Raw genomic sequence first — 72,089 nt, forward strand, 5'->3', positions numbered from 1 at the left:
TGGCTAGGAATACCCTGTTCCAGCCTATCTGCAAAGGATTCTGTGAACAGGATTCTTCTGGAGTCCAGACTGATTTGTGAAGCTGTCCTCCCTTCCTATAACTTCCAGGAAAGAGATGCTGGGTGGTGGATGGAGGGGCAGGAGTGCCCTCTCTGGATGAATGCTTTTTCCATTGTGAACACAAAAGAATGTGATTTACATGACTTTACACCTTCGGGAGAGAAGCCAGCCCATTGTTTATGCTTGAAAAATCGTGTCAGAATAATTGAATCAACAGCACATAATTGTTACTTCCTTTCCTGAGCTGTTAAACTCCTGCCATTTTCCATTGCAATATTGGGAAGAATGGTTCATGTGCCCATGTACGGAGAATGTGTTGGCAAAATGTGAGGCTGTCATTAGAATCCACATATGCAAAAAACCATGAGTTGTAAATGATCTGGGTTTTTAAAACTAAATTAATTATACTTTTAAAGGTATGACGCTAGCAGGACTGATGCCAACTTTCTTGCAGGTATTTTATTTCTTTTGTGTGTTGTGTCTTTTACTTTGGTAGTTGAGGTTTCAGCTGTCATGGAGCACATGGCATAAACATATTTTTGTTTTTAAAATGTGAAAAAGACAGAAGCCTACCTCAGAATTTTTTCTCAAGTGTGATATGTGGTGACAACTCGATCATGTAAAAGTCAATCTGTGGTCATCCACGTCTAAAACTCAAAACCTTGTGGCTTTGCATGGAAAGAGACCATGCTAATTCCATAGAAATAAACATACTATTGTATCTCAGCAGGAATTCTCTTTTGGTGTGTAGCACTGCATCGTATTTTACTTTTGCATGCAGTCACATACAGTTCAGAATACTATATATTAGGATGTACATGAAAGATGCCCCACTCAACACTTTTGCATGATTCTTTGAGAAGAAAGCAGAGGGCTGCAGAAGGACAAGGCTAGTATAGAAAGGAATTGCCTGACCCTCTAACCTTTTACTTACCAGCAGAGCAGTAGGCCCAGTAGAACATAATTAATTCATTTTACTTAAATTCTTTTTCTTCTGCTTTTTTTAAATGACTGTTTGCAAGAGAAACACAGAAACATAGCTGTTGAGTCTGTAAATAACTGGCTCTGATTAAAGGTATACATCTTATTTCTAAAGAGTTTGCTTTAGGCCAGGACATTTACACAGCTACAGCAGGATCACGCACAATAATAGAGATGTATCGGAACTTTTCAAGCAAGAATAAAAATGAACTCCGCCCCCCCATTCAAAAAAACAAATGAATAACAATCGTGAAGGCCACTTGATATTTTAAAAAAAATGCTGGGCATACACAGCAACAGAAATACACTTACAATGTATCTTGAGTTGGTTACTCCAAAACTGAGGCCTTTAATGTACAATTATATTTTGGCCTTTAATTTACAATTATATTATACATACTTTAATATCTTGACTGATAACATTTTTTAATCCCAGACATTATGGTTTTTTTCTTTCAATGTTTTGAATGGAATATAAAAATATACTAGATAACTTGCTGAAAACAAACCTCTTTTGAATTCCCAAAGGCATATAACTACAATAGTTTGAGGGAGTTTGTGCAAATTTACAACGTGAAAGACAGCATACAATAAAACCCACCTGCAGTTTCATCCCATGAGATACTTACTGCATAGTAACTTGTTACTACTGTGCAAGTAGTGTCGCTGGGCAGTAACAGTGATGTGACACTAATGTGTAGTAGTAACGAGCTACTGCGCAGTAAGCATCACTAGGCAACTGTGCTGGTATGCTGCTGTGCAGTAACACCAATTACTATGCGGTCATTTAGTACTTGGTTATGCAAGTACTAAATGACTGCGCAGTAACAACCTCCATTGTGTCTGAGGTTGGTTCATCACTGGTTTCCATTTCTAGTGATAGAATAGAATTTAATTAGCTAAGGGAGCATAATAATACCATGCATGTCTATTCGGCACTCCTGATCCTCAAACTTGCAGGATGGCCATGTTATCTTGGTGATATCGGTAACACATTAGTTAGCATAAATTTCATTATGCTGAGACTCGAAGCCATAATGATTCAAAATACCAATAATGTTCACCATTTTGTACTGGACCTACATTTTTGTGTAAATTGCAACTCAAACCTATACCAAATGAGTTGGGATGAATTTCTTGTTTCCCACAATATGTCAGGTTTTGTGTGCACCTGACTGAGGTCAGGATTTGAGCATCTAAGAGCAGGATGTATATGTAAACTGTCTGTGGCATTATGTCATCTCAGATATAAGTTTCCTCCAGTACATGTCCACTTGTGTACAGCATGGAGTCCTTGACATTGCTAGTAAACTGTTACTGACACAGATGGAGCCTAAACAAGATTCCTAAATCTCTCAGAGGTGACCATATGGCTGATGAAATTCTTTTAATATTTAATGTTCTTCCTTGTACAGCCTCTAATTATAGAAAATCTGCTGAGGAAAAGACAATCATTGGTTTAAAAGAAAATCCCACAACTCTGCAGTAGACTTTTAATGTGATTTATTATATTTCCCAAAACAGTATAACTATAATATCACCCATGACTCACTGTTTAACTTTTTGTATTGATTAAAAGTCTTTTTGTGTCTGCTTCCATATCCCTTTTCTACCTCAATTTGAAGCTGAGTTTTAATCATCAATAACAGCTGTGACAGAGTGATTTTTACTCCCTTTCTTTGGAAAAAAAGTTGGTTTTTTTTGCTATAAACCTAAATCTCATAATTCTGTGCCATATAAATATCAAATAGAAAGCTCAGAAAACAGCATTATATTTTTTACTACTGGCAGATTCCCACAAATAATTTGGATTTAAAAGAAAACACTTTTCTTAACATTCAGAGTCAGCTTTTGTTTCTTGTCTTCTTTTTACTTACAACTGGGCGTTGGATTTCCTAATAGAAATTTACTCTTGTCTAAGAAATGAATGCAATCAGTACATTTACTCTTTTAAATCCTCCCTCTCTCTGCAGTCTCCTTTTCCCACACACAAGAATATACTTTTTAATGGAAAATATCAGTCAGGCACAAATGCAGGGTTTAAAGTAATAAATATAATCCTTTTTTTTACTCTAAGAATATTAGTGAAATTTCCAGAAGCATTAAACAGGGCTACAATATCCTCCATATTTTCATATGTTATTGCTGTGTGATAACAGAATGGGAAATGTTGTTAATTTTTCCATGATCTCTGCAGATAAAAATGTACTTTGCTAGCATTACTTCAGAAATATTTATAACCAATTAGATTTAGAAACAAAGATGAAAGAGGTTCTAAGGTTGAATACGAATAGTCAAATTTCTGTTCTTCCTATTTATTCAACACATTCCTTTATTAGCAGGACAAATCTACAATTAAGAGATATTAAGGCCTTGAAGATACTCCTAAAGTAAGATACGATACTCCTAAGTATATATACTTATAATCTAATGGCCAATTCACAGATTATAACTCCTGTCCCACATACACAGGATTTAATAGTTTCATATATGCATGCGCACACATGCGCACACTTTTAAGCTGGATAGGTTGAAACTCAAGATGTACAGTTTTGATCAAACCAGGCTCCAGTTTTCCTTTCTGGCCATTCAAGTACTGGGACTATGAGGACTAGGTTTCAAGAGACAAATAGTTGTTTGTTTTTTTCTTGGTCATTTGAGTTTTTGACTGTTTGGACATTGTTTCCACTTTCATGATGAGGGTTGGTGGTAAACTTTAGTCAGCCAGAATAAACTGACAAATTTCAAAGGTGTTATTATGTCAAAACTATGGCTGAATAGAACTATTGGAGCTATTGCAAGTTTGAGCATATTTCCATCAAAGGCATTTAATAAATCTGACAGTGAGTGACAGGTACGTCAATGGTTACAAGCTTATTCTAAAATGAAATTAAACTACAATGAAAAAAAGAACATCCAAATAATGGTTAACCATCTGCTCTACTACTACATGAGCAAAAATGAGAGGATGCATTCTTAAGTGTTTGTTAAATTGTTATTTTGCCTGTAAAAATACTAGCATTAATGTTAACATTTCCAAAATACCCACAAATTCACATTTTGCTGATTGCAGTATATGGAATTGTATGAAACTTGAAGATACCTCCTCAATCTTTGTTTCACATTGAAATTTGCAGGAAGAAAAACTCTGGCATTTCCTACCACTAAGGGCAGAACACCCCCAAATGGCAATTTTCCAGCTGTGTGAGTGGCAGTGTTGATATTATGTTTGCAATTCTATTATCTGTGCAGTGTGAGTGCACAACCAGCCACACAGGCTCTGCACATGCTCAATAGGTTGTACTTTGACAGGGCTTGTACCTGAGCACAGATCAGAGAAGGAGGATTTTTGGGCATTTTAGCCTTAATAGTTGAGTGCTTAGAACATTTGCACAGAAAACAGGAGACCCAGGGCTCCAACAGAGTTTAAACCTGGCTTAAACATCATACATTTCTTCTTCTCCTTTTGAAGCTGAGCCAGGGCATCATCATTAGATAAAATGGATGAAGAGCAGGAGAGAAAATTCTGCTCCATTGGGACCAAGTATCCAGGCGTGAACCCCGGGGCCCCTCTCAGTCAAAGCAACATCCATTTAACTGAACCAACCACACTATTTTGAATCTGTTAGGAAACACAGGAAAAAGTCAGATAGCACAGGTCCCAGACCACACAAACAGGAGTTACTAATATCAAGTAATTTGAAATCTGCCTTAGTGAAAGCATGAAAAATTAATCGACAAATAGTGGGTCAGAGGGAATAGAGAGGGTCAGATAGCTGGTCTAATGGAAGGAATTATGTTGAGTACATATGAAAATTATGTAATTCTAATGCCACACCTGCGTGTGTTCCTCCAAAAATAGCTCCATGTGTAGATAAAGTTAAGATAATGGTATGTAGTGATGACCAAAGTTTTCTAACTTAGACAAGTTGTTTGTCCAGTTAAATGTTCAATGAAAAAAAAAGACAATTTTTTTCAGCAAAAAAATGTACAAAACGTAGTGGTTTTCAACTAGATATAGATCCAATTGACATTCTGATGTCATTTGAGAAAAAAAAAGTACAAAATTCTAGATCCTTTTTAGTACTCTTTTTTGGTCTCAGTTATATACATTGCAGTAGCTCATAAACACCCAAAATAGGAATCACAGCAACATTGTCTTGAGTGCTCTACAAATAAGTAAAATAATTTCTGCTCTGGGAGTTTACATGGTAGGAGTATAACACAATGCAACAAATGGATAAAGAGATAAATTGAAGGGCTGGGGAATAGTGACTTGGTCACACTGGCCACATCTACATGAGATGCTACTGTGTAGTAGCATCAGAAAAAAAATCTTGTAAAGATGCTCCTGTGCAGTAATGCCGGTTACTGTGCAGTCATTTAGTACTTAATTCCTCAAGTACTAAATGACTGTTACTGCACAGCTATTACTGCACAGTCTGCTGCTTGTGTAGATGTGGCCATTAAAGACTGTTTCATTCTTGTGTATAAAAGTCAAAGTAGTACCAAGTTACCACGAATTTAACCAGAGCTACTTGGTTATAAACATAGGCCTGCCACTTACGGAAGGACTTAAAATGGTGCTAGTTTTATACCTTTATTCAGAGTTCTTCCCATGTGTAAAGGATGAGAGAGGCAAGTTTATGGGTGTTCATTAGCAATGCAGATAGGCAGGCAGTCAAGGCAAAAAGGTAGGTGTTGCCATCAGGGTAAGAAATTAGATATTTTTAGATATTTTAATGATGGGGCTAAACTGATGGGGATCTTTCAAGGTGATATTTAGAGCCACTTGTCTAAATGTCTATAGTAAATTTAGTAAAAAATGAAAAAAAAAATCTTCAGTGGAAAAATGCATTAAAAAATGAACTGCACACTGACAGCTTTCAGCCAAGGACTTTTTCATTTGGCCAGAAGAACAGAAGTTTTCAGCTGTGGGAGAAAAGGGCAGGAGGATCCAAATAAAACAAAAAAAAGAGCAGTCAGAGGTTAAAGGAGAACAATGAAAGGGTGCTGCTCCTAAAGCCAGTGAAGGGGAGGATTTCAAAAGGTAGAGGTCAGTGGTGTCAAATGCCACCAAAAGCATGTGACACCATTGACCTCTTCCTACCTTTAGGAGAAGCAGAGGGGTAAACCCCTGTGTCATGTACATCCATGTTGCAGCTTGATTACTTCCTACCCCCAACAGCTGTCTGTTGCCAGGACAGGCTTTGCTACTGGAGCCCAGGCAGGGACAATGTCCTTCTGCCCCAGCAGCAGGGAGCTCTCAGCCCTCACTCTGCAACCATGATCATGGAGCGAGGGGCTGGGAGATTTTTATCTCCTATCCCCAGCTTTGCAGTCATGGAGCAGAGTCTGGGAGCTCCCTGCTACTGGGGCAGGGGGACATTGTTCCCACCCATGTTCTGGTGGCAGAGCCTGTCCGGGCAGCAGACAGCTCCTCAGGGACAGGGAGCAATCTCCCACCCCCTGCTGCTCAGCTGGCCTGGAGCACATTTGCTCCTGGTCAGCCATCTACATGTGTCATACTGTGCAGTAATTACTCCCAAGTAAATTTGCTACTTGTATTTACAGGTAGCAAATTTACTGATGATTCAAGCAACTTACTGTGCAGTAAGCATCTGCACATGTAGATGGTGATGTTTACTGCTCAATAATTTGCTTTAATTTCTAGTAAAGTGTCTCATGTAGATATACCCCCTAAGTGGTACTTATGCACCTTGGAAGCAAAATAGGATTTGGATCTAACATTGGAAATGATGCAATTTAAAATGGTATTAATGCAAAAATATACTTGTTACTGGGTTAAAAACATACCAGTCCTTGGGGCACCAAAGGGGCTGAACAATCAAAAAAATAAGGAAAGGTCTGAGGGCCACTTCCATGGTATGTGGAAGGTCTTGACAAAGTGCCTTCCCTCATTTGTAGTTCTTCCTTAGGTCTTCCTCAGATCCAATAAAATACATTCCTATATTCTTATACCAAATCTTTGCCTCTTATTTCCTGGGCCATCACAGCTCCAACCCTGCTACACCATGGGAATGCATGGAACTTCTGCTATTAACTTCAATAAGTACTGCATCAAACCCCTTTCTTATTCTCTAACTAAGCAAAGGCATTAGTAGGCCCATGTTAAATGTTAAATTGTGGATGTGTAAACTGCACTTAAAATGTGGGTATCTGTGTTCAAGCAGTAAAACACATGCTAAGTGCACCTGTATCACAGCAAATTCATGACTTTGCGTAAGAGTATATCCAGATCATATTAAATAACACATTTTCAACTATTGTTGGATTGCTCCACAGAGATAAAACAAGCAATCTGTAGTCTTCAAGGCACCAGTAGGATCCAACAGCAAGAGGGGATCTCTCAGGAGTGAACCCAGTGCAGGAGTAGTACCTCTTCCCAGGCTTGGCTCCCTATGTCTCCCTCTGACCACTGCCAGAGACTGGCAGAGATCTGACTTAGCCTGGGGTGCCCAGGGCAGGTGCTGCCAGGCTGGGCAATGCTGGGCTCTTTCTTCTAATAATTCTTGCAATACTTCTTGATTTTAATATTTCTATACTGTACTTGCTTCTAATACATCTGAGGTGGGGACCACAGCTGGCTGGCTCTAGCTTTGTCCAGAGTGGGCCGAGATTGTAGTAAGTATTTCTAAATGTGTGGTTTCTCAGAACACATTCCGACTTTTAATATGGCATGGTAATTCTTACTATGATCTCAGATAAAACTGGTACTGTGCAGTAACACTGTGTGTGGACTGACTTGGGACTAACTTGAGTTCCAAATCAGCACATACATAGTGTTACTGTGCTGTCCAAATCAGCACATACATATGTAGATGCCAACTTAAAAACTGCTTACTGCACAGTAAATTACGCAGTAAATGCATGCGTAGACACACTCAGTGGGAATTATTTCCATGTGAAGCATCACTTGTGTCTGCTATTAAGATGGTGAGGTAGGAGTTTAGAACTTTTTCCCCCCTAAAATAACAAATGCATATTTTTCAATCATCACTGAATTCAGAACAGTTGAAAGGTTTGTCCATCTTTTAAAAATTAATTCCCCTTGGTGGAGATGTGGAAAATTTCAGTGTGGAATTTTAGTTTTGGAGAGTTATAACTATGTGAAAACAAGGTGTTACCAGTAATTTTGCAACTTCAACTCCAGTAGGTACTTCCTGGCATTTGGTATGAGCCTTAATAATTGTCTTTGTTTTCTGCTTTCCTTGATTGAAAGAAGGACTCTTATTCAGAGGCCAAATGATTTCCCTGCAGTAATTCTCAACAATTAACGTGCTGGCAGCTAGTATGCCTCAAGTGAAAATAGCCTCAGGCTTCCCTCCAACTTCTATGTCTTGTTGTTACCTGTGTTCTGATTACAGTAAACCATGACAAGGCTGAAACCTAAGGTATCACAGAAACAATACATTAGGGTTTTACCCTTCAGAATTTTTCTTAATCAACTAGTAGTTTATATGCTATTCAAATCCCTAGCCACACCCTTGCTGGCTTTGGCTAGACACCATTTTTTCCCAATCACATTTATATTTTTTATTGACCTTTGTTGAATCTGTCAAAACTACATAGAGTTAATTTGTCAGTGTAATTCACCTCTTAATATGTACTTTCATGAACAGGGTTAAAATAAACACTTGCCAGAACTGATTTTGGGCCTTTAATCTTTTATTTATTCTAAGCGTATGCCTTATATTCACATAAATCCATTTTCTCTACTTTGAACATCCCACTTTTGGGTGCTATCATTGTTCATTATATATTTTTGTTGGTTTCAAAATATAAATTTCATAGCAATCATTCCCCATCCTTTGCACTTACTTTTTTTTTTTTTTACAGCTATATGAAGGCATGCATATTCAGGGATATTGAAAATGCCCATAAATCTTATTTTTCTTTCAAACATGTTTTCACTTCATAGCTATGTTAAAAACATAGAACACAGACTAAGATGTGGTTGTGAAAAGGAAGGGGCTGTTTTTTCTTTTTTCCCCTTGACTGCATGAGTTTTATGAATGACTGCATGCAGTGCTGTTTTCTAGCATTGATACAATCCCAGGATAACTGTACAGACTTTGCAATATCCTGGGATAAACTGTTACTACTTCTTATCCAAGAAACATTTTTAGGATTTATCCTGAACAGCAGACATGGATGTCTGTGTGATTATAGTTTGTCTCAGGATAATATGGTTTATCTTGGGATAAATGCAATACTTGTTTTCAGTCTTTGTGGCAGGGCACCTTTGGTGCCTGCCACTTTAAAGGCTTTAACAGGCTGTGGAGCGTTTGGCAGGTAAGGTACAGATTAATGAGGCAGGCACATGACTGGAGGAGGGCTCCTGGATTGGAGGATGGGGCTGAGCAGCCTCATTATAAACCCATGCCCTCATAGCTGAGTGGGCAGTTGCTTCAGGGAGCCAGAGGGATAACATCACTCAGCTGGAGCTGCTGCTCCTAGAACATCTGGAGGTCAAGGGTAGGAACTATGGGGATGGAGAAGGTCCCTAGTCCTGGGTCATGACCTAAATCTACACCCTGCTAGGGCTGGATGGTGTCGTGGGGCTACCCATGGTGAGGTGATCCCCAGGAAATGACACAACAGTGCCTCTCTAGTGAAAGGTGAGGATGGGGCACCATATAGCCTCAACCCCCATGACCTAGTGGGGTACCCAATAGAGAGGACAGGTCCAGGCATTGTCATCAGAATACTGAGACCCAAGCCTAGTGGCCCCAGTGAGGGGGTGGAGTAGTGGGCTTAGTGAGGGTGTGTGAGAAGGCTGTGTAGAGTAGAGTACACGTGGGTAGGCCTGAGGGACTGAGTATGGGCTGGCCTTAGAGTTGGAGTGAGCTGGGTTTGGAGGGGCCCAAGAAGGTGGATCTGTATGAGGGAGAGAGGCTGAGCAGCTCATAACCTGACTGGAGAAATGCTTGTCTGGTCAATGCCAGGGCCAAGAGCAGATCAGTCACAGGGCAGAGTGCCCTCTGTGAGGGATGCCCAGAGTCAGGGGCCTGGGGTTCTGACTGGCCTGGTGGTGACTTGTGTGGCCAAAGGCCCTAGAGGTTGCCACACCTGAGATGGAGAAGGGGTTCAGGGAGCTTGGTAGCTCAGTATGAGGGAGGAGTTTAGACCACCTAATTAGGAGGGATCGAGGTGGGGTCTGAACTCCAGACTGCAATGTAATGGGGCCCAGTGTGGGGCTGAAGCCACATAGTGATGCCATCTGCAAGGCATGGGACATGGTGTAGGGGTTGTATGGACCTGTGTATTATGCCCTTGGCATCAGGCAGTAAAATAGGCAGCCTCCTGCCTTATAAACAACTATTAATTGGTTACATCAAAGGTATGGCAGGCAAGGCAGGTGGGCAGACTGCCCTAGACAGGTGGGTGGGCCAATGGTTAGAATGGCTGAGAGATGACCACTGTCAAACCATTACAAACAGAATGATGGTATCTTTAATCTGGTGATCCATATTTGCTGGTCTTAATGTGGGTCTGTTTTCATCTTTTGGAAAACCGCTGGATGTGACCTTGAGCCAGATGACATATTCATTGCTTTCTGATCTGGTATCAGTTGAACTCATATTGGCTTCTAACAATGAACATAACTTTTATTAGAATAAGGGAAGCATATTATGATAGCTCCTCTGTCTTTATGCTTTCCTATGGGTGGGGGGAAGGAGAGACAGCAGAGCACCATGGGATGGTGGAGGACCAAAAGACCCCCTGTAGCATTACAGTGTACAAGACAATGTTATATGTGGAGTTTCAGTGGTTCTTGGATAATTTCTGTAGTGTTACAGAGATGTGCACATCTGTGCTCTTGGCTTTTGTAGTGCTAGCTAGTTGCATTTAGTGCTACAAATTTAACATCTCCCCATGACCACTGTTGCTGCTGTATTCCATTCTTGTTCACCATGTTTCTTGCTATCAACTAAGAAATTTCAAAACTGTGTATTTTACTGTAACACTGGTTTGGGGGGGAAGCTATATCTTCACGTATAATAGAAAAGTTGGATTTGAATTTCTGAAGGAAAAGACTTAAATATTAAAAGTCTGCTACTGAGGATAATTCTCATTTATCCTAGTGATATAAAAGGATGTGTAATTTAAAGACAGGATGCCTAATTCCCTTTTACTTTGTATCATTTAGAATCATAAAAGTGAGTGCAAAACACTGTATTCTGATCTGATAGTATTTTGCAGACATTTTGCCTTAGTGAAAAACTATATGAAGTGTCAGGCAGCAAAGAAGATAGCTTGGACAATCCAACAACATTTCCATTTTACCCACCCAATAACATTATCCTAATGGTGATCAAGATATTCCTGAAGAGACTCTCAATGCAGATATCAGGATATATTAGGTTATTTTTTTAATTCAGTCCTTTTATACGATGAAAGTAAACTAATAGGTACATTTCATCTACAGAAGCCAATAAAAAAATCAAGACAATTGGAAGCCTTGAAATGAAAAAAAAAAGCATATTAGAAAAAAATGACAACAGAAATTACTAAAAAGAGGCAAAGTATAGTTTTTTCTGGCTTATTTTCATTCTGACCAGGAGAACAGTGTTTGACAAAGAAAAAAAGGAAAGTACTTGGTAAATTAAAGATTTAAGTTAACAGTCCCACTATAACTTTACCTGCAAGTAAAAAGAACCAAGCTTCAAAAGTTTTTAGAAATGTATTTTAATGTATATTTTAAAATTATAATTTTCAGGACAAAAATGAGTTTCCCTTCCTATATGAATCATTCTATTCCTGTTTTCCTTCCAAAAGCAATTCAGTCAGTCTCTAACATATGTCAACATTGGAAGAATTTTTGTGTGCTTTTTAAAAAAAAAATTTAATGAAAGGTCTTACAGACTTCAAATGGAAAAAAGAACATATCTAGGAGAACTAATGATATAATAAATAGTACGTACATATGTTTTAAATAATAACATTGCAGGATAAAAGATTCGTCTGATAAACTGAACTGACTACTAAAATATCACTGATAAACTAGTTAAAGAGTGGGTAAAGACTGAGGGCATACAATTTTATTAATAAATATACACGCTGTGAAACCAACTTTGTTTACTGAAATTTCAAAGGCGACAGTTCATCAGCATAGAATCACAGGAAACCATCATGAAATCATCACAGAAAATCATAGAAAATAGGGCTAGAATCGATCTCAGGAGGTCATCTAGTTTATCCCCCTGCCCTGAGGCAGAATCAAATACATTTAAAACATTCCTGACAGATGTTTGTCTAACCTGTTCTTAAAAACCACCAGTGATGAAGATTCAACAGCCTCCCTAACTGATCTATTGCAGTGCTTAACTACCTTTATAGTTTCTCCTAATGTCTAATTTAATTCTTCCTGGATGCAATTTAAACCTATTACTTCTTGTCCTATCCCCGGTGGACAGGGAGAACAATTTACTACATTTGTCTTTACAGCAACCTCCTACAAATTTGAAGACTGTACTGGTAGAGATTATGGGAAGAGAACTGTGTCCAGAATCACCTCTGTCCTGTTTGATATCACCTGGAAATTATCTACATATTCTAGAATATCAAAATATATCAATGGAGAAAACAGCAGAAGGCAGTGAGTTACCTTCAGCCTTTTGACTGTAAGAGGAAAGCTACCCTTCATGTAGCTGTATTATGCAGAGTCCAAATCTCTCACAAAATCAAACTCTTTTAATGGTTATATTTTTAAGGCATTTAATGTTCATCAAAAAGCTATGTTAGATCATACAGTCAGGTGATAGGATAAATTACTTATTTGCCACCAGGAAAAAATAGTTGATATTTACTTCAAGGACAGCATCCTTAGTTTATGATAAAGCCTCAGAGAAATGATTCATATATTACTGTGTGTATACCCTGCACAATGGAGTCCCAGTCCCTAAACCAGACCGGGGTTTTAGATGTTAACCTGAAAATCAGTAGTATTACTAGTGTAGGGTGACAGGGCAACCACTCTGGGCAGTGATAGAGATGGTGGAGGCAAAGAAAACAGGTTTTGCTGCAGCTGCATGATTCCAATTGGGGCAGCAGCACCAACTGGAAGTTGCCCCAGTATATGGCAGCTGCTGTGGGCCCGCTACTGCATTGTTATGCTGCTGACAATAATAAAAAAAGAATACTCCAACTCTCTTTTAAAGTAAAAGCTAGATTCCACATTGAAAGAATGTACAAGAGGTTAGAGAAGTCACATAAAAGCAGCTTTTCTCCAAAATCCACACTGCAGAAATCTGGACTTTTTTTACTGACTTGGGCCCTTAGCTAGGAAAGAAAAGCAGTTTCAACTGTACTTTGGCAGCTTTAGTATGCTCAAAAGGTACAGTTATTGCCATATCATATCAAACACATTTGTAGCCTCTTTCACGCTAAACTCCTCTTAATGTGCTTTACAGAAACAGATCAACATATTAAAGGGACACTGTCAAGGTTGTTAGTTCTAAAAATTGACCTACTTTAACACTGGTTCCATACTGAAGTTCTCACTTTCAGGATTTGTTCCATGTATATATTTCTTCTTGCTTAACTGCTCCATAAGGATGCTGGAAATATAAATATATAAACATATGCTCAAATGGATATGAGAGTAAGGGGCAAGTTGAGGAGCAGACAGACATTACAGACCAAATATTGGTTTTGGAGCTACACTGACGGTGTGTCTGGAAACTCAGGCATAACTGCTATAGAAATTCCATAGATCTGGGACTGCTCTTGGAGCTTCCATTGCAAATTGAGAGCACGGATTAGTGGATTCTGTTTTATTGACTTGTTGATAAACAACTAAAATATGTTGAAGAACTCCTGAAGATAAACATCCAAGTCAGACGCCAAGTCATTTCCAGGACTATTGACATTTTTAGCTTCTATTCCAACAGTAAACTAAAAACTCACATACTAAATTAAACTTCTGTTAGCATTTTTTAGAAACCCCCTTCTCACTTTCTCCTATGGACTGAGTACATCTACACATAAAATTAAGGTGAAGCATTAAACTCCAGAGCTGTTTGAGCAAGAGTAAACTGCTCCCAGGTGCAGCATCTACATGTGTGCCCAGGATTCTAGGAATTTAAGCTGGGGTGGAGCAGGCCTGGGCTGGCAGGGGAAATGGGGGATCAGCCCTGGGCTCTGGGAGGTGGCATTGGGTAGTGGAAGGATTGGCTGGGGCACAAGGGTACAGAACTTCTGGAGCCATGTGGCTAGGCAGCAGCTAGGAGTCTGGCCCCTGCGCAGCCACCATCTACATATGCATTTCAGTGCAGTTAATTACTCTATTGTAAGAGTACTGTCCCTGACAGTACTATTTTATGGAACAATTAATTAGTTTACTGTGCCCTAATACTGGCATACGTGTAGATGGTGATGCCTTACTGTGGAGCTAATTAGTATACCCTGCAGTAAAGCACATGTGTAGAAGCACCCACTGGATACAAATTATGAAAAAAGATATTTATACTTTAATTGCCTGATCCTTCAAAATGTTGAACTCTCTTAAGTTATCTCATTCATTCATACAACCTACCAATACAATTTTAAGAACATTGTCTTAATCTCAAGTTTCCTGAATGTGCATCTTACTTCGTGGGTGTATCTGCACGAGATGCTACTGCGCAGTGGTTATTGCACATTTATTTAGTACTTGCATAATCAAGAACTAAATAAATGTTCAGTAACTGGAGTTACCACACAGTAGCACAGGAGAATGCTTTTTAAGTGACGTTACTGAGCAGTAGCTTAATAATATTGAGCAGTGGAATATTAACACTGTTGGTGCTGTGACATGATACTGTGTAGTAGTATTTGGGTACTGGGCAGACAGCATCTTGTGTAGATATGCCCAGCGTTTATACAATTCTTTATATTTTTGAGGGTAACTAATCAAACACTATTCAGCAGAGCCCTTTCATTATCATGATCTGTAAAATACTGACACGGTATTATTATCTGTAAAATAAAGTTGAGATAATTGAGATACAGTGTCCAGCTGAATGATAAACAACAACTCCGTTTTTGAGGGCTAGGCTCAAACCTCAGGCTGTGTCTAACTAGGCTTCCCTAGCTTTATAAACTTGTCAGTTATTTTTGCATTGATAGATACACTGAAATACTATTTGTTCAGTGCAGATGCATTTATGTATAACCAGAATTAGTAATTCTATATGTTTATATCCTATGACCCTTAAAACACAAGGGCACATTTCCTTGCTTGAATATATCATTCCCAAAATTTCCATTTTATTGTGTGGTTGTACATCATTATAGAAAAGGACCTGGGGATTACAGTGGACAATATAAGCCAACAGTGCACCCTTGTTGTAAAGAAGGCTAACAGCATAGTGTGCTGCATTAGTGGTAGTGTTGCCAGGAGATTGAGAGAAGTGATTATTCTCCTCTATTTGTCACTGGTGAGGCCACATCTGCAGTACTATATCCATTTTTGGGCCCCCCACTACAGAAAGGATGTGCACAGCTTGGAGAGAGTCCAGTGGAAGGCAATGCAAATGGTTAGAGGGCTGGGGAACATGGATTATGAGATGAGGCTGAAGGAACTGGGCTTATTTAGTTTGGCGAAGAGAAGGGTGAGGGAGGATTTAAAAAGCCTCCAACTACCTAAAGGCTGGTTCCAAAGTGGATGGAACTGGACTGTTGTCAGTGGTGGCAGATGACAGAACAAGGAGCAATGGTCTCAAGTTGCAGCAAGGGAAGTTTAGGTTAGATATTAGAAAAACTACTTCACTAAATGGGTGGTGAAGCACTGGAACAGGTTACCCAGGAAGGTTATGGAATCTCCATCCTTAGAGGTTTTTAAGACCTGGGCAGACAAAGCCTTGATTGGGACATTAGAGTTGGGGATGGTCCTACTTTAAGCAGGGGGTTGGACTAGATGACCTGAGGTGCCTACCAATCCTTATTTTGTATGATTCTATGATGATTCTACCTCAAACACTCCTTATTGGAAAACAGCTTATAAATTAAACAAAAGAAACCAATCAGAACTAAGGGCTACCACCTCAATGTTTTTACAGGAAGGCTGACATTTGTAAATCTTTAAGCCAAGTTCTAAGTTTCTCTAATAAGAGTTATTCTGACAGTATTTCTACTAGACCATTTCCAATGTGCGAAGAGAAATATCCTCTCCCCCCATCACCCCAGATAACCATTTACAATCCAACAGCTGCTGGAGAGAGTGAGCGCTGTTCACTTGTGTACACAAACAGAATTAACATATTTAAATAGGAAAGCACAATTTTTATCGTAGATTCATAGAATATCTGTATAATAGCTCCTCAGGTAGTGTTAAGATTTGTAGCCTGTTTCAAAAGACAAGTTCAAAGCCGCAGAATAATTTTATTATTTATTTTGCCTTTATATTTTTTCTCTGCTTCAATATCTAATAATATTCATGGTACTAATAATTTAGGATTTGGCTGACATTTGAAATAAACTGCCAGGGAAGTAGTTATTTTAACAGAAATGGTATTGAGATAGGTTTAGAATCTTGCTTCATTTTGTAATGTCAGAAAAATTTGCTATGTTTGATTCTCTCCTTTATTCTCTTCTTTGGGGAATTAAATTCTATGACAAATGGACATTACAATTGGTTTCTAGAACCAAGTCTGTGCTGTGTTCATGGACGCCTCTGGCTTGCTGAAGGCTGCCATCCTATAACTGCTGCCACTAGGCACAGCTGTGAACTGTGAACTGGTTGGTCTTAACTCTTCTTTTTTTTAAGGAAAAATTCACCTTAGTTCAGTTCCCTCCTGGCTAACCCTTTAGCTGTTTTAATAAATTGATGGCCATGTCTCCAGGCTAGATATCATGGTATTAACTCTTCCCCTGTCTTGTAAAACCCAATTTAGGTAACACTTCTTCCTGCAAAGGGCCAGGTTCATCCAGAACCTGCATCCTGAATCCACACTCTCTGGTCTGCTGGAGGCCCTAACGCAGCCAATGCAGCTCCAAAAGTGACAAAGGAGATGGTGTTGGTGGGTCGCTCCAGCTCTTTAGTAGCCTGTGGTAGTCAGTCTCCTATGCCCATCTGTTGAATATTCTGGTAAAACTCCTTGGAACATTTGCTCCATGGGAGCAAATTTGCCGTGATACAAGAAATAGAACCTGTAAAAATGAACACTGATTTTTTATAAGAACCACTGTCTGCTTCTGGATGGAGTCAGACACTGCCACATAACTGTAGTTTGGTCTACACAGACAATAATAGGATAGCAAGCTGCAACAAAGCAGCGAATATCAATTATCAAACTAAAGATCCTTCTCCTAATTTCCCATGGATATATTATTTAAGAACGTTTAAGAAATGTAGGACTATGTTAATAGTTATAAGACGAAGTAAAAAAGGCATCTTATTTTGACTCTCTGAGCACATCTACACGTGCATTAATGCATTGTAATTATGGATGCATTGTTATTACAGGTACTAACTAAATGCACTGTAATCACTTTTAAAGTGACATTAATGCACAGTAGACTATTTCTACTGAGCATAAGCATGTTTTTTTCATGCCATGCTAATGCACAGCAGAATTAGTACACTGAGCCATTAGCATCTCATGTAGACACACCCTTTACTGCTTATTGATGTTTTGACATTCAGTGAAAGACACAAAACATTGCTATGAAAGATCAATAGCATTCTTTTCAAAGCATCCATATATTGCTTTTTGTACTCTGTCTCAAACAGATATCTCCTTTTTTAAAATAACTGTGATATATGCAGCAGTGTCTAGGAACTGCATTCAAATTGACACCCTAAGTTCTTTAATGCAAAATGGAATATATCTGGTAGACCATCATTTTTTTTATCCAACATTAACATAAATAATTTAGATTTGTAAATTATTAGATCCAAATCTTATATCACATAGATCCACTATAGAGCTTAGTTAACCTTTTTATTCCCAAATGTTGGATTGAGAGTTCTTATTATTCTTGGCTTAGTTGATTTTCTCTGCTTGTTTTTTATCTTTATTTGCAAACCTGAGCCTCATTCTCTGCTTGCATTGCCTGCTTTCCAATAGTGACTTTTTACTTATTTTATCCACTGTTATGTTCATTTTGTTGCTTGGTTCCTGAACATTTTCCAGTCTCCATCACAGATCTTTAAATGTTAGTAACCAGAGGGTGCATCTACATGTACAATTAATGTGAAGCAATAAACTGCAGAGCTGTTTGAGCTGGAGTCAACTGCTCTTGGATGCAGTGTCTAAATGTGACCCCAGGACAGCAGCAACCTGAGCCAGGGAAGAGGAGTCAGGCTGGGCTAACTGAGGGGTAATTTATGCCCAAAGTCACTGTCTGCATGTGAGTTTTAGTGCAGTAAATTTCCATGCTGTAAGACAGTACTGTCTCCAACAGTACAATCTTACAGCAGAGTTAATTCACTTACTGTATTCTAATACCGGTGCACATGTAGACGGTGATGCTTTACTGAGCAGCTAATTAGTTTACTTTGCATTAAAACACATGTGTAGATGCACCCAGAATGGCCTTGACCAAAATAACTAACTTTTAAAGAAATATATTCCTATCTACTATCTTCACAGAGACAAAACTAGTGCCACATAAATAATTCCACAAAGGGTATGAAGATCTGAATGATTAGTAACTGCGGAATTCAGGCTGGGAGATAAAGATATCCCAGCACTTGCCCTCAGTCATGGAGCGGGAGGCTGGAGAACCTGTTCCCTGCCCAGCTCTATGATCATGGAGCAGGGATTAGGATCGTGAAACAGAGGTTGGCAACTGTCCCAGCCAGTGGCAGGTCCCAGCCCTGTGCCCCAATCAGGTGATCAAGGCATGGAGCTTGGAAAGAGCTCCAGGGGTGGGGCAGTTCCCAGCCCCCTACCCCCTGCCCCAATCTGCTGGTGGGGCAGGTAGTAGCCAGTTAGCTGCTAGCTGCCTCACTGGTGGATTGGGGAAGGGGCTGGGACCAGTCCCTCCCCTGCAGCTCTTTCCAAATCCCCTGTCCCTAGTTGGGGAGCTGGGGCCAGGAACTCCCTGCTGCTGGTGCAGGGAGACATTGTCCCCACTCTGGCAGCAGGCAGCCCCCCGCCCCCCAAGGATGCAATATCCCAGCCTGGGCCAGGAGACAGCTGTCCTTGGCACCAAGTTCCCTGCCAGACCCTGGGCTAGCACCCACGGGGAACCTTGTGCTTCCCCTGGTGGCAGAAGGGGCCTATTGCAGGGCTCCAGGAAGCAGAAGCAGTTTGCTGTCAAAAGCGGCAAATCTGCTTCCACTTTCCTGCATGTGTGGACAAGTGCTTGGGAGCATTTACTCTTGAGTAGTTTACTTGTGAGTAAACTGCTCCCAGATCTAATGCATGTGTAGACACACCCACACAATCGTATGCTTGTACCTCAGCTAATGTGGCACAATTTAAAAGTAAAATTTGGCCCTCTTTTCTAAATGTTTGTTTTTTATATCATATAGTTTGCATAACTTTAAACACTGCGCCCATGCAATACACAGTACACCAATGAGTGCAGTGTACCAATGGATGAATATAATACCTAAACAAAGACAGCATAAGGATCATGTTATATTTGGATCATGTTTCTCTTACAGGTCCATTCTGTTAAGTGTACAGGATTACTGTGTCTTTTTACAACTGCTATGGGAACTGGTAGCTTATAATTTCAGGTTTCAAGAATGGGTGCTGATATTAGGGTTTTGAACTGATCTAGACCATTTCATCAAAAAGATTTCTTGGGAATACCTCTATCCAACTGTTTGCAGCTCCAATGCGGTATACGTTCATTATTATCTTTACATCTCATTTCTGTCACGTATTACATTTATCATAAACTTTATATCTTGCTTATCATTTCAAATGTTCTGTTCTTTTCCTCCCTTGGACTGCTTTGAAAAGAACTTTCTATTATCTAAGGCATAGAACTCCAGGAAGGCTGCTGGTACCAAATATTCAAGATGTCATTACAGCAACCCAGTTCTGCACCACGGAGCTGATGTGAACACCATGTTGCAGTAAGTCCCCTAGATGTCTGGGACAGTTCTCAATATACTACATACCACTTCTTCAGAGCTTGAGGAGCTCCCATGAAAAGTCATGGTGTAAGGTAAACAAAAGATTGCTTTTCCAGGGTTGTGAAAAATGAACAATAACAGTACCTTGGGCTTTGTTGTTTCCACTTACAAACAAAAGGTAATCATCACAGCACCTCACAGACCCCAATCTAGCCGAGTCCATCTAGTAGATAGATATGAGGCTGAGGATCCCCAGGCCACCAGGTTTTTTCCTCTTCAGGATGAGGGCCTTAATCTATCTATATAATCATTGGCCTGCACGTACAGCAGCTTCCACAGAGTACTGCATAGATACATCTTATCTGTTTACACATTATTTTTTCTTGCTTTGTTCTCAGCTTCCTTAGATGTCATCAATATTTCTGGTGGATTCTCTGGTTAATAGTTTATATTTGGTTCTGCCTTTACTTTTTTCTTCCAGCTCTATCTTGTTATTATCACAATTACTCTGTCTGCTAACTGTGAGACCAGAAAGTTGGACACCATTTTTGCGTGTGTTGTCTTTCTTCTTGCATTGTGGAATGCCCCAGTCTCTGTTGAGTTTTCTTTCAGGTGTATAACTTTGATGATGTAATTTTGATTTTCTATCATTATGTATTTCATTTATATGTGGCAGTTCATTCAGTTTGGTTTTAAATGACCTCTAAACAGATAATTGGCAGAATTTACATTGACATGACTGAGAAGCCAGGTAGAAGTATACCTACAAGTCAACATCTCCAGTGAGTTTTCTACGAGAAGGTGGCTGGGGGTGGGAGGGAGTGCTTAGTGAAGAGAAGAGGAAGAAATACTATTTGAAATAAATTGGCTTTTGCTCATGTAATTATACCAGAAGATTTTTATTTGTTTATGTATGTGGTAGGGGAAAGAAAAGAATTCCTTGCAAGACTTCCATTTGGAGATGGGTATTTCTCTCTCATCTTTGTAAAAACAGACTTGTGGCCCTCTGTGACAGTGATGATATAAAAATGCCATTTATTTGATTTTTAATGAAAGCATCAAGTACATATTTCATACCCACTCAAAAGAAAGAGCTGTCTTGATTTTTATAGCCTGTGTACCCACATTGAAACACAACTGCACTGTTCTGAGGTCTGACTCTGCACTTTTGCCTAATCAGAGCAATTTTCCTGCTTGTCATGCATAACATTACTACAGCTTTAAGCAATTAATTGGATAGTTCTATACTAAGGTACTCCCAAACTGGAGACTTGTGGAGCATAGTAGATGAGCTGTCTGCATCAGAAAAGCAAGCCTTAAAGATGACAGCCTGCAACGTCCAGCAAAATTTCCTTCTTGAATGGCAGTCCTCATTACTGACACACATTTGGTGTATGCTAAGCACCATCCATTATGTGTCAGTTTATAGGCCTTTAATTCTGCAGACTTTAAATTTGTTTTGAAATGCTCAATAAGAGCTTTAGAATGAAACCTTATAAACTGAGATCCTGTCTGCTCTGCTTGGAGATTACAGATCTCATTATATTTTTCATAAAAAAGTAGATTTCAGGTGTCTTTGGCCAAATTTCCTTCTCCCTGTCATGAATTATGCCATTCACTGATTGGCTGGCACTATTCCCAGAAGTAGCTGAATTTTACCTATGTTCAATATATTAGTTTTATGATTTTGGGGTGGAAGGGGTCATTGACATTGAGAAATATAATACAAAACAATAATGAAAGTACAGTACAACCTCATTATAACAAATCCCACAAGGGACCGGAGAAAAATTTATTGAAAGAGGGTGTTTGCAATACTAGCAGTAGTCAATTTGCTGTATCTTAATAAGAAAAAAAACAGTTCTTGATAATGGGAACGTTAAAAGCAGGAACTTGTTATGAACAGGTTTTGTTATAACAAGGTTGTATTTTATGGATTAATTTTTTCTATAATTCCAAAACATTTCTAATATACATAACATGCAGAGGAATACCATTTGCATCTCACTGCAAAATCTGCACAGGGAATACTCCAGCACAGTAACAAGTCTGTAAAATTTGTACTTTTCATCAATGCAAAAGAGTAAATATCTGAATTGTGATATAATATGACATAGGAGTCCCCAGGATCCAGTTGAAATGTTGCAAAATAGCCAAGTGCCTAAAAAATTCCAGAATTGGTACAGATAACTGTGGAGCAAACTTAAAATTGATTGATAAAATTGAATAATAAAATTGTTAGTGCAGAAAGTTCAGAATGATTAGTATGCGATTGTAATGGGGCTCTCTGGTTCCTCTGCTTCAAACTACCCTGGCACCAGTGCCATAGAAAGGGGCATAGGTGTGAGTGGGGCAACTGCCCTGGGCACCAAAGCTAAGGGGCACCGACAAGAGCTGCCCAGGCAGGGTGGGGCATGGGATGGAGCTGTGAGCAACTCATTTGTGTGGGTGCAAAGACAGGGGAGGGCAGCTTCCACTACTGTGTGCACTCCTGGGCAAGCATGAAGGGGGGTGGGGGGGAGAATATGCCACCCGGATCTGTGAGCAGGGCGAGGGCAAGCTGCCACTGCAGGCTTTTGCGAGGGTGTCAAACTTGCTTGCCATGGCACTGCGTAGCACCCATGCAGACCTGGGAATCCACAGGGCTCACTCCTCAGGGGACATCTGACCAGGACCCAGGCTCTGTCAATACTGAGGGTGCCTGTACATACCACAGGTTTGAATCCTCATTAAATTAAATAGGTTTATAAAATTTAAACTTGTTTATTTTGGAGCATTGCATCTATGTTTACATGCACTAGGTTTTCAGATGAATTAAGACTTGGAGCATTGCAGCTGTGTTTACACATACTAGGTTTTCAAATGAAGTAAGCCAAGTCCCTGGCTGGTGCTGCAGGAGAGTGGGACAGTCCAGCGCTGCCCCCTACCCATCGACTGCCTGTGCCCTCCACCCACCCTGTGCCCATTGGGCAAAAAAAAAAAAAAAAAAGTGGAAGCAAATTGAAAGCAAAGCAGCATGAAGGGGTGAACTACAAAAAAGTTGCAGGGCCATCTGGTGGACAAAGAGGCTCATTACACATCTTTGAGTGTCTTCGTGTTTGCACAGACTGAATCCATGGGCACGACACTTTATTTCCCAGTGAGCCAAACTAAACTATGTCCGAGGAGTTTTTACTTTAATACACAAAAAAGACTTTTAAAGTTTTGGGAAATCCCACTCATGCAAACAGACACTCAGTTGCAGCACATGAAGGGGCAAAAATTGTGGCATGTACATACACCCTGAGAGTCCTCTCCTCTCTGAGCCCAGCTTCCCCTTTTTATATCAGTCCTGGAGGCCTGCCACTAGCTGAAAGCATTCTGGACTGGGCCAAAACATCAAACGGGTATTTTCCTTGACCCTACTTCCAGGTTCTGTTTGGATCTGGTGGGATACCAAGTTGGTTCATCCTGGATGTGATGAACAGCCTTCAGGTTTGCTTTAGTTGCTCTGGACATCACTTCCAAACTGAACCATCCCTACCTGCATTGTCAAACCTGCGCCGCTAGCTGTGTTTTGGGAGTATAGGGACTTATTGAGGCACTTGTGACCCTTGCATGGTTTCAAGAGGTTGACATGATATATCTGCTGTTGTCTCCACTGGTCTGGTTGCCTGATATCATAAATTGATAGACCCAACCTGCTGGATTACTTCATATGGTCCCTGCCAGCAAGTCATCAGTTTTGACTCAGAGGATGGAAAGAGCAGGAGCCCTCATTCTTTCTGGAGTCTAGTGTTCTTACTGTAACGTGCCTCCTGAGTGGCTTGGGCCCATTGTAGATTTTCTTGGGCAAATTCGCAAAGTGATTTAAGCTTCTTTCAGAGATTCAAAAACTATGAGACCACATTATTGGATCTTTGGGCTTGCTTTCCCCACATCTCCTATATGAGGTCCAGGATTCTGTGGGGTTGCTGGCTGTAAAGCAGCTTGAATGGGCAAACCTCTATGGATACCTGGGACACCTCTCAGACTGCAAACAGCAGGGTTTGGAGAAGCTGGTCCTAGTGGTGGTCTTCTGCGGCTGTGAATCTGCTCCTCTGACCCATCAGTTTGTGGGCGGTAGATGGAAGTTACTACTGATTTTTTTTAACAGCTTATAGCAGTTTAACAGCTTAACAGTGACGTAACATTGTTTCCCTGGTTAGTAATGGCTTCTCAGGGCACCCCCACCCATGAGAACACCTTCATGAGCTCAGCAGCTATGGCTTTGGCCATCATTGATGGAAGGGATATGGCCTTGGGATAATGCATGGCATAGCTAATTATTACCAGTATGTACTTTTAGCCATCTGTACTCCATTCCAGGTGTCTCACTATGTCTATCCCAATGCATTCAAAGGAAATGTCCTATTGTGGCAAAGGGATAAGTGGGGCTCTCTGGGCTCTTCATGGGGGAGTAAGCTAGTACTCCGGACAGGGGGTACATAAGTCTGATACATCTTTGTAGATGCCTGGACTGAAAAATCAGTCCAGGGTGTAGCTCAGGGCCTTATGCTTTCCCAGGTACCCTGAATAAGGGATGGAGTAGGTGAGGTGCATGATCTCCTGCTAGAAGGTCTTGGAATAAGCAGCTGGGTCCTTAGTTGTGCAGTCTTTTTCTAGCCAATAGAGCTTTTTTCCCTGTGATTGAAAGTGGGAAAGGAAACATGTTTGTTGGGGATTCACCACCTCTCCTTTGAACACCACTACCTGGTTGTAGGCCTGGTTGTTTCATCTGCTTTTTGCTTAGTCATGAATGGGGTGCCTTGTCTAGATGGAACCTTGTACTGGTGGAATCCCTACCGCTTCTTGTGGTTGTGCTTCCCCCTGGGTTCTCTGGATGTGGAGGGTCCTTTTCCAGGATTGTCTTGTGCCAGAAGGGCCCTACTCTTTTCCTGGGTCTTTATCTCCATGGTGGACTCCTGGGGTTATTCCCTTTGACTCTCAGTCTCTCCTACCCCCATAAACACTACTTGCTGCCAGACTAGCTGTTGGGGCCCAGATTGTGACTCATCTGGATTGGTCACAGGAAGATGCAGTCCCTTGAAGATTCCCTTGAAGCCTTCCTGATCTTGGCTGAGGATAACAGGATTGGCCAAGGAAACTGTTAGGCCTTCGAAGCTTGACTTCATGTGCCCTCTCACTGACAGCAGTAGCTGGTCCCAGGAGTAGGTTTTTACATCCCTATGAATGCACTGGATGTGTACTGTATCCAGGAACTCCCCAGGGTTGGGGGAGTAGGAATTTTTTAATGATTGTTTGGGTACATCCCAAATCCCATCACCTTAGTACTATTCACAGTGGTTGGGACTGTCAGTTTTGCAGGCTGGGTGACTGAGTCCATGGCTCTGCCATTCAAATTTGGGCATAATCACATTCAATGTGCAGGCAGTCTCAAGCCTAATGCCTGAGTTGGGCACAGGTAAAACAAATGTCCTGAAACTTATGCCCAAGGAGGAGCTTCTGAAGCCTGGGGTCCCCTATTTCCTGATTCCTGTCACCTTTGGGGATGGCTGGAGCCACCTCTTCTAGTTTGGGGAAATGGGTTTGGCAGTCCTTGTCCAAGGCTGTTGGAGGCCCCAGTCCTTGACCCTGGCTGGGGCATGTATCCAGTTGGCATTTTCTATGGGCCATACTTTATCTGGCTGCCTGCCTCTGAGGGTGGTTGCAGGCCTTGAGGGATCTGGGTCTTCTTAGGAGTGTACTATTCAGTTGGTTCTGCTGCCATGTATTGTTCCATCAGGTGAACAGCCTCTGCCACCACCTTGAGCTGATGCCACAATACCCAGCTCCTACCCCCAAGGGGCAGTATTCAGATGAACTGCTCCAGGAGGATTACCTCCACCATCTGTCTTCCCTGTCTTGTTATCTGGCTTAGGCCAGTGCCCCCACCAATTCCTCAACCGCTGGGCCATGAGTCATTTTCTTCAGCAATCCCTCATGGTTGAAGGTGATTGTCTTCCATGATTGTCTTATTTGTGTATCTGAAAAGATGGCTGACATGGCCTATCTGGCATCAACAGATTCTACTGCAGCTTGGACATGTGTTCCCATGTAGGGTGGGTGGTAGGGCTGTACGAGGCTTTCGATTGTGCTTTGGATCTGGAGAAGGTTCAGATGCTTCAGACACCGAAGCAGCATGTCTGGATTGAAGTGCTGGCTTCTTTAGGCTTTCCAAAGTGGTTCATAGCTTCCGAACTGCTTTGGAAAAGCTTTGGAGCTGCTTTGGTGATCTGGCCATAGGGTATAATGGGGAATCAATAAAATATCTATAACTCTGTTGTTTTTTGTCTGATTTGGATGAAACACGCAGGGTTAGTAGCCTCTGCTGAGAGCATGAAGTTTGCCAAGTTTCAAGAAGATCGGTGTAGAGATTAGGGGGAAACTGCAAACCAAATTCTTGAAAGCAAAACTCATGTCACATGTAAGTGTTACACCACAGTGGGGTGAAAACTCCAGGGGTGGTGGCCCCTGCTGAGGCCACATAGCCTGCTAAGTTTCAAGGTAATAAGTGCAGGGGTTTGTGGGAAACTGTACCTCAAGCTGCGGACAAGCAAAACTCATGACATGGATGACTGTGTGTGTGTTAAGGTGCAGCAGGGTGAAAGCTGCAGGCCTGCTAGCACCTGCTGTGGCCACAAAGCCTGCCAGCTATCAAGGAGATAGGTGCAGGGGTTCTGGGACCCTGCACTACTACCTGCTGACAGGCAAAACTCGTGACATAGGTGCTTGTGCAACAGACTGTCTCTGTCTTGGGGCAGTTGATTGTCTGTATTGATTATTCCCTCTCCTTAGTCTGTGGTTGTGTAGGTGTTAATCATTGCTAATTAGCTCATTATCTAGTAGCTACTAGTAGCTAGGTACTGTGTATTGACCCGGTCCCTCAGTCAATTATGATTGATTGGTAACTAGTAACAAAGTAGCTTAGCAGCCAGACCTGCAGTAGTTCCCATCCCCCCAACACACAGTGCCCCAAGACAGACAGTCCCACAAGCCCCCATGACACAAGTTTTGCCTGTCAGCAGCTAGAGGTGCAGGGCCCCAGAACCCAGAAGCCCTGCTCCTATCTCCTTGACAGCTGGCAGGCTTTGTGGCTGCAGCAGGGGCTAGCAAGCCTGTAGCTTTCACCCTGCTGTGCCTTAACATACCCAATGTTACTCATGTCACGAGTTTTCCTTGTCTGCAGCTTGAGGTGCAGTTTCCCCCAAACCCCTGCACCTATCTCCTTGAAACTTGGGAGGCTTTGTTGCCTCAGCAGGAGCTACCACCCCTGCAAGTTTCATTCAAATCAGACAAAACACAACAAAAACACAACAAAGTTATAAATATTTCATTGATTTCCCCATTATACCCCGTGGCCAGATCTCTGAGGAGGCTCCGGAGCTCGGGATTGGATCGCTGTCATCTGAAGTGGCCAGATATGAAGCTGGATTGAATAGCTTCCTACTTGCACAGGCCTAGTGGGTGGTGCTGGATTTTTTATTTGGTCCATGACATGCTGTTTCTGCCACTCCCAGTTTTCCAACTTTCATTGTTGCCATGAGGTTTCAATGTACTGAGATCCCTGCAGCAGACTGTTCCTCCATTTGGGCGGTCCTGGACGAAAGTCTCCCATGAGTTGACATTGATGATGCATTTTTTTAAGTTGACCTTGAGGATGTCCCTGGGCACTTTCTCTGCCCTCCTTTTGAGTGTATGCCTTGGCTGAGCTGGGAGAATAAAACTCGCTTCAGGAGTCTGGAGTTACACATCTAGATGACATGGCTGGCCCAACAAAGTTCATAGATTTCATAGACTACTACATAGGTACATCAAGTTGATGCCAGATGATCATTAACTCAATACTAGTGGTGTTTGCTTGCAGGAAGACACTAACATTGGTGCATCTCCTTTTCCACTGGATTTGGATGATCTTCCACAGGCAGCATTCATAGTTTCTAGGGTCTGAAGGGACCTGAGTAGATCATCTAGTCCGACCCCCTGCCATGGCAGGAAAGAGTACTGGGGTCAAACGACCCCAGCAAGGTATACATCTAGCCTTCTCTTGAAGACCCCCAGGGTAGGAGCCAGCACTACTTCTCTTGGAAGTTGGTTCCAGATCCTAGCCACCCTGACAGTGAAGTAGTGCCTCCTGATATCTAGCCTGAATCTACCCTCTGCCAGCTTGTGACCGTTATTCCTAGTCACTCCTGGTAGTGCTCGGGGGAACAAGGACTTCCCCAGTGCCTGCTGATCCCCCCTGACTAATTTGTAACAGGCCACTAGATCCCCCCTCAGCCTTCTCTTGTGGAGGCTGATCAGGTTCAGGTCCCATAGCCTCTCCTCATAGGGCCTGCCCTGCTGCCCTCTGATCATGCAAGTGGCCCTCCTCTGGACCCTCTCCATGTTGTCCACATCCCTCTTGAAGTGCGGCACCCAGAACTGGACGTCATTAATGGTACTTCTCCAACAGCTTTAGATGTCTCTTATGTATTGTCCATATCTCAGCTCCATGCAGCAAGGTGGGGATCATAACTGCTTGATAAACCATAAGCTTGGTTTCAGATCTGATGTCATGATCTTCGAACACCCATTTCTTCAGGCATCCAAAGACTGCACTTGCACAGTTAAGGAATGTCAGCCTTCTGTGAGAGATGGCTTCTGAGGTACTGGAAATACTCATTGTTCTCCAGAGTCTCACCATAGATCTAGATTACCAGAGCTTGGGACTGTTCATTAGTAGCTTGTTGATGAAGGACCTTAGCCTTCTGAATGTTAAGTATCAGTCTCACTTTCTTATATGCCTCGGTAAAGAGATTGACGATTACTTGAAGGTCTGCTTCCGAGTGAGTGCACACTATAGAATCATTAGCATACTGGATCTCATTGAGTGTGGTCAGGGTGGTCTTGGTTTTAGCTTGGGGTCAGTTGAGATTAAACAGCTTATCATCCACTCAGTGCTTTAGCTCCACTCTGGCTGGAAGCTTGTTGGTGGTCAGAAGTAACATTGCAGCAAGCAATATTGAGAAGAGTGTTGCAGCGATGATGCAGCCTTGCTTAACTCCCATTTCAACCTCAATGGGATCTGTCATAGTTCCATTACTGAGAACTACCATTCTCATACTGTCATGGAGCAGGCAGAGAATGGTGACAAATTTCAATGTGCATCCATACTTCAGAAGGATCCTCCACAACACTTCTTGGCTGAGAGAGTCCAAAGTTTTGTGGGGTCAATAAGGCCATGCAGAGAGGCTTATTCTGTTCCCAACATTTCTTCTGCAGCTGGCGTGCTGTGAAGATAGTGTCAGTTGTGTCTCTTGATGCCCTAAACCCATGCTGAGATTCCGACCAGGTCCAGGCAGATATCACTCCTTGCAAAATGCTTTCTGAAGGTCTCCTCTGAAATGCCAAGGGCATCTAATATCATGGCTTTCACCTCCTAGTAATCATAAACCATCTCAGCATCATGACCCTGATAGGCCAGCTGGACCATTCCCAACAGATAAGGAGCAAGGATCACTGCTCCAGAGGCCACTGCGAGGCAGCCACCACTGTCTCAAAGGTCTCTGAATATGCCTCAGGGTCATTGGCTGATCCCATCTTCTTTAGCCTGATGGGAATGCTCTGGCTTGTGGCAGCCAGTTCAGGGGATGCTGTTGGTGCAGATGGCTGCAATAAGGTGCTAATCTGCTACACCAGCTGCTGCTGTTGCTGGTTCTGAACTACTAAGTCCTTAATTAGTTTCTGCTGCTGGACAGCCATCCATTTTCTGCCATTGGACAGCCCCTCAGTATTTTCATCTCCATGGTGGCTCAGAACTAGGTGGCACCATCTGTGACTTGGTCAATCCCCCTTTTAGCAGGGGTTAGGATCACTAAACTGCCTAAGTTCACCAAAATATAACAGGGCACTGGGCCAGCTCCCTGGTCCTTGTGCTGCAACTTACTATGGCATCTACACTGATATGGGAATCCACAGAGCTTACTCGTCAGGGCTTACTGACCAGGAGCCAGGCTCAGTCAGCACTGGGAGTCCTCTCTTCTGAGGCTGACTTCTCCCTTTTGTAAGAGCTCTGGAGGCCTGGCATGAGCTGTAAGCGTACCAGGCCAGGGCTAGTCCAACCCAGCAGCTCTTCTGAACCCTTTCCTTGCCAGGGTTTAACCAGTCCACACCATCACAGTGATCAATATTTATATCAGAAATATAAGTTCTTTTTGCGATTCATCCAGCCTAATGTGACAAGGAAGGTGTTAAGACAATGTTAAGAATGGAAGATTCTCATCCATACCATTTGTCAAATGCTACAAAATTTACAAAATATGAGGCTAGGTTTTTGGTAGGTTTAGGTACAAAATATATAACATAAGGACTTCATGATTTCTCACTACTTTCATTGTCATAATGATTCTGGATATTTGTATTATACAGATCATTTATATAACTGCTATCTCTGGAAAAGAATATAATACTTTCCCATTGTCTTTGTAATGATGTTTTTAAACATCAGCTTTAGGTTCAATTCATGGGTTGAAAATGTTAAATAAGAATTTAGTTAAAACCATGCATCCCCTATATTCTTCCATTTTTCTCTCTTATACATAATCTGGGTATATTATGTATATATGGATGAGTGAGCTTAACACCCAGGTGACTTATGAAGTTGGTTTATCTACCATACAGGGTACACCAAATTATTATAGGATGCTAGATATATTTAAGGTAGTAGGAAAAAATGAACATATTACTCTGCAATTTGAGAGAGCGGATTATTTCATTAGAAGCCTATAGAAAAGATTGGGCACAAAGGGGAAGAGTCAAGCCCATAGGTCAACCCAGACTGGCTATTGGACAGGCCTCTGGGATAGGAAGAATTGCCCTTGCAGTGATCTTTTGGTCCTGGGGGTTTTTTGCACCTCCAAGATGGGAGAATTGCCCCTGTGGTGATCCTCCCACCCCAGAGTTTCACACACCCCTGGGGCCAGGAGAACCACAATGGCAATCCTCCTGATGTGGGGGTTTGCTGGGAAGCATGCTGTGGGGACCCCATATCCACAGGTGTGCAACTCTGGGTCCCGGCAGCTGTGGGGTGCTCCTGGGATCCAGAGTCTACAGCTACTGAAGAGAAGAATTCCCAGCAGTTGCAGGACTTGCAGCCCTGGCTGGGCAAAGCACACCCTTTGGTGCTGACAGGGTCCCAGCCGCTGGGGAGAGCATGCTACACATGCAGATTAGAGCTTGATAGCAACCAGTTATAGAGTTAATACACAGTTACAAGCTCTATCTTTATAGCTGGTTGGAGCTTTTTATTGTGTGATAGCTACTTTGCACATGTAGCTGGTCTCAAGGTAATTGTGCAATTAACCAGTTAATTACACAATACCTGTAAGATGGGGAGGGGACCAGAGAGATTCCTACCTCGCAGTGACCGTCAGAATCTTAGATCATTTCATGTGTTGGTGTTTTAATGGAATAGCAGGTGAATGAGAATAAGGGTCTGTTATTTATTCAACAATTAATGTTGAGTAAGATGAAGGAAATGACTGTCCTTATTTGGCAAAGCAAGAATTTGAACAGAATGAGTCACATGAACGCTTTGACTCACAAGTTTTAAGTTTGCCTTAAAGATCTAGAGGGAAATGATAGCAATGTATCAAAGTGATGAAAAGTCTATTTATCTCAGCCTCTCTAAAGTAATGTTATGTAAATTCAAATGGCATGTTTTAAAGATTTGTTATGTGTGTGAAACTGGTAGTCTCAAGTCACAACTAGAGATTTTGACTTGGATAAGGGGCTCTTTGTCACACACAGAACATACTAGACATCTTAAAAATTACCCAATGTGATTAAAGATGGGTTTGATCTATTAATGGATTCATTCATTCCTCCTCTGAGCAAACAGTTAAAATGAATTGCCTGGTACATTAGCAGATTAACAGTTTATGGGACAGAATGGAAGAAAATCTCCAAGCCCAACAGATAATGGCTTTTTTTGTGGGGGAAAGGGTGGGGATGTTCTGAATATTTGAGGGGATTTCCTGAACCACAGATGAGGAAAGATAAAAGCTTAAGAAAAAAAGAGACGTTGGCAGATTTACCAGTGCAGTAATACATGGCATTTGCTGCTATCCCTTACTTAACTTGTTGTAGTTAACACTGTTCTGGTAAAGGTCGAGCTTCTACAAAGCCCGTTAAAACTGACGATTTTACCTCCAACTGGATAATATGAATCCCTTTGTGGCAGTGACCTCTCCCTGACTGATAGTGCCCTAATCTTCTTGCTTCATAAATTGTCATAACCTGCTTTCACTCCAGCAGCTTCTGCCTTGGCAGTAAATATTTGTCAGATATCATCCCTTTCTGCTACAGCTTCACAGGAACAGGGCTTCTATTAATTTGCTGGTTTTCCTTGTGTACACTGTTCTTGTCCAGTTGCTCTGCAGCACCTGACATGTTGCTTTTACCCCTCCCCCTTCTCTGTCTCTCGCTTATAAAGGATTGAGTTGTGTTTTATCCCCTAATCCTTTCAAAATGCTGTGTACCTTTCTAAATGATGGCAACTCTCTGACAAGGCAAGGGAGATGAGAAAGCTGGAAACCACATCAGAAGGGCCTGCTAAATCTGTTGTGACAACAGGGAAGGAATGCTCTGGCTTGCTTCATTTAGGTCTGAAAGCACCTTTGTTATGTTTTTGACAGAAAGGAAGAGAGGGTGTAGGCCTGGGAAGGCTTGGCCTGTTCCCTGCTGGCTGTCAGTCAAAACAGCATCCTTCTCTCTCTCCTTCTCTGTATCTCGCGCACACACACATGCACATGCATGCACATGCGTGCATGTGCACGGACACACACACACATACACACACCCCTACTCAGGAAGAAAAAGATAAATTAACAGAACTCATCACTGAATATCACCATACCCCATAACACCACACATACTCAGACAAGCACAGCATCATCCCCTCAGTGAAGAAAAGTCACTCATTTGTGCTTCCGTATGTGGCATGCATTGAATTCTTGGCTTTCAGCCTTGGCCAATTGCTGTTTTATTTCTGAATGCACTTTAAAGCAAAAAAGCTGTATTCATTTTTTGCTTAGTAAGATCCTCATTTACATGAAGCTGTCAAGTGTTATGACATTTAATGTTAATAATGCCACTTCTATTATTTCCCTGTTCCTCTGCTGCACTTCCCTAACAACTGTAGGCATGAAGTGTAAATGTTTTTGATGGTATTGTCATAAGCAGAGACACAGCAGGAAACCCAGCAATGAACCTCTTATGGGTACCACAGATAGGGCAGATGTCTTACCACTTGTGTTGCTTTGTTTTTGTGGGGTCAATGTTCTACACCATTTATTCTTGCACTGCGGGAGCACAGCTGTATTAGCTTTTAATATATTTACCTATCTATCCTGCCTTCCAGAAGGGCTAGTCTAGGAATGATAACTATAAGTAAATGGTGTGACTTCTATAGATAGCCTAAAATAGCCTAAAACCTAAAAGGTATAATAACAAGCATAATGTACCAGATTTTATTCCACCTGTATTGGGCATCGAAGTGGACTTAGGCACTTAAGTGAAGTTCCATTCCATCTTCATGACATCCCTGATAATACATTAATGCATCTACTTTTTTAACTCATTGGGTGCTTCTACACGTGCACTTTAATGTGCAGTAGCCTATTCTACTGCATATTAAAGTGTCACAACAAAAACAGTGCTAATATGCTAATGTGCAGTAGAATTAGTCTACTGCACATTAAGTGTCACTAAAAAGGTGTTTGCTTTTGCTACTGCATATTAGGACAGCCTAATGCACCTTTGTCTAGTACCTCATATTAGAGGTACTAAACTTAATGCACAGTAGCAAAAGTGCATTAATGAACATGTCGATGCACCCACTGTCAGCTTACCCTGAAAACTGAGTCACAGAAAATCAGTGAGAAAGAGAAGGACTCATTCACCTTTTGTATTAACATTTTTTCCTGGACTCAAGCAGGGTGGAACAGGAATGTACTTGGCCCCTAAATCCACTTACATGCCTAATAGGTAAAATAGAATCTGGCCCTTGGATATTTTTGGCAAATATCAGAAATACGGCTGGTATAATAAACTATGTACCATGTAATGTTTGCCAAACTTAAATAAAATTAGCATTCCCATTATTTTTTATAATCAGTTAACTTTTTACACTGGATCTGAACTGAAATGAAAGCTGAAGTACTGAGATACAGAAAAATAACAAAAATACTTCGCATTTTCTATCCTTTAAGTACTGGGTGTATAGGCATATGCTTATTATAGGATCATAGGATGATAGGAAATTAGGGCTGTAAGGAATGTTACAAAGTCATCTAGTCCAGGTCCAGGCCCCTGCTCAAGACAGGATCATCCCTAAATAAACATCTCAGACAAGTATCTGCCTAACCTACTCTTGAAAATTTCCAGGAATGGAGATTCCACAAGTTCTCTAGGTAGCTTTGTCTAATTATTGACCATCCCCATAGTCAAAATGCTCCTTGTAATTTCCAACCTAAATTTTCTCTGGTGCAGTTTCAGACCATTGATCCTAGTCCTGTCCCCTATAGCCACCGAACTCCCCCCACCCCAATCTTCATCCCATAATCATCCTTCAGGTATTTGAAAGCTGTTATTAAAACTCCCCTCAGCCTTCTCTTTCCAGGCTAGACAATCCTAGCTCTTTAAGCCTTTCCTCATAAACCATGTTTCCCAGGCCTCTAATAATTTCTGTGTCTCCCTCTTTGACTCTTTCTAATCTGTCCACATCCTTTTTGAATGTGGGGCTACAACTGGACACAGTACTCCAGGTGAGGCCTTAGTTACCAATGCTGAATAGAATGAAAGAAGCATTTCCCTTGATTTGCTAGTGAAATTCCTGTTAATACAACCCAGTATGCTGTGTTGGCCCCCTTTTTTTTGGTGAAAACAGCACACTGTTGACTCATATTCAGTTTATGGTTTACTGTAACCCCAGGTCTTTTTCTGCAGTAGAGCAGCCTAGCCACTTATTCCCCAGTCTATATTATTTTGTCTCAAGAGCAGGACTTTGCACTTGTCCTTGCTAAATTTCATCTGGTTGATTGCAGACCTTTTTTCCAGTGTATCCAGGTCATTTTGTGTCTTAGCCTCCAGAGCGTCTGCAACTCTACCCAATTTGGTTTCATCCACAAATTTGCTAAGGATGCACTCAATCCTATTGTCCCAAATCATTAATGAAGAGACTAACAATACCAGAACCTGGACAGACCTCTGGGGAGGCTCATTTAATAACTCCTCCCAACTAGACATTGAACCATCGATGATGACTTCCTATGCATGATGATCCAACCGGTTATGTAACCACTTCATAGGACTTTCATGTAGTCTTTATTTCATTAGATTGTTAATGAGAATGTTATGGGAGAGAGTATCAAAAGCCTTGCTAAAAACAAGGTGTATCACTTCCATAGCTCTCCTCCTACAGAGCCTGTCACTTCATCATTGAAGGAAATCAGATTGGTCATGCATGACTTGGTCTTGGTGAATCCATGCTGACTGTTCCTGATTACTCTGTTCTCCTCTAGGTACTTCTCAATAGATTCCTTAAGGATCTACTCCATGATTTTTCCAGGTATTGAAGTCAGATTGATTTAATTAACCTTTCCAATGTCTTTGTTGAGATAAATAAATATTTTCCCCCCATTTTACAGATGGGAAAAGTGAGACAACTTTTTGGCAACCAGCAATTTCACAGAATAGTTCAAAGGCATGTCCAAAATTTCCTGGCTCTTTTTCTTGTGCTTAGTCCACTGAATGTTACTCACTTTTTAAGGAAGATACTTTCCTCACAAGAGTTCCAGCTTAGGTTTACAGAGTTAAATGTCTTGGATAAGCAAGACATTTCAGGTGATCTCGTCTAAAGAAAGTTCACCTGATGCAGAAGAGGTTAGTGTTGTTTGGATGAGCATCCAGAATGCCATGTTTGTTCAGCAGCACTAAACCTCTGAGACTTTGGAACTCTCCTTTGAAAAGGAGGACCAGGGGAAGGTGGAGGCAAAGGAAGGGAGACAATGGAGGAGAAAGGAGTCAGGGACTGAGGAAGGAAAGAAGAATAAAACCAAACATAGACACCTCTCAGCGATGGTTCAATATTACACAAGACCAAGCCTTAAAGCCCAAACTTTAAAAAAAGCTCAACTTTTAATCACCCAAGCAAGGAGGAAAGGATTTTCAAAATTTTCAACACAATCCCCCAGCTCCTACAGCTTTCAAGAAGAGAAGCTGAAGATGGAACACCTTGAAGAATCTAGTCAAGAGTAAATTGGATGCTTATCTTGCTGGGATCCTATGACCCCAGCTGACTTCCTGCCCTTTGGGCAGGGGGCTGGACTCGATGATCTCCCGAGGTCCCTTCCAGCCCTAATGTCTATGAACTCTATGAAGTCTTTGGACCTCAAAAGAAGGGCTTTGGATTCTTCTCTGACATAAAAGAGGAGGCAAAGGTGTGATGTGTTAACTTTTCTTCTATATGAGACTTGGGAGCATTAGGGTAAATACAGGGCTAGATTAACTCTTTAGTGAGCCTTCGGCAAACAAACCTGTGGGCTCCTACTTTTTTCACTCAAGAATTATAATATGTAAATAAGAACAACTGAGCACCTTCTTCACTTAAGGCCCTAGGCACGTGCCTGGTTTGTCTGTGCATTAATCCGGCCCTGGGTAAATATAATAAAACACACACACATTATTAAAGCAACTTTAATAACAGTTCCTAAGTAACAATTATTTACAAAGTTTTTCACAAATTAATTGAATTTCTTTGTTTTCAGATTAAAGCACAGATTTGATAGTAATTAAAACAGAAATGTCAGTAAAGATGGCTCTATGATCATGTTTTCAATATTTAATTAAATGTATTTACTTCTTGGTGTTAAAACTCATCAAGAAGCAATAAATCAAAAACAGGAGATCCAGATCTTCTCACGAAGTAGAAAACCTGGCAATCCCATTCCAAAAATAGCACTATCTCTAACTGATGTAACTCCTTAATCAATTTGTGAATCAATTTTCTAATCAAACTCAAGAGCTTCTCAGTGACAGTTCAACCAAAAGTAATGCAAATGTTTGAAATTAAAACCATTATTTAACTATGGACATGGCATTTTACTTCTCAAGTGCTTTCCCAGACCATAGTAGTTCACCACCCTTTTTAATATCATAGATTGAAGATTCACTGAGGGCCTGATTCAATATCAATTTAAGCCATTAGTAAGTTCTTCATGACTTTATTCAAACTGTTCACTTAATCCCAACTTTATTTCATCTGAGAAGTTGTCAGATTCATATGCTCCCGTAATAAATTACAGAATATGGAAAAATTTCTAAGTATGGGTACTTCCAGCACTCTTGTCTGTGTCGTGGTGTTGAACCAACAGAAACTTTGTATATATAGTTTTGTGACTTTTTAAATTAATTTTCTTCTGTGAGTCTGTGGCAGGAGGGAGCCGTGTTTTATGGATCAGTGAGATGGGTACTGTTGATTTTACACAGTCACTATTTAATGCACATTCAGAAGCAGGAACCAAGGGCACTCTATTTTCTAGGGTAACATATGTCTCACTGAGTCACAAAAGTAGGCTACCCTTCACTCTAGCTCCCCCAAACCTCCCCCCATCTTAAATGCATGTGAAGTTTTTTGACGGTACATTAATAGGTCTTCTACATTTAAGGGTGACCTAAGGCAGATTTCCCTTTTATTAAGAAGAACATTTTGTGAAACCGCAGCCTTGAGTCTATGTTAACACTGTTGCTGTGACAGCCATTTTCTTTAGTCTGTGGCTGAAGTTACCCAGAAGATAGGGGTGTGCAGGGCAAACCCTATTCAATTCGGATTCAGATTCGTCCTGAATCAGGAACAGTGATTCAATTTGTTGATTTGGATCGCTGTCCCTGATTTGATTTGTCTGAATCTGAATTGATGCTGATTTGGACAATCAGCGATTTAGACATAGACACAGCTTTAAATGTTTTTTCTACATACCTCAAGATACCAGTGTGGCTTGGGAACACTGCGATGCTGGGGCAGATGGAGCATCCCACACAAGTGTGGCAGGGCCCTTCATTTGCTTGCTGGTGAACCCAGAAGTGGACTGGAAGTACTTCTGGTCCACTTCCAGGTCCACCAGGGAGCACACCAGGACCCCCCACCTGGCTCAGCCATCAGCCCTGGGGGGTACCAGTTGCCAAGCTGGTGAATTGCTGAGCACACTGGGGAGCCCCCTGTGCTTTGGTGGAACACTCCATGTACCCCAGCATTGCAGAATTCATGAGCCAACTGCTACCTACAGGTACGTAGAAAAAACATTTAAAGCTGTGTCTATGTCCAAATCTCTGAATCTTTCTGAATCTCTCTGAATCAAGTTAGAGGGTTCTGATTCAATTCGGAGAGATTAAAGAGTCTTCTGATTCGATTCGGATTCGGAGATTCGGCCACCAAATTGCGCTAAATCTCTGCTAAATTGAATCAGGGACCGAAGCTTTGTACAGCCCTACCAGAAGAGCCTAGCAATTTAAGGAAACTTTGTTTAGTTTAGGTCTCACCACTGAAGGTTTGCACCATTTGAACTGGCATGTGAGTAGCTTTTGCTGTTGCTCTGCCCTGTGATGAGATACTACTGCATTGTAAGCTAATGCGAGAGAGCTGCTATGATACAGATAACATAAAATAACATAGATGTAGATATTTCTGATCAGCAAGGGATACCTTGCTTCCACAGTTAAATTGCACATCTTCTAAATAAGGCAGCCACATCAAATTGCACTATCTTACTGAAAATATATTCCTACAGGGAAGCAGTCTCTTGCAATACTCATAGCAATATACAGTTATTTAATTAAATTTCATACTTCTGGTACTGTTCACAGTCAACAATGTTAGAGGCTGTCTATTTAGAGAAAAAATAATATAGAGAGTGATAAGGCACAGGGAGGGTAAATTTACAGTCAGATTAGGGTATTTGGCTGTTGGTGTGAATTTAGTCCACTGAGAAACACAGATTTAGTTCGATATTATAAAGCTATGTTGGACACTGCCATGCTTTTGTTTCACAGGAGATTAAACAGAATCCATTTTCCTTTGTGAATATGAGAAGTACTTTTTGAGAGATGATAAAAAATGACACATGAATCTTCTCTCATTGCTTGTCTTATGTGACTTTTATCCATTTTACGATTTTTCCCCCACTTGGGATGACACTGAAATAGAGTGGATTATTTTGGAGACAAAGTTATATCATATATGCTGACTGAGACTCACAGTAACAGAAGTGTCTAGCTGAATCACAGAGATGTCAAGAACAGAAGAATATCATTTGATTATTAGTACTAAACCATAAGCATGCATATATGAGCAAGGTAGTCAACCATCACTAGTATTTATTATAACATATAAACATTGTGTAGCTGTATTATATATTAGCTAAAGTTTTTGCCGACATAATATCCCTCAGACAAAACCAAAAGGCCTCCCAAAAAACAAAGAAACATTGTTGTCATTGTCAATACGAAGATGACAGTCTTTGAGTAAATAGGGAAGTCATCTGAGTCCCTAGATGACTGAGGAGGCTGATATAAGTTACACATGTTCAACTGCAGTGTGGCAAATAGTTCCAGGAGGAAGGAATAGATCCTGATGATGTTAGGTCACAGATTTCTCCCTTTGCTTCTTTTGTCTACTACTCCAGCTTCCATAATGAGGCATTTGCTTAAAATGATTGATGCCTTGTCATACATCCTGGTACCATTGGAGACAATTCAGTGCTTGAGTCTTCCATTTGTTAAAATCACGTTTCTTCTGATTGGCCTTCAACATGGGTGTCTGGTGCCTCTTGAGTTAGGGGGGCACATGCCCCTCCTCTGACACCAGTCAGTGACCACGGGGGGCCCAGTGGCTGGTCCCGCTGACTGGGGGTGGAGGGGGGTTCCCCAGCAGCCAAACTCACCATGAAAGTGGCCAGTCCCATGGCCACTTCTGGAAGCAGTGCATCTGCATTTGCTGGTGACCCCGCTCCCTGGCTGGCACTTGCAGGGGGGGCACTGGTGCTCCCACCTACCCCCCTGCCCGATGGGTAAACAAGGAGTGCGGCCTGGCAGAGGGTGCACCAGTGCTCTCAGGGGGTGCACATGTACCCCTGTGCACCCCCTATGCATCACCCCTGGCCTTCAAGGTCTTCTTAAATCTCTTCTTTTGCCTACCTCTAGAGTGGTGACCAGGGGTAAGTTGGGAGTATAAGATCTATTTTGGGAGCCAGGTATCAGGCATCCGTATGACATGCCTTGTCCAGAAGAGCTGATACTTTATAAACGTGGCTTCAATGTTCGTGATGTTGGCATTCAAACTTCTGTTCTTCTAATGGACATGAAGGATTTTCCAAAGACATTGCTGATAGTAATGTTCCAAAGTTTTCAGGCATTTCTGATAAGTTGCCCAAGTTTCACATCCCCACAACTGGGTAGGGAGGACAATAACTTGAGAAATGATGTTTGGTTTGTGTCCTGATGTCATGATGATCAAAAACATAATTTCAGAAACATCCAAAGGCAGCAATGGCAGTTTTTATCTGGTGTTGAATATCATCATCTGTGTTTACCTTTTGGGAAAGTTGGCTACCCAGGTAGGGGAAATGCTCCATTTTTGCCAGAAGAACTTTCTATTGCAGCGTCATCAAGATTAAAAGGAGTAGTCTATTACAGGTTGACTTTCAGCCACCAATTTGATTTGTCTGGAAGAAAGAAAAATATGTTTCTGGGTGTAGCCAGGCAAGATATTTCCAAGTGATACAGTGAATTATTACTGCTGTTGAACAAGGCACTAGTGAGGCTTCATCTGGAATGCTGTGTACCAGGCTGATCAACAGACAAGAAACATAAATTCTAACTGGTAAAGAAAAGAAAGGCTTAGTAGGCTAATCAGGAGAATGGACATCAAGTCCAGATCCAGATGTGGAGGCAATGTGGTTTATGGCACTGCAAACCTCTGTGGTGCCACAAACTGCACATGTTGTATATTAAACCATGTCCTGCACAGCTAATTTGCAGTGCTGGGGCAAAATTTGCTACTGAGATTTCTCAGTAGCAAAAAATCCCTGAGGAAAAAAGTAGTGCAAAGCATACCAAAGTACTGTGTGCTGGGACAAATGTAGAGATGAGGGAAAAGGCAGCCCAGGGCTCCACATGTGCTGTGGAGCTCCTGCACTGAGGCACCCTGTGCTCCAGCCAGCCAGGAAATGGCACATGGAGATGGGGCAGCAGGCACCCCAGGGCTGCCTGCTCCCCTGTCTCCATTCTGTGAAGCCCCTGTGCTGAGGCACCCTGAGCCCCAGCCAGCCACACCTTGGCTATCTGGAGCACAATGTGCCTTAAGATAAGGGACCAGGCAGGCCTGGGGTGGCTGCTCCCTTGTCTGCATGCCTCAGTACAGGGCATGCCTGCCAGCTAGCTCTGCACTGAGGCACCCTGTACACCAGCCAGCCCCCACTGCAGCATATGTAGCAGTGGGACAATGTGTTCCACTGCAAACTGCATGAGCAGGGGCATGCACTGCAGCACAAAGTAGTGGCACAAATTTGTGCCACAACTATTTGTGCTGCTGTAAACACACACCCCTGCTCATGTGGACATGGCCTAAAAGTGCTTACCCCAGCAAACCAAGGGGTATGATTCATTGCTTTTTACAAACACATTGGAGTTTAAACACCAACAAGAAAGGACAAGAGCTATTTCAGCTAAGCAACAGAACTTGCTAAAAGGCAAGGCTGGCAGATTTTAGGAAAGCTCCCTCTGCACACCCCCGCCCCCCTTTTAATAGTTTGGTTTCAGCCTAAATTGGACTAAAACCAAAAAGTTTGAAACCAGAAGCTCGTTGGAAATTACAGTTACTTTGAAAAACTCATGGTCAAATAGCATGCACTGACTGAAACTGAAGCCTGGCTGGCTGGGGCCACACTGACTGCTGGCCAGGCTCCCTGCTGCCAGATTGCTGTGGCTGCAACCTCCAGACACCTGCAGGACTCTAGGTGAGGCTTCTGGGGCTAGCCCAGATGCTGGCCTCAGTCTCCCCTAACCCACCTGGGGCAAAGTGCCATGTGTCAGAGCGTGCATGCATGGACGTTCCCTGGGTACAAGTAGCAGCAGCGTCAGTCTTTCATCAGTCCCATGCCTGCTATGGGACAGGGAGATCTGGGTGATGGGGATCCCCTACCCTCCATAAATGCTGACCTTGTGAAGGAATATCTTGAGAAGCTGGATACCTTCAAGTCAGCCTGCCCTGACAATCTGCACCCCAGGGTACTCAAGGAGCTGGCGAGCATCATAGCCCAGCCCCTGGCACGGATCTTTGAAAACTCCTGGCACTCTGGTGTAGTGCCCGAAGACTGGAAGAAGGCCAATGTAGTGCCGATCTTCAAGAAAGGGAGGAGAGTGGATCCGGCTAACTACAGGCCCATTAGCCTGACTTCTATCCTGGGGAAGATCTTAGAAAAGTTTATTAAGGAGGCCATCCTTGATGGACTGGCCCAGGCTAACATCCTAAGGGATAGTCAGCATGGGTTTGTTGTGGATAGGTCTTGTTTGACCAATCTCATTTCCTTCTATGACCAGGTGACCTATCACCTGGAGGAGGGAGCAGAGATTGATGTCATATATCTTGACTTCAAAAAAGCTTTTGATCTGGTATCCCATGATCACCTCTTGGCCAAACTAGTCAGTTGCGGCCTTGGCTCCACCATGATCCGCTGGCTGGGAAATTGGCTCCATGGTCGGACCCAGAGGGTTGTAATTGATGGCAGTCACTCATCGTGGTGCCCTGTGACCAGTGGGGTCCCTCAAGGCTCTGTCCTTGGACCCATACTGTTCAACATCTTCATTAATGATGTGGACTTTGGAGTCAGGAGTGGACTGGCCAAGTTCGCCGATGGCACCAAACTTTGGGGCGAAGCATCCCCGCCAGAAGATAGGCGGGTGATCCAGGCTGACCTGGACAAGCTCAGCAAACGGGCAGACGAGAACCTGATGGTGTTTAACACCGAAAAATGCAAGGTTCTGCACCTTGGGAGGAAAAACCTGCAGCATCCTTATAGGCTCGGCAGTGCTACGTTGGATAGCACCACAGAAGAAAGAGACTTGGGGTTCATCATTGACACAAGATGAACATGAGCCTGCAATGCGATGCTGCGGCTAATAAAGCGACCAAAACGCTGGCTTGCATCCATAGATGCTTCTCGAGCAAATCCCGGGACGTCATTCTCCCCTTGTACTCGGCCTTGGTGAGTTTTGGGCTCCACAATTCAAAAAGGATGTGGAGAAGCTTGAGAGAGTCCAGAGAAGAGCCACGCGCATGATCAGAGGTCAGGAAAACAGATCTTACAATGACAGGCTGAGAGACATGGGACTCTTTAGCCCGGAAAAGCGCAGGCTCAGGGGTGATCTGATGGCCACCTATAAGTTTATCCGGGGTGACCACCAGGATCTGGGGGAACGTTTGTTCACCAGAGCGCCCAAGGGATAACGAGGTCGAACGATCATAAACTCCTGCAAGACCATTTCAGGCCGGACATAAGGAAGAATTTCTTTACTGTCCGAGCCCCCAAGGGCTGGAACAGTCTGCCATCAGAGGTGGTTCAAGCACCTACATTGAACACCTTCAAGAGTAAATTGGATGCTTATCTTGCTGGGATTCTATGACCCCAGCTGACTTCCTGCTTCTCAGGCAGGGGGCTGGACTCGATGATTTCCCAAGGTCCCTTCCAGCCCTGATGTCTATGAAATCTATTAAATCTATATTGTGCCTCTGCTGTTTGTTCCCAGGGAAAAGCTTGATTGCACACACCCAATGAGTATGATGTGGTTGTAGATAAATGTAGACTAGAAATTAGGAATTGAATAAAAATGGTTGATCTGCAGGGTAGGTGGTTAAATAATTGGTGCCATTACACAACTAGCACAACTCAGCAACTATTGGGGGAGGAGAAATATAGTTAGTTAAGGAATAGCAAGCAGAAGAGCTATGTAAACATTTTGGCACAAATACAAATGGGTAAAAATTATCTATGTGTTAGTTTAAGCTAGAAGTTACCTGAAAGTTTCAGAAGAAAGCGGTTTGGTAAAAGTCTTGGAGTAGGAATAGTAGTCAAGAAAGTGAATTGGTTTAAGATGGAGCTTGATAAATTTATGAAAGTGATTATATTGCATTAAATAGTTCTCAAGCAGAAGGTGGGACTGGACTCTGGTCAGTCTCTTCCAGTCCTATATTCTAGATCTGTATATTTCATTTTGATTTTAGAATTTCTTTTTGCAGAGGCATTTTTGGCAAGAACTCCATCTGGGACCATTCCCCTCCCCCTTTGCTTTTCAGCCTCTGTCTTCTTGCAGGGCTCTGCTTCTGGAGGTTACAACAGCAGGCAGCACACAAGAGTAGCTGCTGAGGTTTGCTGCTGCTGGAGGGAGATGTCCCTTACTTTTTTTGCCATAGAAGCCCATGTTAAATGCCTCCCAAAATCCTTTATTAGATGGCAAAAATGGGGTGACATCTTCACCAGCAGTTCCAAACTCCAGGGCTGCAGCTACCCAACAGAACTAGTCTCCAAAATAGTTTTCACTCACTAATGCGTCAGGTATCCAGGTTTTTGCAAAAACAGCTTGCAATTAAAGATTTTTTTTGCAAAAATCTAGTTGGTCTAATAAAAAATATGTCTACCATGAGTTATGATTCGTTTTCACTCACTAATACATGCTTCTGCACCACCACTGCTTGCTGATGGAGCCGGAATCAGAAAGTGGTGGCAGAGTGGGGAACAGGAGGGTATAGTTACATTCTGGCACCCTGTCCTTTCCTCTTAAGCAACACCTGGGGTTTACATTCAGCCTGCCCACCTAACCTTATGTTAGTATCTTTTTGTTCTGTTTCATTTTGTTTCTTTTCATTTATTTTGATTTTATGTCATCTGCCGCCACATTATGTTGCTTTGACAACCTCAAAATGAAATATTTTGCTTTATTGAAATAGAGCATTTAACATTACTGAAATACCTGAATGATCCCCAAACAACTTTGAAAATTATTTTTGCATGTAAAATTTTGTAAAATTGACTGAAATGAAAGTACATTTAAAAAAGTTAGAATATCCAAAGGAATGGAACTTCCGAGTAATGAGGAGGTTTAGGACTACGGAAAATGTAAAAAATTATGTGGTCTATAATTTACTTTGTATGCATATTTTGAATTTCTCTATATTGTCATTGGCAGCTGAGCTAGCATTCTTCAGAATTAAGCAAAGCACATAATTATGGAGATAAAAAGTAGATTCTTTTGGAGAAATTCCAACTAAACCTAACCCTTAAAGGAAAATAAGGTGGGCATTTGCAATTAGATCAGCTGCAGTTCAGACATGAACGAACACATTTATCAAGTAATTAGTAGATGCCTTTCTAGGATTTCTAGCACTGAGATATAAAAGCAATGCAAACTCAGGTAAACTGATCTGAATAAAACCTCAGGGATACAAAAGAGTACTAATCGGGGGAAGGAAAAGAGGCATGTATTGTAGCTCAGTACACATTTCAGAAAAACTCAGTGCATCATCTTTTCTGCTTTCACAGGTGAATGGGTAAAAACGTATCAGAGCCAATGAAAGAGCAGCCTCCAATGACTTATTTGTTTTTGTCCTGTGATGCCTTTCCTTGGAGGTTCCCAGGAGTTTGGGCCATCTGGTAAGGAAGGGCCATGCTCTGCACAAAAAGATCCATAATGCTTTTTGTTTTCTGGAATTTTGTCAGTCCTCAGTTGTGGTGAGGACTAGTGACACTGTGCCATAGAGGTATTTCCTAGCATTACTGGTGTTGTAAAACCTACTCTGTGAGGGAGCTTCGACTCTAGTGGTAAGATATACATAGCTCTGGTTTCTGCAGATCCCTGGAGATCCTTGAAGCACAAAGGAAGTCCATTCCAATGCAGAGGAAATGTAGCAAAGGGGCTATCATCCTAAAAAAAGAAGAAAGAGATATACTGTCAATGGAAGCTAGGGACAGCCCCCAAGGAGGACTATATAGCAATGGCCTGCACTTGTAGGGATCAGTTTAGAAAAGATAAGGCAGCGACCGAACTAAAATTAGCCATGAGAATCAGGGACAAGCAGAAGTCCTTCTTTAGGTGCATAGAGAACAGACAGGAGAAAAACAAAGGGGAATGTGGGGCCATTGCTCAACAACTCAGGACAGCTAGTCACCGGCACTCAGGAGAAAACCGAACTCCTGAATTACTTTGCTTTGGTCTTTCACAGGGCCAAGGGGAAAATCATGCCAGCGGGGGTACAGAATGAGCAGAGTTCAAATGACTGCTTTCCTACTATTGCCGTAGAACTGGTGTGTGATCAATTAAAGGAATTGAACATACGTAAGTCAGCAGGACCGGATTAACTTTGTCTGACAGTGCTGAAGGATCTGGCTGAAGTTGTCATGGAACCCCTGGGAATCTTCCAAATCTCATGGTGCTTCAAGGAGGTCCCTGAGGACTGGAAGAGGCTCAGTGTTGTGCCTGTCTTCAAGAAGGGGAGGAGGGAGGACTCAGGTAACTATAGGCCAATTAGCCTAACTTCTAGCCCAGGGAAAATCCTGGAAAAATTCATTAAGGAGTCTATGTATGATAGGCTTGCAGAAGGTAGGATTCTGAATGACAACCATCATGGCTTCGTCATGGGCAAGTCTTGTCTTACCAACCTCATCTCCTTTTACGATCAGGTGACTCACCACCTAGATGAGAGGAGGTTGACATAACACACCTCAGCTTTCAAAAAGCTTTTGATTTGGTATTCCACAATATTCTCGCAAGAAAGTTGGAAGACTATGGGCTTAACTGTGAAACAGTCAGGTGGGTAGGAAGCTGGCTGCAGGGTAGGACCCAGGGAGCAGGATGCTCCTCCCACTCCATCATTCTTGATGAGCAATTGGCTAGCATATACATATGCACATATGTGTGTTAGCTTGTACTATGAAATTTTACAATATTGAAATGAAAGAAATTGAACGAATTTAAAATATAACCTTTTTATTGTGATTCAGACTGAAGTGAACTCACTCCCCGCACTCTGTCCTCTGTGCCCCTCCCATCGTGGCAGTGCTCCGCCATGCCACCACCTCCTGTCAAACATTTATTTGCACTCTGATTGGCTTATATGAATGCTGTGGAATCATTGATAAATTGGATTTGATTCTAAAGCTGTAGAAACCTTCAAGCCAACAAAACTGAAAGTTATCATGTGGATTCTCTGTGCCATCTGCTTGGATTTATTATCTGCTAGTCTTAGATAGAAACTACTTCCAAGAGTATCTGTAGTCAAGGAAGTCTCTACCAGTTTATGCGTAGGATTTATTATATATGGCCTTCTACCGATTGCAAGGAGATGAGTGATTACCAAGCTTAGGATATAACTGTTGGACAATTTCTTTAAGACAGTACAAAATAGTTCACATTTCTGTTGCACTTTTTAAGTTATTATTTATTAACTTTCTTCTGTGAATTGACTTACTGTTGACTCAAGTTTTCATGTTTCAGTTTACATTTCAGATTTATTTTTGATTATGGAGTGTTGGTTTAACCAAATATATTAAAGCACCAATATTTCTCTTTGGTAAAATTGCTGTTGTTAAGGCTTTACTCTTGTCTGTCTGAGCTCTAACAGGTGTCTGTAACATCATAAGTCAGTCATTACCATTATTATGCTTTCTGTGTTTGTGTCTTACTGGCTGTGATCAATATACCCGATACCTATGCAGAAACACTCTCAGGAACTCAGAAGTGGTTTTTATTTACCATTTCTACCTTTTTTCTTTAGTCATTTTAAAAAGCTAAACAGAGAAATGAAATATGTAAGTATTTAGATTTACCCGTGGATTAGTGAATAATGAAAAGCAGTATTTGCCTCCAAAAACAGTCTCTGTATAACTATGTACTTAAATGAAATAAATAAATATTCAGTGGGCAATTAGTCAACCTGAACAAACTCCCACACAGTTCACGCTGGAGGTTATTGATCCTGGATGACACATTTTTACATGTACCTAGGACCATAGCATGTTGAACTGAGGCAGAGCAACCCCAGCTGGCAGGGGGCTCCAGGGGTCAGCTTGCTCACCTGGGGCTGCTCTGACTCAGCTCAACATGCTTTGGAGGGGCTGGCTGGGGTATGAAGGTGTTTTAGTGCAAGGCTAGCCAGCAGGCAGCCACCTCACTGAAGCATCCTCATGCCCCAGGCAGCCCCATCAGCATCTACACAAGCACTACAGCGGAGTAAATGACTCTGCTGTAGGATAGCACTTCTGTATGGCAGTACTATCTTATGGCAAAATTAATTAGTTTACTCCATCCTAATAGCACTGCACATGGGAGCGGAGCTCTCCCAGCCCCATGAACATTGGGACATACAGCTGCCAGTGAACCCTGTGCCCAGCTGGGCTTCCCTGCCCAGCAGGTGGCTCACTAAGAGAGGTATTGCTTCTGGGGCAGCTGCTGGTGTGCGCCCTGCTGAGTAGGGATTCCCCATACAGCTGATCCAGGACCTTTCCTGGCCCCGTGTGCATTGAGCCTGACCCTCATGCCCTCTGCCATCCCCCAAGCTAGCACCCCCAGGGGGAATCTGGAGCTCCTTCTGGCTGCCGCAGGGGTGCAGAGCAGGGCAAGAGCAGCCCTGTACCAGGCTGCTCCGGTTGGGAGCAGATTTGGTTCCAACTGGGTGCACATGTAGATGTGCTCCCAGGGAAGGATTACTGCACAGTATTTTACTGCACAGTAAACCTATATCACATTAATAGCACATGTAGATGTGCCCCCGGTGATAACAAAAGTGCAGGCTTCTCAGTAACTGTGATAAGTTTTTCTCCATGGACTGCACATCTACTGTTCTTTCCTGTTCCCACAGCTTCTCATCCAAAGCTTCATGCCTCTTTGCTTTTCACCCCACTCACTTCAGTTAGTACTAGTTTCTTACTCCAGGCTTAGTTCCTCCACCATCTTTCCCAGTCCCAGTCTCCTTATTTAGGCTTCTCATCTCAGTCTCACCAGTACTCCATGCTCCAGTTTTCTTTTATAGCCAGTTCTAGTCTTTTCCTCTTTATAATCTACCACCAGGTTCCTTCTCCCAATTTACTTCCTTCACTAACTTCCTCTGCTCAGGTCTGGCTTTTCCACTTCCTGCATTCAGGTCAGAAGGCTGCCTCCTCAAGCTGTTTTGGCACCAATAGGGGAATCATTGAGGCTACAGCAGATCCTCTTCATGCCCTGAGTTTTTGTGCCTGACAATGCATTGGGCCTGAGAAGTTAGGAGCAGCAATTGCAGGAAGGGCCTTGCTTAGCTCTGGCCATCCCAGTAGGGCATTTGCTCAGTGCAGGTAGAGTCTTCAGGAAGCTTAGTTGCCAAATTCCAGCACCTCCCCACTGTGGTGTAACTGTGCAGGATGACCAAAGTAGTTGCCACACACACTGACTTGGGGAGGGTGGTGGAAAAATATGCCTGCCACCAGAGACACATCATTGCATCCTCGGGGGTGGCATCAACTGGAAATTTCTGTTGTCCTTATGTGTGGAAGCTGCCCCAGGTGGCCAGCCATGTTGTTATACCTTTGCTTCCCCATTCAGTGTGCACCAACTGAGGTTTATCAGAGGTTCGATATTTCCTCAGATGTGGATTTTTTTCATACTGACAGCAGACAGTGCACTGCTGATATAAAGGCAATGCTTCCACTGTCAACAAATTTCAAGTCCTTACTAAAAAGGGATATCTTTATGATTTACAAGAAACTTAAATCTTATAAAGGAAAGTACTGGGCAACCTTAAATGATGGCAGGGCTACCACCTCTATATAAATCTTAATTTACCAGGGTTTGTAAAAAACTGTTCAGAATATTTTGAAGTTCTCCTTCATAAAGTGGGGGAAGCTAGCCCTAGCTTATGCAAGTTTAGCATTTCTAAAAGATTCTCTAAGTAGCACACAGCCAGCCTTACTTTACCTGATCATTTATTATTTTGGGGCGGTGAGGGGAATGGCTACAAATGTATGCCTTATTATTTCATATTACTTGGAACTCTCCAGTTTCAAGGAAATCAAGTGGTGCTGTTTAAATTGAAATATTCTATATACTGAGGTGAGGCATGTCTTTAAGTAAAGCCAATATTTGCTCTTAATCTCAGTGACACTATTTACCTTCCATCCTCCTACTGAACTAGAAGTACTAAAAAAAAAAGCAAATCAGGGCAGTCTTAAGAATCCTTTTTTGCTCTCTTTGTATGGTCCTTGCAAAGTTATTTAATAGCCTATGCTCTCCAGCAGCAGATTGCAGGGGTCAGGAGGGTCATTATGATTTGTGAGCTCTTGCTTGTGCGACAAGTTAGTGTTAGCTGCAAATGCACTCAAGTACTGTATTACCCACTGATGGCCTTCTGGAGTTGTTCTGCCCCCACACCCTGAAGAAGATTGATTGTTCATGATCTCTGTGTGAGATGCCACTGTTGTAGCCTGTCTTCGGTTCCGGCTCACATACCTCACCTCTGGGCAACAGCACTATGTAATTGATGCTCAGTGTGCCTCAAGGGGTTAAAAGATTAATGCACCACAAAGGTATCATGCAAGCTGCAGTTTTTAAGAGAGAGACTGGGATCTATAGTATTACATTTCATTAAGAGGTTAAAAAATAAATCATACGTGAATATACGAGAGATCTGCAGTTCTTAAAGGACAGAATGGAGCCATTACTTTTTAAAAGTTTTTGTTTGCTAGGTGTATGATTGTGCGATAAACTGAGAATCTATTGGATATGTATACATATATACATGGATATATATACATATATATGTATGCCCAAATGGTCTACAGCAGTGGAACTCAACCTGTTTCCTTGGTGAGCCGGATAGGCAGTGCCCATTCAGTCCATGGGCCAGATGTGGCTGGTGGTCCTGCTCTGGCGCCCAGAGTGGGCTCTGAGGGGTCCCATCCAGCCATGCAGAGGGGACCTGTGGGCAGCCCAGCTTGATCCAGTCCTGTGGGGGAAAGGGGATATGGCCCTAATTCAGCTTTAATTCAAGCCCCTGGGGAAGAGGGAACATGACTGAACCCCAATTCAGCTGCATGGCGCCAGGGGTGCAGGGAGGGAGGAGTGTGGCCTTGGTCCCAACCTCCTGCTGCGGAGACAAGGGAGTGTGGCCTGGATCTGGCTGTGCTGCGGAGGGGGCATGGGAATTTGGCTGAGGGCAAGGGTGGTCACTGCTCATCCACCACCAAAATTCCCAGCTCATGGGGAGCTCCTTAGGCCAGATGCAATGGTGCTGCAGACCACATTTGGACTGCAGAAGGGAGGTTGAGCCCCCCGGTCCACAGCAATAGTAAGCATTTCAGCAAGATAACAACACCCAGGATGATGATTTCTCTGCATAGGGCATGGGTAATTTTCAGAACTCCTTATAGATAAATCTCTGCTTCTGAATACCCTGTAGATGGCCTGCTCTGTGCATATTCTGTCCAGGACACCAGCAGTAACCAGATAAAGGGTTATTTCATACATTGTATGGGGAGCACAGTAACATTAAATGGCAAATGTGAAAGGATTTTTATCCCACGGACAAGCTTAGATTTCATATCTGACTTGGTTTGACAATTGTAGTGTAAGGCAAAAGGAAAAAAAAACTTTAATATATATTCTATATAAGTGTTCCACTTCTTAAACTGTAAGTAAAGAAGCTATTTTACTGAAGCTGGAAAATTAAGTTCACTGAGAGCACATAGCAATTAGCATGAATATCACAGGGGATGATTCCAAAACCATTAAGAAAAGCCATGATCTGTATAACGCTTTATGATTAAAGCTGAAGGTTGGCAGATATCTGAACAATAGTGAACATCACCCTTCTGGCCCATCTCACTGGAAAACTCTCAATGGAAAAAAATGTTTTCAATCTCAGCTAAGTCTAGACCCTGGTCAGGTTATTTTAATATACTAATAATTTGAATGTATATGGTGACATTGATCTAGCTTTCAGAGAGAACTTTAAAAGTTGGATAAGTACAGTTCTCCCTTTCCCTGTTTTGCAGCTCAGGAAGAAACAGAGAAAAATCGGTTATGTATTTTTGATGAAGGTTAAATATGGCCAGTGGTATGATTGGAACCAGAATCAAATGATTCCCAGTTCAGCAATTAGATAAACTCTGTCTCTGATCCCATGCAGAACCCTGTAGATGCAATCATAAATTCCAAGTGTCTGTTAAACCTTGGTATGTGTATTGACATTTGTATTTCTTTCTTGCCCAAATCTGTTTTGGAAAGACATTGTTTTCAACCTAAATAGAGTTCCCCATTCCCTTAAGTTTTTAAGAAAAACAAAACAGCTATAAAGATCTATTCACCAATGTAGCAAGAAAAGCTAGGCTGAGATATTGTTTAAGGGGGCTCTACTTTACTTTGATATCTTAGTTCCCTTTTAAGATTTTTTGTTTTCTTGTTGCTTTTCTGTTTCATAAGTTATTCTGTCCCTTTATTAGAAGCGGCCTTGAACCTTTTTGGGAAGGGTGGCATATACATCAGATAAATAAATACACAAGCAACAAACCAAAGCAATCTCCCAATAGCAAAGAAAAAAGGAAAAGAGCACTAGTTCAATTGAGACTGCAGGTGCTGGCCTTCCAGTTAAAAAGACTAAGTAGTGGTGGCACATGTTATTTTTACTGTTACTGTAGAATAACTTAGGATGGAAAACTGGTTTCTTTTCATTTCAGCTTGGCTTGAAAATCCTGCATTTGACTCTGACTCAAACTCAACTGTTATCACCTTTTTCGTTCTAGCCTGTAAAGGCTGTTTGAAGAAGTAGAAAAGAAACACTCTGACAAAATGGGCTAAAGCTAGGAGTAGAGATGAGGCTACATGGAAAAACAAATACAAAGACTGTAGTGAAAAAAAGAGGCAAATGGATCAGAGATGATGAGAGAGAAAAAGTGTTTTTATAGGAGATCTCATTCTAAAATACAGCACTGGCTTCTGTTATCTAAAACTTTTTAATAATTTATTATAATTTCAAGGAAATGCTCTGGATTGAGTTGCAGAGGATGGAAGAGCATGGGGTGCTATCCTTCTTATATGGTATAGGTATGCCTTCCTTCTTTCACCAGCTGTAGAGTGCGCCCCCATTCCTGCCTTGTCAGATCCACCCTATCTTAATATAGACCAGTTTTGCAAACCTTTCGGACATAAAAAGCAGTTCCTATGATTTCAAGCCTTTAAACACCATGACATTTGACCATGTCTAAAATCAGCACATGGTATTTTGTGGTAACAAGGTGGGAATTACATGTCAACTTTACTGGAAACAATGATAATTACACACTAAGTTAATTATACAATTATCTGGAGATAACATGCCACTGGTAATGTGACTCATATCACCATTGTAATGTCAAGGGAGGACACAATCTGGAGTCTGTTGGTATGAGCATTAAAAATGTCCCAGAATACAAAAACATGAGAGAGTAAATTATAGAAATGTAAATAATGTGTGGATAAAAACCACAGTACGAGGACAAACAGGAATTTCTGTACGGTCGTACATTTTTTTTTGCAGCTCTGCGTAACAGATTGCAAATTACACATCACATCTAAAACTGCAAGTTATTTGCCCAGATCAGTGATAGATGCTTAATTTTTTTTGTTCTTTGTTAGTGTAACATCACCTCAAATTCTTTGTTAGATCCTGTTTTGTTACACTGGAGGTAAAAACAAACAAATAAGCAAAACCCAGCCCTACGCAAAAGAGTTGGGTGGTTACTTAACTTTATCTCAAAGTTTAATTTGAATGAAACAATTAGAAGAAGGCTGATGAGATCCCTTTGTGTCTTGATAAGGGATTGGAAGTTACATAGTATAATTGCATGAAAACTAGGGCTGCTTTTGTTACGAACCTGAAAGCTACTCAAAATTCATCTGGCTTTGTGTTTTTCTTGAAACTTATGGGACAGCCAAGGTTTCCTAAATAAAACTTTTCATTACTGCTCTAGTTTGGGCAGTAATGAAAATGACAGTATCATATTTTCTCACATATAACACACTCACCCCCAAATATAATCAATATGCCATTTTTGAATGAAGAAAAAACGGTTTTTTTCAGAGTTATGGCCACATAGGACAGAGACAGAGCTCAATCTTCAGTTGACTCACCCACCCTTTCCTGCATAATTAAAGTTGAATCCCTAGATGCACTGATCTCAATGGGTAGATCTATGATTTTGGAAAAAAGCTTAACAGTCTGAGCTAAAGAGGCAGTAAAATGGTTTCATCTAGAAGTTAGCAGACAGTAAAATGACCCTAAGAAAGGTTAGCTTGATTAGTGGAACACCTAGATCATTAAAAAGGAAAGATGATCATTACCACCTGTACAAGAAGCCATTAAATCAATTGACTCTCTCAGCTTGAACAGTAATACCACAGCTGCTGTACTGTGGAGTAGGAGTCGAACCAGGGTGCTTCCAACCCCAAGCAGAAAATCAGTTTTTTGACTTAAAACATGCACCCCAATTTTGGAGATCTGATTTTAGGGGAAAGATGTGGGTCGTATGCAAGAAAATACTGTATTCCCTTGCTCTAGCTGTATCCATTTAGACTATAAGCTATTTGGGTCAGGCACTCTCTTTTTCGGAGTGTATTTGTATATGGCCCAGCACAATGAGACCCTGATTTCAGCTGCAGCCTCTAGGCACAATTGTAATACAAATAAATAATAATATATTTTTTAGATTGTCTGGGCTGATATATGGCTCTGTTTGAAGCTGGGAGAAAAAAAAGCTTTGACAAGAAATCAGGTGAAATCCTGTGGCTTCAACTGAAATTGCTTTGCCTTTTTGCATTGTTTTGGGCCAGCAGTGTAACAGCAGCATCTGTAAAGCTCTTCTGACAGTACTTCAGGGGGCAATCTTCCAGGAGTGCTTTGCAGGAACTGACAGACCCTGCATACTTCCTCCTCCATTCACTGGCTGCGGATTAGGATGTGAGAGCGTTGTTTATTTTTTTCTGAGGATCTCCCACTCAAGTAGCTACACAGACTTTGGCAGCTATGAGGTCTGGAGGCTCAGAGGGGGACACTGGAGGGTTGGGTGGTTACAGCAGGTGAGATATGGGCTGTCAGTGGTTTTCAGAGGCAATTGGAGGGAATGAAGCATCAGAAGATCTAAAGCAGGTAGTGAAGGAAGGGCTGCGAAGGCCAGAGGGGGAAGAGGGGACTGTGGGAGTCATAGTGGCTGTGGTAATTAGCACAGGGAGTGAACTGTTACCAATGGGAAACAAATGCTCTCTGGAGAAAGAGAAAACAATATACACATAAGTGTTCTCACAGTGTTGGGGTGAAGAGGGTTTCTGTGTTGCTGACTACAGCAATGGTTCTTGATACCTAAAACAAAATGATGAAATGACAATAGATGCAAAAATAATTGTCACCTCCCACTCATCCATGTTTAAAAGCCAAACAAACAACACCATAAGAGTGTTTCTGTCTCTAAGGACCCCCACCAACCAAGATTTTTTGGTTAATATTTTATTATCATTAGTCATAAGTTCAATGAAACAACTATTACAAATGAAACACTGAAACAGACTAAACTGACAGGAAGCTAAACATGCCTAGGGCAACAAACTTTTTAAAAAAATGTTATGACTTTCTAGTGTCTGCTTGCAGTGAATAATGTGTCAAAAGAATCCCCCAAATTGTATTTACTGAATATTAAGAATCCTCAGAAAATGGTGTGGAAAATAATCCAAATCTACCCAAAACAGGGAGAATGCTTGGAAATCATCCTTTGCCTATTAATACAAAGTCAACATTTTTCTGATTTTTCATGGAAGCCCACTTGTATCTATCCAGTCTGTGTTGCGCCCAGCTCCATAGCCCTGTCCATAAATTAGGAAACCTCAGTTCTGCTGTTCTTCACTTTCACTTTAGTATCTATCACAAATTGAATATGCCGACTTCCAGTGAGAAAAGAATGGTAATCAGCTGCTCTCTGGTTTAGATATTGGTGGAAGGCATGTGTTAGGAGACCTTAGTACATACATCCTATCCTAAAGGTGGAGAGACTCAGGTTCAGACCAGTTTGTGCCTCCACTGATCTGACATATCAGAGTCAAAGCTTCCCTTGGACTTCATGGCTCACATTCTTAGACGGTGTAAACTGATGTTGCTTGCATGAACTTTGTGTGATGACTGACTTGCCTTGCTATTACTTTCGTTTTCAGATCCCTGTAATAAGTGGAAAACATTGGAGTACCACAGAGGTCTGGAAGCCAGGAGCACAGTAGTTCTATTGACAGGGTCTTGGAAAAATTTACAAAGATAGCCTCATTGCTGTTTTGAATTGGGTTTCATATTTTCTTCAGTGCTGGAAGTTTTGTTAGCACAGAGAGGTGCATCTTGCTGCTTCAGATAAAGTGAATCTGGATCAGTGTTTTAGTTTACAATAGGTTGTTTATTCTACTATTGGTGTAATTATGAAACAGAAACTGAGAATATTAACATTTTGCACATTTCTCATATGTTACTGCCAATAATCTCTAAAAGTATAGGCCATGAACTAATGTAATGAAAAATAAGAAAATAACATGAATTGTTAACTTGAAAAGAGATGCAATGAACTAAAAATGGGCAAAATGTAACCTTTTCCAGCCTATTTTTGATTTTGAAATAAATGAATGTTATTAAATAACTTTTTGAAGGCGAAGTAGCCGTTATTTATTCACTGTGGTTATTTTTCTGTGGTAGGAAGATTCATGCCTGAAAGATGCTAGTAGTAGAAAGTATTAACAAAGCTGTGATGCAATCCAATGAGAAAAATTATAACAAAATATGAACTGTCATTTCTACCCAGGAGAGCTTTTACAATCTTTTCTCCAATGGCGGATGAAGGGTGTTTGTGCCCAAAAGCTTGCAATTAAAGATTTTTTTGCAAAAATCTTGTTGGTCTAATAAAATATATCATCTCTACTATGTATCCCGATTGCAAAACATTTAACTGAAATTGATGGAAAAGGCACAGCTATTTTAAGCTATTCCAAATAGTTCAGTAGGGGAACAGGTATGGCCAAGTTGTTTGGATTCTAACTGTACTCATTTGCTTTCTCACACAAGTCAACAGTTTCCATCGTAAACCAACATCCTTCTGTTTTAGGAAGGCTTGGTTACATTTAATCCTTCTAATCTCTTGATTGTTCGGAATTATTCCAAAGCACATCTTCTTCCTACTAAACTCAAGTGACACGACACTATCTTGTTTTTCCTGCAATCAGGACTGAGGGGGAATTATGTAGACTGTTCTCATCCCTCCACACAATTCTTCTACTCCTCCCTCTGAGGCAATGAGGTTGTGTAATCATTAGAAGAGGAAGCTAGCAGAGGTAACAAGATTAAAACTCAGGAGATCACAGCAGTGCTTCACTAAACGGTTATCTCTGGGTGGGTCCAGATTTTAAGCCTCAAGAACCTAAATGTCTGTCAGAACAGGGTTGGTCATATGTGAAAGAAGAATTTAGGAAGCATTCTTGCTAATTGATGCACACTAATTTGTGTTAGTGGTGCATCTGCAATGGACTTTGAATTGATTTCTTAATGTACGTGAGTTAATTTAAAAATAAACCAGTGTTAGGATTAAGTAGTGCGGTGTGCTTAATATCTATTATTTCTGTGCACCTCTAACTTAGCTAGTCTATAAGGTACAACTCCACCCTGCCTTCTTTGTATCTCTGCCACCCTTAACGTTGGAGTTGTGGACTCTTAGCATATCACAGAATTCATTTTTATGCTGGGTTTTTTATTTCTGATACATATACATTCTCCTGACCTGGCAGAGGACCCTTTAGATATGTTAGTCTTTATCCATCAGCAGATGTCTCAGAACTTGAGGTCAAAGGAGTCTTGGAAATGTTCAAAAGCTGCATCAAGTATGAAAATAATATATATCCTGTAACTTCAGAAAGAATGGGGGTTAGCTCCATTCCTTTGTATATCCAAGAAAGTGCTCTTATGTAGTGCTTGTGTTTCATATCCACCTTGTTTTAAAAAGGTAGAAATAAAGAAAAGAAGGTAAAAAGAATGAAGGAAAGACTGAGGGAATGTAGCATTTAGCTGCTCATTGTGGAAGATCTGAAAACTAAATTCGGTTTGAATTGCCAAAGTGTCCTTATAAAAGGCACATTTTTATAAAAGAGAAACCACTTTCATGATTGGTTATACTTTAAAGGCAAAATATGTCTTTCTAATGAAGTCTTTCAGGAAAAGCAACCAGTAACTTTATAGCTATTCTTTATATTAGCTTTATATACAAAGTATACGTGTGTGTATGTGAAAGAGAGTGTATGAATAGACATGGAAACAGGATTGTGGGTGCAGTGATGAGCTGTTTTAAACTTATTGGCTAGACACTAATAAGAAATGCAAAGATTTATTTTGACAATGGTTGACTGATGGTTTGTTTTACAAATGTGTCACACTAATCCAACAGGTTTGCTAATTTAAGGCCAGAGCTCTTTATTGCTAGACATCAAATATGCTTTATTGTGCACATCTGTGTCATGGAGAATTTTGCCAACATGCTATTATTTGTCTCATTTCAATAAGTCTGTTACACAAATATCAAGAGGAAAGAATGCCTGAGACTTTGGGAAACTACAGAGTTACTGTACGAGCATGCAGAGGCATGAGAAAGCGTTATAGGCTCTGCTGCACATTCCTCAGAGGTGTTAATGACTTTAAGCCTGTCAAGAATGTCTCCAGTTTGTACAGCAAAGACAATTCACCAGCTTAATAAAAAGGTGTAACATTTCCTACAGGTGAGCTCAAGTGATCAAAGGATATAATAGAGCTTTTGTTACGGCATTCAAAGAATGCATTATAAAGTTTAACCTTTGCGTTTGATGTAATGTCAACTTTGAATGCTAACAGCCCTTTCTTGTGCGGATTATGTTGTTTGAAGTTTTGTTGGTCTTTATTTAGGACTTGACTCCAGAAACCAAAGAGAGTGTGGAGTAGTGTGTTATAAAGAAAGCAGCATGAGAGTCCTTCATATAGCAACACTGAGTGGAATTACATAAAAAGTATGAGGAGCAAAAGCAGGATAGGTCAGAAAAAACATATTTTTAAAATAAATATATATTCGAGAGCTTCGATGTTTTAGCCAACCATTTTGAATCAAGGTGTTTTGTCAACAAAATTAGGTCTACACTAGAAACATTTTGCTTATATAATGGTATTGCTAGTCCACTAAAGCAGGGTTAGGGCATTCGTTGTCTGATATACCATTTCAACATATTGGCAGATCCTGACCTGGTCATATATAAATTCTTTACATACACTGGATTTGCCCATATATTTTCAGCTTCAGCAACTACTGTCACTCTTTCCCTTGTATCAGGAATATGCTGACTGACAAAACATGAATGGATGCAACACTTCTGCTGCAGTTAATCAACAGTAAACAACATTAGAGTTCATGCATTAGAAAAATAAAACAAAGAAACTGAAAGGCAAGGCAAGATATTGCTTCAGAGCAAATTCACTGGTAATACTTTCTGGGATCAAATGAAGTATCTGGTAACAATGAGCAGATGTGACAAAAGGAAAGAGATAGTGGATGCTTTTCTTCTGAGCTGCTGTGAGTGATTCAGACTGGTAGCCAAGGCTTAAACATGATTACTTTCTGAAGTCATTACAAATTAATTGGTCCATTCAAGTTGCAGTACTAATGTGCTCCAATGTGCTGGTATAAAATAGTACAGGAACAGATAAATTGGCTCAGAAGGAAGTTGGGGAGGCCATTGCACAGTCTGCAGTCTTTATTACTGTGGTGTAATACATCCTATGCCTTATGCCCTTTTCATAATGGTGGGTGAAATCCTGCTTGATCTATTTCTGTATAGGCTTCCCAGTAAAGGATTTTCATCCGTATCATCCATAAAGATTTTTCCTCTAAACTATGGATTTAAACTAGAACAAATAAAATGAGTGTCCTTTTGTATATAAAATGAGAACTCATTATTTACTGAAACAAAGAAATGTTTATTAAATATACAGTACAGTTTATTTGCTTCTGTGATATGCTTAGGCAGCAACAGAACATAAATGTTAAACTAGATTTGGATCTGGTAAGTCAGGAAGGTGTAAACGGTTGGAACATGAGGTTCTGCGATGACCTCCACCTGGAGAAGTGCTGACCAACTGGCTGACCATTTCAGCAGGTTCTGTGTCTCCCTGTCACATTGTCACGCCAGGATTTAACTTGACTTCCCTCAGAATGGAAAATGGATACTAAAGGCTAAATACTGTTTCATCCACTTAACATCTAGGGCTAAATCTTATTTCGCTTTATGCAGATAAGTGGACTCATCACAGCAGCTTTTGGCACTCAGGCATTGTTTGGGATTGTGTTTTGCCACATGATGAAACAGAAATGTTCTATGTGGATATCTGCCAGAAGTGAATGTGTAGAAAGAGCAAAACCCTTCAAACGTTTAGTGTTACTGGTTAGAGGCCTTCCAAAGAACAGGTGACTTAGACTTTAGCTACCTCTCATTTTGTGCTTCCCAGCAAAGTACTCTAACTACCAAGCCATAGCATAGGCATTAGCCATATACCTCCCCAGCCTTCCTCTTACATACAAATTTTCTGTTAGGGATTCTGGGTTGTGTCTTCCAAGAGGCTTCTCCTGCATGAAGAAATTTGAGAATAAGGCTTGCCATGCAAAGGCTTTCCAAGTAGTATAGCAAGGGCATCTCTTCTAGTCTCATGGGTAAGAGGCTTCCAGCATCCTGTGACCCACATAGTAGAAGCCAGCAGGCCCCAGTAGGAGCCTGGGAAGTTTTTTAGAAGGGCTCCCCAGTTTCCCATTAATTGTGGTAGAGTGTTGCTCATTGAATTTTGTGAGCTGTGAGGCATGGGAGCTGCTGAAGGAGAGGAAATGAGGCCATGGTAAATGCCTCTCGGGGCGGGGGGTAGATTATTACTGGATTGGTGGGCTGGCAGAGACCCAGTGAATGGTGACCAGGCTCAGAGCCCTGAGAAACAGGGGACAAGAGTCTGATAGGCTGTGCAGACCAGGGAGTCCAGGATCACACTTTGGTTCTCTGGAGGCAACTTCCCAAAGGACAATAATAACACCAGAGGCATGGCAGGTGAGTACCCAGGGATATCAGAGTGTAAAGAATGGGATTAGAGTGGTCACAAGGAGGTGCCACCCCCACCACTAGCAGTGGATCCTGCTACACCCTTATTGTGCTAGCATCCACTTGCCTGAGCCACAGAACCAGACTCCCACTTCCTTGTTTTCCTTCTGTCCTGCTCAACTGTTGTGGTCTAGTTTCATCATGTAGGTGTTGTCATTCCTACCCGATAAGTGGTTTGATTCTTGCTAGTCTTTAATGTGGGAGGTCGATTGATTGAGTAACTTATATAATTACAGTGTATCAGAGCAGCGTCCTGGCATGTATAACACTTCCCAATGATGATGATGAGTCTTTCTCAGGCTACTACAGTTCTACAGACCCCTCCACAGAGTTCTGAAACAATGTGGGCCCCAGAAGTCCCATGGCTTCTGAGTCTTCTCTATAACCCACATTTTCCAATTTGTATCCAGGAATTTCCAGGGCTGGGCCATCACGACCTCCATCTGGGCCACCTTCTTCCATCTCCCCTGCACAGGACACACCTCTGGTAAAGGAGAGTGCAGGTGCCTTTGCACAGGTGTGGAGATAGAATGCCTTACTGACCTGAACATGGTACAGTGACGAGTGGCATTACAGAGGGCACTGACCTGGTGTTTCTCTGGCATTGCAGACACTCGTGACAGAAACACAGAGTGTCCCTTACTCTGCTTCAGTGAGAGGTACCATGAGACACTAATAACAGACATTAACAGTGTCTCTGCATGAAATGACAAGTACAATGACATTAATAGAGTGTAACTCTGGGGCAAGGGAGATTATCTGTGGTAACTGCCATAGGGCAATTCTTGGCCCAGTCACAGGTTCTCCATGGCTTGTGTTCAGCTATTCTTGGCTGTGCTTGGTATTGCTCCAGAGCAGGATTGTTGGGAAGTTTGCAAAATGGTAAGACCACAGAATGGTCTAGTTCTACATACTGGGGTCTGTAGGGAAAACAATGTAATTGTGAGATGCTGTTTCATAACTTCCAGGAATTGGTCCAGGACCCCAGAGGATGTAGACTGGCTAATGCCCAAGATCTGGATGGTGATTTACTGGAAAGATTGCAATGCCAGACTGGTAAAAACAGTGCTTTTCCAGGTGAAAATAATGTAGACTGAAGCTGCTAAGCCATGCTGCACATGTGGTATGTGATGTAGAGTGTTAGCTGGTTCTGCAGGGTGCAAACTCAGTCACTCAGGCCATTGGTCCTTTGGTGGGAAAGGTCCATATGAGGCTGGGCAAGTTGCTAGAGCTACTGCTGGTGATAGGACTGAGGCTTCCAGTGAGTGGCCCATTATCATTGCTGGGCTACAACAAAGCAATAAATCATCTTGTCATTGTCTGTTTTCTGGCCACCCCCTCCTACAAGACTCCTACCCTATACCACAGTGCAGTGCCCAGCCACCAGCAGGCATGCATCAGATTCCCTCCCAGCTTCCTTCTCTGGCTAAGTGTACCCTGTCTCTTGGACCTGTCTGCTTACACAGCTGTCCCTAGGGTAAGTTCTTACAATCTCTTTCAGCCCCTACTCAGTGGCCTCTTAGTCCAGCTTTTTTCCCTTTTTCTTAAAACCTAGTGTGTTTGTCTTCAGCTGTACTTCTTTTAAAGGCTATAAACCGTAGCCTGAAAATAGCTCTGCTTCAGCTTCTGAAGGAATAATGGATATTTAAATGTAAGGATCAGGCCCCTATGGGTTATCCCTTCCATACTGTCCTGTCTTACAATTCATTCACTGAAGAGGTGGGAGGAAAATGGCTGATGAGTGCTTGCTTCTCCAAGGAGATAGCAGCATATCCATACATACACAGCAAAAGTAGGCAAATCCTACATAATATATTACTTTAATGAATTACACTGCCTTAAAAGGAGACACGACTAACACAGAATATGCCGTTTTGTCTTTGGACACTATATTATTCATCACTAATATACAAATATTTGTTTAAAAATGTCATAATGAATATACAAATAAATGGAAGGAGAGTTCGTTTCTATGAACCTATTTGAAGGAGGAAAATGGGGAACATAAAATCTTAAGTAAGTGTAGTACTTTATTTTATACTGATTGAGTCTTTATGTTATGATTAAAACTCTAGCTATCATAATCCTACATAAAATTATCTTTGCAATATAAGCAGGTTATATACCCTTATTTGTTCATTTAGTCTTATTAAAGAAGAAGCTTGTCTCTGACGAGATCATGAAGCATCCTGTATAAGAATTATATAACTTCCTTGAGGGGTGTTTGCTGTGTACATTACTGGCTATTTCCATCGTTGATGATGAAGCAAATGTGATAGAAATTATGCTGGTGGCATTTCAGATCCATGTGTTTATTTCATATGTAGTATAGCAGAACAATATTGCAGTGAAAAAAAAAGCATCCTTAGGTGAAGCATGCCAGAGGGATATTATGATCAGATATCCTCTCTCATTGGAAGAGTAAATGGTTTTGCTTTATGGAAATTCAGATTGCTGATCTTCTTATAGAAAAGTAAATTAACTGTCTGGAATGCTCCAGATTTTGCAGAAAAATGGTGTGTTGTTATCATTTTTCTCTTTTTTTAATTGACCTTTTTGTTAGCTCTGGTAGTGACATGACTTCTCCTGTGGGCACACATCACCAACCAAATGTATCACAACAGAAGACTATTCAATAGTATCATCCTTCATTATTTATATAGTACAACATATGTGTTTTGCAAGGAAATAATAATAATAATAATAACCTTGATCCAAGGAGTTTTCATGTAAAGATATAGATCTGGCAACTTTACTCATTTGGATCTTCCCTATTAACAAGTAAAGTTGCTGGAAACAAGGGAGATTTTTTGTGGAAAAATCAGCTTTTGCAATGTGCAAAGCTGCGCCTTAATAAATGGTCACCACTCTAATTCTACCTCATCGTGGACATTTGAACTGCTACTCTGAGGTGGAAACTGATGAAGTCGATACTGGAATAGAAAAGAACATACTGAGAAATTCTCAGCTGCCTCTTTATCAAGTTACCTGTGTGATTTCCTATAGGCTTCTAGTCCTTTAGATAGCCTTCCTTACAGAAAGAAATTTCTTTTACAGGAAGTATATCCTTCTATTTCTCAGTCAGTTGTGACTCCTCGGCACATTTAAATGACACAACTAGAATCCGCATCAAGCATTTCAGAAACTGTCACTATTTTCATAATTTCCCTTCCATTATTTTTTATTTTAGTTCCTGTTTCCTTCCTTCTCTTCTAAATCACCTCACAAGCTGCGTTTTAAGACATCATTCTGAGCAAATTTATTTATGTCAGTAGGAATATCCCATTGACCTTTAGCTTCCAATCCAACTCCAGATTTTTTAGATAAATGTGTAGAAACGTGTTTCAGTGGACAGGCCATCTAGAAATGATATGGACCCTTTCTGGATGCATTAAACTTACACTGGAAGTGATTTTAACTCAGAAATGATTTTATTGCAAATCCAAGAGCAAGTCAACGCACGTTGAAATTTTCCTTGCATCCATTAAAGCACCTGTCTCCAACCACTAGATTTAAATGTTCAGATGATCATTTTTTCCTGTTTTCTATTTAAATTAAATATTCAGAAGCTGACAATCAAAAATATAATGTTCAGAATCATACGAAAAATGCTAAGTCCATCCAGTACTGTACAATACTTGCCCCAACACTACATTACTACTTAACCCATACTGTACTACTTTTCCCATACTACCCATATTGGATGTGATATGCTGCAGCTATATGGCTATCTCCAGATCTCTTCTTGCATTAGAGCCAAACTTCCATCAGCCCTTTCTTTAGTTATGGCTTGAGGTTTAAAGCTAAAAAACAAGAGTAAATGAAACATGAGTTCAAGTCATAAAACCATGTAATATTTCTTGATGGTTTTCTTATGCTTTTATGTAATTCCATGATTGATTTACCAGAGACTACTTGGGGTATTAAATTACCTCTCTAGATCTTCTCTTTTTTTCTATTTTGCTTTAAAGAACGTATACATGATTTTTACTTCCTTATTCTTGTGTTCTGTCATCCTGTGTATAATTCTCTTATAGGATCTGGAGATAATTATGGCTTTCTTTTCTTGAGTACAAATACTTGTTTATGGGACCTTTAACAAGTCTCAACTGATAGGAAAATAAGCCCTTTCTGATGCTAACAAGTTGCTCATTCCTAATAACAGCCCTTTTTATTATGTAGTTAATAGCTGTTTGTGACAATTAGTGGAGATAAGAACAAACATATGCTCTTAACCTTCACACACATGCTGTTATTTTTAGATTGCAGTATAAAATACCCATCCAGCTTTTCCCACGCCAGCAATCTCAACACTCTTTTCCAACAGAACAGGAAAAGTGAAAGATCATTGTTGTTTTTGCTGATCAGTTCTAATCCTGGGCCAAATGCTCTATGTCAAGTTTTTGCCATGATTTCCTAAAACTCAACTCCCAAATCCTGATGTAGGAGCCTAAATTAGGGGACTGATTCCCTAAATGTGCTGAATATAGACTTGAAACGACATTAGGTTCCTAACATGGACAATATTGGCTTTCATATCTGGCTGTAGGCACTATTCTAATGAGCACTATTCTAATGAACAAAAATAGAAATTACTCAATCCACTCTTCCTCTATCATTTCATTTCACAATAGAAATGAGTATTGCCTTTGCTATTGCAGCTATGAATTATCATAGTCAATTTTTAAATTCAAACAGTTATACAACATCTGTGGTAAAATGCACTTCGTGAAAAAAAAGATACAGAGTCTTTTGTTTCTTTGCTTAAAGTCAGTCTGGTTTGGTTAATGTCATTGTCTGACCATTGCTCATGGGTCATATGGGAAGGATATCAGAAAGCCTTAGTTTATTTTTCAGTGAAGTAGTATCCACTTCATAAAGCTACCTGCTATCAGTTCTAGCACAGGAGCTAACTGACATGTTGGCAGTTTTGAAAAGGAGGCAAAAGATCCAGGCCAGATTCTATTCCATCTGTAAAATGCCTTAGTGGACTTAGATTTTATTCCAAACTGTTTAAGTCCCTGAAAATCTATGTATGCCTCATCTTTTACAGCAAATAATCATCTGACCTTTAAGACTGACTCACAGAAAAGCAGAGAGCCTGCAGTGCTGAGTGCACAGCCAGGGGGTCCTGTTCACATATTTCAGGGTCAATCTGTGTCTCAGTGAAACACAATGTGGGGATTGTAAAAGGGGTGTGTTCTGTTCCTGGCTTGGCTGGAGCAGTAGAGTCCAGCAAGCAGCACAGCTCCCCTGGTGAGGGAGAGAAGGGAACAAAGCACTTTGGGATGCTGTGCTGTGGCTTCTGTCAGAAGAAAAGATGTGCAGCAATTCATTCTCCCAGGAGAACCTTTCCTGGGAGTGTTTTAATCCTGGCTGTTCCCAGGTTATTTTTCTCCTGGAGTGGCCATTTTTGATCTGCAAGAAAGATCTTGAACATCAGTACACTTGTGGTTCCTCTTGGGATATCAGTGACTCTCTTAGGAGAAATGGAATATCTGCATGTGGCTGAAGTAAACTGTTGAAGTATGTTGGGGTGCTATCCTGCCCTACCTTGTGCCTGACTCAAACTAATATGGCTAATTATCTCTTTATTTTTAGTTATAGTAAGCATACAACCAAAAAACAAACAAAACCCAAACCCCGCCCCCAAACCCAAATCAGTTGAATTTTTAAACTATGCATGATCTAGATTACACATAACGTGCTTTATCTTTATGGTGGATGCAATGGGGTCTGGGATGGTGTGGATGCTAAGGCACATACGTGGCATCCCAGAAGTGCAATGTTTGAGGCTATAGCAAAAGTGCTTATGATGAGGCCTTGTCAGATTCCAAGAAATCTGTGAAATCTTCTGAACACCTTGTCATAAGGGCATGAAAAAAGAAAGAGCAAAAACGCAGTGAGGAGGAGCTATCCTCCTCCAGAAACTATATTTTCAGAGACTTGCATAGTTTGGAACAGAAAGGTACTTAGGTGCCTAAATATTTTTACATGCCTAATATTTGGAATAGGATCTGGACCTTAGTGGGAATAGATAGTGGATTACCATTTTGTAGATCAGTGGTTCTTATTCCTTGATAAACTCAAGAAAATGCCAACTCAGGTCCTTCCCCTGTGGGTACTACCTTGATTCTTGTGTACAGTGTCCTCAGGATGAAACTGGGCAGAAGGCAACATTTCCATTCCATAAGAAATTCCAGAGTTCTGAAAAAATATATTGTTCTGTTTTGGTATGAAAAGCATAAATTTTAAAATTTCCCGCAGAAGGCAAATTCTGGGAACCGCCCCCCCCATGACATGATCATTCAGAGGGTTTGAAAAGGAAATTGAGCATCTGAGCTTAAACTGAGGCTCCTGGCTTGGCTGTGACTGCCAGGGCTTGCTGGGTCATGACTCTGTACCTATGAGCTAATAATCCTTAGCTGAAAAGGAGGATTTGGAGCTTGAAAACAGGGGCTCCTAGGCTCCTTGCAGACTATGAGATAAGCTAGCAAGGAGTGGAAAATCCATCTATGCCTGTTGGGCCTGCCTTTTATCCAAAATGCATTGAGACTGATATATTGCTGTGGAATAGTTTTGGTTTTGCTGAAATGATACTTCCTGCTCAAAACCTTTTCATTAAAAATGGAGTCAAGGTGGGAGCAGCCTTCTTTGATAGGGTGTTACAAACTTCTAGAGCTCTTCACAAACATAGGGAATCACTCACAAATGCCAATAAATGGATCTATTAAATATCCTTATTACAAAACTTTGACAGAAACAGCTATGCAGTATATAGCTTGCACCTACAGTCATTAAGAGTATTGAAGAATCTCTGTTGCCCCCCAGCTCTCATCCCTTAGTACTAACAAACTAGACCCTGTACCAGCTACTAGCCAGAAGCTATAATGGCATCTACTGTGAGCAGCTGGCTTTGAAGAGCTACTGCTTTGCCTGCTACTTACTATGGATGAAATCCAGGGTACTCTACAGTAATGAGAGAGGCAAGGATTTCTTAGGGTGATTTATTTATTGGACCAACTGTACATTTGGGACACAGTTAGACAAGCTTTCAAATGCAAGACATTCTTCTTGCATTTGAAAACTTGTCTAACTCTCACGTAATTCCATCATGGCTACAACATCACTCTAACACGACCATCTAAATCAGTCAGTTCATGCATAGTGTTGCTAGGCCTCTTGTGCGCTCCAAAAGTCATCCTTTAGATAGGATGTAAAAATCAAGGTGGCTGCTAATCTGTAGAGTGACAGAGAAAGGGGAGACTGCTGTTTTAATTAATATATTAGGGATTCTATATTTGTTTATTCCAGCTGCTAGACCCAGAGAGGGCCCTTTACCTGTTTGGGGGATCTTTAGCTCCCAGCCTCTGCTGCATAACTCTATCACACAGAAGCTCCCTAAGCCCGGATCTGCAATATGTAGTCCTTGAAAGGGCTGTTGACCATTCTACAACCTTTAGGGGTTATACTTTTCAACAAATGGGATGTTCTGGTCAAATTCCATTTTGGGTTGTTGCATTGTCAGGTAGGCAAAATATACTGCCCTTTCAACTGGATAAGGTATCCTGATTTACATTCTGTCACAAATTGCTGTGTAATGTGCCTTCATGTAGTTAAACAGCTGTTGCACTCCAAAGTAGAGGCTACACTTATTTAGGAAACCTATTCCTTCAATAATGGGTGTTGCTAAGAAACCTCCCAGTGACTCCACTGGGGACAGCTGAGGGTCTATTTGCAAACTGGTTGCCACCCTTTGAGTTAAAAAGTAAATACTAGAGGGCCTGAAGATGAGCACAGGTACAAATCAACATACAAAACCACAGATTGGCTAGATTTTGAATGTTATTTGAACATTATTTATGTTATTTAAACAGTTTTTTCAAACTGTTCAGGAAATTGATAATGGCTCTCTAGATATTTGCTTAGTTACAGATAATATTGGGGCAATGCATGGGCAGAATGAGGACATATGTTTGGTGTGCTTTCAGCAATTTTGAAGACATATGCATACTACAGTGATACTCTGGCCCATGGATGAGGCGTTTAATGTGTGTTAAATTAAATATTTTATGTAAGTTAAAATGGGAGGTGTAGTGAGAAGAGCTGTTCATTGTAGCTCTATTCTGGCAGAACAATAGTACAGCACTGGGAAGTCTGTGATTGAATGCATACAGAAGGGTTCTCTTATGAGGGCATAGAATCATAGAAATGAAGGGCTGGTGGGGACCTCGAAAGATCATTGAGTCCAACCCTCTCTGCTCTGGGCAGGAATACTGAGATCAGATGATCCCAGCAAGGTGTCTGTCCAGTCTCCTCTTGAAGACTTCCAAGGCTAAGGACTGCATCACCTCCTTGGGAAGCCTATTCCAGATTCTGGTCACCCTTACCATAAAGAAGTTCTTCTTAAATCCAACCTGAAATCATCCTCTAACTGTTTATGGCCATTGCTCTTTGTCCTCCTCTGGGGCACCCTCGTGAACAGTTTTTCTCTCAGCTCCCGATATTCACCCCTTACATACTTCTATATGGCCACCAAGTCCCCCCTCACTCTTCTCTTCCGCAGGCTGAACAGTCTCAGATCCTTAGTCTTTCCTTGTAAGGTTTGTCCTCCCATCACTCCTTAGGCCTTTAATCATTCTTGTGGCCCTTCTCTGGACTCTTTCAAGATTCTCCATGTCTTTTTGGAAGTGCAGTGCCCAGAGTACTGGGCACAGTACTCCAACTGGGGTCTTACCAGTGTTGAGTAGAGAGGAAGTATCACTTCCTTAGCCCTGCTCATGACACATTGGCTAATGCATCCACTGTGCTATCAGCTCTGTTGACTGTAGTGTTGCGCAGGCTGCTTACGTTCATCCTGTGATCAGCCATAACCCTGAGGTCCCTTTTAGCCATCATGCTGGCCATGATGAATATAGGTTAAGAGGACATCTCTTAACCTATATTCATGTCACTGGTTACTTCTCCCCAGATGAAGCACTGTGCATTTATCCTTATTAGCACTGTATCTGGTTCCACTCTGCCCACCTTTCCAGCTTGTCCAGGTCTGCTTGGATCTGCACCCTATCCCCAAGTGTGACCCCTTTTCCCCATCACTTAGTATCATCTGAAGACTTGGCCAGCATGCTTTCCACATCCACATCTAAATGGTTGATAAAGTTGTTGAACAGCACAGGGCCAAGCATGGGCAAGACAATTGGGTTCTTCAGCATGAGGAGACTTTTCTTTTTCAGTAGGTAACTTGATGGTAGGTGTGGATCCAGGGTAGGAAGGCATGGGGGTGTGTGGCCACTGCTTTGGTACAGCTCTGGAACCCAAGGTGGAAGTACCACCGCTGTTCTCCCCCTCACCTTCTTGTCTGCAACTGAATTTGGTGGTAGGAGAAAAGAGAGGGGGAGTGACGATAACATTCACTCCCTGTGTTCCAGAGCCACACCTAAGTGTCGGCTCCAGCCAGAAGTTGTGCTAATGAGTCTGAGAGCTCAGAAAACTCACTTCACATGCACTGCACAGCCAAAGTGGGGTGTATGTGTGGCCACCCCTTCATCTGAGATGTCCATGCCGGCTGGCTAATCAAGGAGACCCAAAATAAAGGCAAATCAAAGTCTAGAAGACCCCTGCACAGAAAGGGAAGTTCTACATAAGCAAGTTAGTAATCAGGAGAAGTGACTATAACATTATATCTTTGTAGCAAAGAGAGAACTGTGTAAATATCAAGATTAATTCTAGCAGGGCAGGCTTTGCAAGTGTTTAGGCTATTGAGACATAAAATCAGAGGCACCTTCACAATTTATTGCTTTTTGGGAAAAAGTCAGAATATGGAATTTGTAGACTTTTACCACTTATTTTAAACCACAGAAAGAGATTTATTCTGTTCCCATGGATGACAGTGGTAACATTATATCCAACTGAGTTGGGTCACTTCTCAGTCCCTTTGAAAATAACGTATCTAAATGAACTTTGTTTAAAACTCTGCCCTTGGGAACTATGGTCTTAACTACCAAATTCTAGAAGGCATCTGATTGACCATTTCTGATTTCTTTGTGATTTCAGTCCCATCTATCTGTCTTTTATTCCTGTGTCCACAGAATGAAAACCTCTTGGTTTAAAGTAGGCAGTTAGATGTGTGATACATAGCAGATTATATCCATGTAGCAATTCTCAGCAGCAGAGGTGGCATGTGAATAATTGCTGTTGAACAGTTGGAAATGCCAATCTGGCACACAGGAAGGTGCTTGCTGAAAAGTACAGCCATACTAGGAAAAGCCATCGTTCACTTCCCCGTCTTTTCTTTACACTGGGCGGGAAGATTCCCATACCCATTAGGCTTTTTGTTCACTATCACTATCACTCATAAGCAGCTGTCACATATCATGTTTTCCATCCTTTCAAGCATCAGATGTGGTACTATTGAATAGCTGCAGCACATTGATTCTGGAATAGTGGTTACACTGGGTTGCTGAGTGACTATTAACTGTGGCAGGTCGACAGAATTCTTTCCCATAGTACTCCTAAGGGGGGTCCTCAGCAAAGAAGCAGAATGATTTTTGAAGTTTCTTTTTCTATTTAACTGCCAAGAACTTCCAAATATAGCCCCTATCGCTCTTCCTATTAGAGCTGAGGCTGAATCTATGAGCTTGTGGAGTTTTCACTGAGCTCAGTGTGGGTTCTGGCATTTCAAAGCTCACACAGTTCTACTCATAATTCAAGCAGAAAAGCACTTACA

This window comes from Crocodylus siamensis, chromosome 3, assembly GCF_052110815.1.
Source record: "Crocodylus siamensis isolate JL-2025a chromosome 3, ASM5211081v1, whole genome shotgun sequence".
Lineage (NCBI taxonomy): Eukaryota > Metazoa > Chordata > Crocodylia > Crocodylidae > Crocodylus > Crocodylus siamensis.